A 63,210-nucleotide genomic window follows, 5' to 3' on the forward strand; every position below is an offset into this window, starting at 1 on the left:
CTGTCAGGATTAAATCAGGATGACTGTTACAAGAAAATGAACCCAACTGCAGCGCAACGTCCTTGGACATTGCAGTCTCCTGATCCAGAGGTGGCCAGACACATGGAGAGCGAGGTGAGAACCAGGAACCACAGGGAAACAGGATCAACCCATGCCTCATAACTTATTCCAGCAGCAGGATGTCATTCCAGCTCCACCTGCAGGAATTTCTGTGGGTGAGAAAGCCTTGAAGGTTAGATGGGAAAGGTGTTGCTCTGGGAAGTGAGGGAAGCTGAGGTTGGTGGGGAGGAACAGGCTGCAGGTGAGAAAAGCAGGGAAGGTGGTGAGCCTGGAGGTTATGTAAAAATACCATTCAATTACTTGGAAAGTCAAAAGGGTTGGGTTTCTTGGCATAATCCCACAGGCAAATGCTGAATGTGGCTTCCCAAGAGTGCCTTCTAGCAACCTCCAGGAATTCCCTGCTCCACTCCACACTGTCCCTGTGTTCCATCTCTCCACACCACTCCAGTTTCCAGGAGGAACATTTGCTGAAGTTGGATTTTACAGGAGTATTAGGGAAATATCAATTGACAGAAGGGAACATGCATGATACAAATTGCATTTTTTTAAAAAAAAAGTTACTCCTCTAGACTGGGGAATCACAATTGGTAGGTCCTTGCAAAATTATTCACCCCTTTAATTTGAGGTTTGGGGAGGGGTAGAAAGTCAATTAAATCTCTGTGATGCTTCAAGAAACCTGACATGATTTGGGCATCAAGCTCAGGCTAAAAGAAGTAGAAATCCAGCTGGTTTCTCAAGTAACCCATTCTATAGAATCATTAGGGTTGGGAAGAGCTCCTAGACCAAGTCCAACCCCTAAAAAGGGGGAACACAGTTTCTACAAATAAGAGCCTTCAGTACTTTCACACCTACAGGAAAAAAACTCAAATTTATTAGATTCCAGGGGAAACACATCTCAAACCTTCAAATCTGCACAATTTAAAAAAAAACAAAAAAACACCAGGTATTTCAATGCTATCTATACAGCACCAATCCCAGCCAGGAAATGCATGAGCACGTTATGGCTCACAGGAGAAATCCCTGCAGGTGAAAGAATGATGAGAGACAGGAGAATTCCCAGCATGGATCGCCAGTCCCAAAGCAAGAGCAAGGCATGGACAGAGCCTCACACAGGAAACAAGGAAAACTGTGACCTTGAGAGGAGAACACATCTGTAATAGTTCTATAAAGATGTCAATCTCCTATTTATATAAAATACCTGTGCAGAAGGCCAGGAAGCCATGCATAAAAATCCTGCACCAAGCTCCCAAGAAAACCCTTCATCCGACTTCTCTGCTTCCATCTCCATATCAATCCATGGCAATGCTGTACTAAATGCCTCTTTTCCTCCCCACAGTTAAGAATACAAGACCTAAATGCTGGCCATTTTAGCTGAATTATCAGCATTTGCTGTGCTGAGCTTTACCTATGCAGATAGCAATCATGGGGGAAAAAAAAAAATGAAGACAAATCCTATACAGCTTATTCAAAGGCTGGAAATGCCTCAAATCCCTGGCTGTTTGGGGTGATTTTCTTGCATCTCTCTTCAAGCAGAAAAGCAGCACAATATGGACTAGAGATCTAAAGTGGCAGCTGGACTGACAAAGAAAAATGTTTGGTGGGTAGTACACACTCAGCAAAACCAACAGCATCCTAAACTGGATCGTTTTTGCCAGCTTTAAAATCCAAATTGAGGCTTGTAGGAGACTCCAGAGAATATTGGTGATTCAGAGTTTGAAACGAGCCTTTTTCCCCAGACTGGCTTTGCAGGGGTTTTGGAGAGAAAGAGATGGCAGCAATAACAAATGTAACATTATATATTATTATATATAACATTAACACACAGGGACAGAACACCAGCAGATTGATATTATCCCACTGAAATAATGAAGTGCCCTCTACCAAGCCAGGATTAATGCAGTCTCAGAGCAAAAGGCCAAGCAGGCTCTAGACAAAACAGTACCCAGGGAAAATAAGATGGCTTAAATTTCCCCCATGAACCTGTGCCAAACCACTGCTGTTAGACAGGCACCTCCAAACGCCATTGAAAAGCCAACAGGGAGCACCAGCATGGATACAAGAATAGATTCCAGCAGCTTGTGTTTCATACCTTCCCAGCACGGAGCTCTGAGCAGCCTGGGCTAGTGGAAGGTGTCCGTGCCCAGGGCAGGGGGTTGGAAGGAGATGAGCTTTAAAGTCCCTCCCAACCCAAACCATTCCATGAGTCCACGATTTCCCAGTGCTTTCCCCCAGGAGGGACCTCTCCCATTGCAGCTCTGCTGTGATCACTGGGACTCTGCTCTGGGAAACAACAACATTGATGATGTTGAGAGAAAGCATCAGCTCAGGTCTCTCAGTACCTTTTGTAACAGATCCACCTTTCAATTGCTGCACTGAGCCACGTCCCACACCCTTTGGTGTTTCAGGAGCATCGACAGGTCACTGATAACACAAAAAGAAGCCAAAAGGCCCTTTGCAAGGACAGAAACAGTTCTGAGACACCTGGGGAAGGAAATGCAGCCAAACACCCAAAGAACTCCCTGTTCCCTGCTCTGGGCCAACACAGATTCACCAAGAGCTTGGTTCCCCTGTGGATGGGTTGGGCAGAGGTGGGGATGCCAGCCAGAACAGACTCCTGTCACCCTCCCGGGGCCACCCCTCCCAAATAAGCACACACCATCATGAAGGATCAATAAAAACCAGCAGGAGAGGGGGAGAAGGTGCAACTCCCCCCAGTATTCAACTTTTCCATCCCAGTTTTCCTGGGTTTTTTTTTTTTTGGGGGGGATCGGTACCTTTTGCCTGTGAGCAACGATAAAACTACTGATTAAACTTTAAAGGGGGACTGTCTTTGAACCAGAGGAGAGGCACAGCAGGGAAGGGATGCATTATTTAAAGGAGGGTTTGTGTTTTCTACCCCAGCAGCCACCACGAGATTTACCAGGCAAAGCACGGTACTATTACAGAGCCAAAATCCGAGTGCCCGGAGATGAACATTCCGTGGTAATGCATGCCTGAATAATCCCTTTATTACACCTTCTGATTGTAACTTTAACAAGGAACAAGTTTTACAGCTAATATTTTGGAGAACTGCAACGGGTTTTTTTTACAGCATGCCAAGAATTCACGGGAGAACGAGCCTCACCTAAGTTTACTTCTTCCATCAGGGGACTAAATAGATTTTTCACATAAAATTACCTATCACATGCTGCCTATAAAAAGATGCGGCTGTAAACATGCTGGTTTTAACCTCGGGGCTGGAAGCTAGCATCACAAAGAGCAAAAAATTCCTCCAGGAAACCTGTCTGGCAAGCTCTTCCTATCCCGGACACCTCCAGCCCCCTGGAGGTGCTCTGGATATTCAGCGAGCCCCTCCGTGTGTTTGCCTATCATTTAAAGTCAACCTTTCTCGCTTTCTTTTTACCTTCTAAATCAAAGAAGAATTAACCCTTGGGCGGGGGGAAAGATAAATAAAAAAACTGTATGGCCCATCTCCTGCAGTGTTGACACAATTGTTTTCATTTGCAAGCAAATGGAAGTTGAACTTAAACGTCAAATATTCATTTATCAGCATTAACCCAGCTGCCCCTCCCCTCTTTGTCCTCACTCACTCAGGCCTTTTTCTTGTTTGCCTTTCAGTGGGTTCATGAGTGCGAGTGAAGAATGATTTTTGTGCCCCACATTACCCCCTGAACTCCTCCGATCCACACCTTGTGATCTGATCTTGTCCCTGTGACAGGATTGCCTATTCTAGGCAGCATTTAAAAAAAAATAAAAATAGAATCGGTCTTTCAAAAAGGCTGCCATCCAGGGAAATCCATTCTCATCAAAGGCGAGACTCCCAGAATCTGTTCTTCATTCCTTTTTCATTTGGAAATGTCAATGCGTGTTGTCAGAGTGCAATTGTTTTCCTTAATCATCCGCAGCAGTGAAGTAGAAAGTGCTCATCTTTGCGGTGGGGAAAAGTCACTCGCTTTATTCATACCCCACTCAATTTCAAGAGGATGTTTTCCAGGCTGGCTCGGCCCTCGGGAATCACGGTTTATACACTCATCTTCTGTACGAGCGATAAAGATCCTTCCACCGGGAAATTCGGGTTTCTTTCGCTACGCTCGCTGCTAAGGGAAAGGCGCAGACACAAGGACACGTCCTAAAAGGTGCCAGAGAAACCTTAAGGAAAAGCCATCGAGAAACCTGGGTATCCTCTTACTTTAAATGTGGGAACTAGAAAAAAAGTGGGGCTTTGTTGTCGTCTCGGTTTTCGCCAAAGCCAGAAAGGCGAGCTGCGGAACGTGGTTCCTTTAGTTCCTTTATCGCTCTCCAGAGCTGTTCCTCAGTGCAAAGAGCTACTTACAATCTTTTCAGCTCAGTAATTGTTGGGGGTTTTTTTTTTTTTTTTCCTCCAGCAATCACAAAGAAAAGCTGCTGAAAGGTGCAGGCAATAGACTTCTTAAAGAGCTGTTGACAACTCCCAGGAAACTTTTACATTTCGAATGCATTCTGCCCACATTTCCTGCATTTTCTGTGGTTCTTAAGTTCCTCAATTTAGCACACAAAGCTATTTGCATGAAAATAGCACCTTGAGAGTTTCTTACGGAAGACTTACAATACCTTGCTTAAGAAAAAAAGAAAAAAATACACCACATAATTGTAGAATTATGTGTTGAACATCTCAGGTAGCCGGGGTAAAAGGAGAAAGAAACACAAAACTGATTGCAAACATTTTTCTTTCATTCTAGGTCCCATCAAGCTCTCATTCTACAGCTGCCACTCACAATGGTACTCCTGGATACACTAATCTAGTGCCATTATCCTTCTCTAAAGGCAAGAAACACTTCTATTAAAGCAAAGACAAATTAATTTAATGGTTTCACTGTCTGTGTTTCTAGAAATACATGTAGATTTCCTCTTGACCTGCAGAGAGAAAATTCTCTATTGATACGTTCTTGAACTAACCCACTCCTAATGAAAGATAAACATCCCATCTGGTAAGCACCTTTTTTCCAAAGTCCCAGAGAAATGGCTGGAACCTGTGATGCACCACTCAGGTCAGCTGAGCATTAGTTGAGAGATTAAATCTCCTCCTAGAGGAGATAATCCTCAATAAATCCACCAAATTCCACCAAGATAAAATGTTTTGGGTAGCCAGGAATTCTCACCTAAGGATGCTGCACCTCCAATCGGCACCTTAAATTACACCATGGAGTAAACAGGACAGCTGGCAGTTCAAATGCTCCAGGATTAAACAACAACAATAAAAAATCCAGAGGGATGTTTTTACCAAATTTTACACTTGCTGGTGTTTCTGGGTGAAAGTCTCACAAAGAGAGGTTGCTTCTAATGCTGGATGCTGGGATGAGCAAGGTATTTTCCAAGTGTTTTACTTGCTTAGGTCCTGGAGTCCACATTTCTGCTTCAGAACTCTGAGTAAAGAAGAGATATCTGTCCTCAAACTGTGCCAGGGGAGGTTCAGGCTGGACATCAGGAAAGACTTCTTTAAAAAAAGGGTTGTTAAACGATGGAAGGGACTGCCCAGGGAGGTGGTGGAGGTGTTCAACAAACACTTTTTGGCACTCAGTGCTCAGGTCTGGCTGGCTAAAGAAAACCAAACAACCCAACACAAAAAAACCACCAAAAAACGAACAAAAAACCCCACAAAAATCCAGCACCCACAAAGAATGGGGCTGGAAAGAAGCCCAGGCAGCACCCAGACTTTTCACTGTGAACATCCCAGCTTCAACCCTTGCCTTTCTTATGAAAAACATCAGGACCACCTCCTAAGATGGCACATATGAAGAACTTCTTTCAGTGTGAACAAATGCCAAATTATCCTGATGACTGGCAGTATTCAGCACACCATCACACAAATTCATTTTAAAAAAATGTCAAGGTCGCCTCCAAACAGCTCTTAAGTAGCTATTCTCATGGAAGTGTTTGTGTGCACAAATGCCAGAAAAACACAAATAGCAAGAAATATACCAAAAGTAAAAAAAAAAAAATAAAAATAAAAAAAATTAAAAATCATTTTGAGTAGAGGAGCTCTCTCCCACGAGGCAGCAGGAGGTTTTTATTTTTTAACACTTCTGCCTGTTATTGCAAAGGCAGGAAGAAAAGACAAATTAGAAAGATGAGAAGGTAGCAAAGCACAAGGTCAGCAATAATGTGACTCTGAAGTATTATTGAATTCAGTCAAGGTTAATCACAAGAGCCACGTTTTTACCTTGGTGCCTTCACCAGGTGGCTTAACATGATGTAAGGATCCGGCCCAAGAAACATTAGATTCTCTCATTTCTGACTCACTGAGACTGGTTAATTAAACTAATAAACCACAAGTGAAAGCCTGGGCTGGTGCCACTTTTTGACAAACACATTGTGTGGCGTTAACAGCCCTTATCCCATCACCAGGGGATGGGAGCAGGGAGCAGGGAAGGAGCAGCACCAGGGAGAACAAGACAAACCAGCTGATTTTCAATTAAGAGTTGAAATAAAAATGAAGTGCTTTTAGCACTCGGCCTTGGAACTGCCAATACTCTTAAATAACACAGATACCTGGCCATCTTACAGCCCTGTTAAATCAACTTCATTTGTTTAAAGCAGAGCTCAGCGGCACTTATTTAACAAGCATCGCTTCAAGCATGACTCAACACAGGCAGGAAGCCTTTCAGGGCAAAGGAAAATATCTCTGAGGGATGCTGGGAGAAAAAAAATTCTCTTTGGACTAGAAATCATCCACCACAGCAGCTTCTGGCCAGGTGTGGAGCATTTGAAGATCATCTATCTCTGCTTAGGCTGAGGTAGGTCCTAGTTTGTCCCAGGAAGGGATGCTGATGTTCCCAGAGGTTAAGCAGCTGGTGAGGGGTTGAGATTGGGATTGCAGGCTCCTGGAGGGAGAAGCAAACACCTCAGAAGGTGGCTGAGCTCAGGAAATCCTAAAAATCCTCTTCAGTTACCGCTTTCTCCTTGTTGGCCTTGCTTGAGGATGTCTAAGGCCTTTAAAGCACCACATGTGGTTTTGGCCTGGAGGCTGGAGGTGTCTCTACAAACAACCCCATGGGTGAGGCTTTTTAGGGAAAATGGGTGCTAACATCTTCGAAATTGCCTTTATGTCTGTTCAGATCTCAAGCCCCAAGGGTTTGTTACAGAACCCAGTCTGACTCCTGAACTTTAGGGTAGCAGGAGAAATGGGCCCTGCACAAGCTGATTGCAGAGCCCTGGCGGTCTGAACATCTGGTGGGTCCGCAGAACCCAGACAGCCTGAACATCTAATTTTGGAGGAAAATAACATGTTCAAGGGAAGGAATGAGCAACAGATGGTTCAAGAAGGCTGCACCTTCCTCCTGTGTCAGCCAACAGGGAAAAGAAGAGGGCAACATGAGGCCAGGAGCTTAGGATAAGAGGCTGAGTCCTGTGAAACTGAGAGAGACCTCACAGTGTTGTGCCCCAGTGGACTCTCTCCCCTTATTCAAATAAAGTTGCAGGACTCCTCTGTCTCCTCTGTGTACACTGGCTTTTCATAGCGTGGCTTTTCTGCACAAGCTGGAACCCTGTTTTGGTGGGTCAGCCACATCCAAGATGGATCCACTGATGGTGGACAGCTCCAAAGCCCCGTCTCTACCTCTGTTTCAGCCCCTGTAACATTTCACAGCCCATTACCTGTCCCTTGTAATTTGGCCACTTCCCACCACAGGTCAACCTGTGCACACATTGTACAGATTCCAGCTTTTTCTCCAGGAGTATCTGGGCATCCTCTGCAAGCTCCCTGTACTGCTCTCTCCTCCCTTACCAGTTCCATCTGGGTGGATATACCTCAGACACCACTGCTGCAGCTGCTGCCTCACTATCCCGGTTGTTTAGGGCTGAGGGAAGCTCCTGGACCTTCTTCACCACATTTTAAGTGCTCAGAGCTTCATGTTTCATTAGAGGTGGCTCTTCCCTGTCATTATCTCCCACTCTAGTTTCTGTATCCGGATCTCTTTGATCCATTTACAATAAGATCCACTTACTCCAATCCCTGACCCCGCATCTTTTGATGCAACACACAACGAATTCTTCGCGAGAGCCTCTTTCCTCCTGCCAAAGAGCTCTCCAGGAGCAGCTTTGTGTTACAGCCAAACCCATTCAAAGGCCCTTTCACACACTTATCCTGAAGCTCTCTTTCAATCATTTCTCCTCGTGGAAGTGCTCTTGTCCACACGTGCTCCAGGCTCTCGTGCACTCCGTGCAAAGCCTCTCAGCGCCTCCGGAGTGGGGTTTATGGACCAATGTGCATTAACCTTTCCTCTAAAAAACCTGAATATGGAGAAACAAGGTTATCCCTCCCAAAGGCCTAAAAACTAGTGGAGAGCAGGAGGAATGGCTGCAGCCTTGCAGTGCTGAACTGCCTTCTTGGGATGCTTGGATGAGGGAAATAAGCACAGGAGTATTTTGAAAGAGTACTCCTCCATCTCTCTCAAAACTACCGATAATCAGGAGCTAATTTTCTCTGTCCTGTTAGAGCTTGTTTGATTTCTTGAGAAATTAATACTTGTCCTTAAGGTTAGGATGACACAAGCACTGATGACTTTTCCAATGGCTCAGCTTCAGGCTTGTAGAACAGCAAAATTATCATCACGTATCATTAGGTAAAGCAGAAGTTGCATTATTTAAAGCAAAAAGAACATGCATTAATATTCTCTGTGATAAATGCAGAAGCACATCTGATAGAATCATAAAATATGCAGAGCTGGAAAGGGTCCACGAGGATTATCCAAGTCCAACTCCTGGCCCTAAACAGGGCATCCCAACAATCCCACCCTGTGCCTGAGAGCGCTGTCCAAGTGCTCCTTGAACTCTGGCAGGTTTGGGGCCATGACCATTCCCTGGGCAGCCTGTTCAGTGTCTCACCACCACAATTCACACTTCTGGATACAAACATTTTGGAAAACAGCCTGAACTCTTCTCTACTATCAACATAATCCAAAATATGATTTGAACTGGAGCTGTGGCGAAGGAGCAGCACCACAGAAACACACACAGTTTACTTCTCACTTTCCCCCATGCATCTAAATTTAAATCCTTATGAGTGCTTCAAAACCAAGGTGTTGAGGAAATGGCAGCATTCAGATCTCAGGTTTAAAACATTTACTGTCCAAGGAGGTGTGGCCCTTTCCTCAGGGCTGCACCCATGCTTTGGGGAGGGGAAAAAAGGTATGAGGGCATTAAGTGCATACTCCTCCACACACACCAGCCCAAAGCTTAGGACAATACCAACCCAGCCACCGCACTCCTTTCCACTGGTGAGCTCCAAACTACAGAAACTGAGGCTGTGCAAGCCACCCTGCTCTGCTCACCCTGCCCTCAGCCCTGGCAGCCCCCCAGGACACCAACACTGAGCCCTGCGAGGGGGATGCCTCCCCCAGCCCAGGGCTGACACCACCCGCACACTGAGGAAAGGGGATGTCTCAGCCCCTCCGTTTCAGAAGCAAGAAGTAGAAAAAGGGACAAGGCTGTGATTATTATTCGAGGTTTCGGAACCTGGAGGGATGGGGGAGGCTGGAAAATGTCACAGACTTCTTGCGGACGTGACACAGGCTGGCTTGTGGGCAAATTAACACAACCGGGAGAACTCGCTCAGGCTCATCAGGGTAATGAAATGTGATATCCACTGGAGAAAGCAGGGGCAGGCACAGCTCCACTTTGCTGTAGCAGCGATGCCCTTTAGACAAAAGACTCCCTGGTGAAATGCAAAACAACTCCGGGACAGAGTGTATTCAAGCAGGATCCAAGGATAGAAACCCGTAGCCTCGTAAGTAGATCCCTTCTGTTTCTGTGCTGCACTAAGATGTGCCTAAGAGTATTTGGGGAGCAGGCACTTGGCAAACATTGCCATTTTCCTTTTCTCCTCCCAGTCCTGCTGTTCAGGGTCCAGATCAAAAGGTCTTGCCCCAAAAATCCTTGCTGACTGCACACATGCAGGCCACATTCAAGAGCCACAGATTCTTTAAGGCTGATTTTTACAGCAGCTGCTGCACCACACAGGGAGGCAAATTCACCTGGCGAACAACTCTGCCCATCTAAAACACTTCTTTTCTCCTCCAGATCAACCCAAACCTGCCAGCACTCATTTCCTGTGAGGGCAGACAAATTCCAGCTCCTTTTAAACTCTCCTGTCCAAGACCACTGGTTGTTAGGATGGTCTGTGTCATCTCAAGACCAGCAAGGAAATATTCCTTGCTAACAAACAGGAGTGCTGCTCCCACCTCTTCAGGAATGCTTTTTGGTGCTGTTCCTACCTCTAATCCCATGGCACATCCTTCTAACAACTCCCAGCCCTCGTGACTCTCTCCAGGCTTGCAGATGAAGACTTGTCTTATGAGCTATTAGAGTTTTTCTGTAAATCAACCCTCTCTCAGCACCCTCTGCCTTGCCCTTACCTCCCCATCTTCTGTCACTACTACCAGATTAATTTTTCTATAAGCAGGACTCCTGGAAAACTCTTTCAGAGGAACTTCAGTGAGATCCTAGGAAAGGTTCTCCAAAACAACTCTATTCTTGCCCTAACATGATTTGAGGATTGTGCACACATACAGAGAAGGAAAATTCCAATTACCCTATGGATAACACCACCTGAGAGCTCCTCTGCGAGTCTGCTGTAGCTCTGAGTAAAAGAGAGTCACCAGCCCTAGAGAGAGGAAAAAACCAGGGTTCACAGCTTTAACTTCACTTTTCACACTTTCCTTTGCAGAGGAAATGCTGCATTAAGATGTTGGGTGAAGGATAACACATCCCACACTCCCCCTCTCAACTCAAACGTGTAGCCCTCTGTTCCAGAATCCCAAATTGCTGTGCTCAGGCAGGTGATTCATTTGTTAAATCATTTCTTTGGTGCTGCCTGGACTTAATTAATTTTAGTGAATCCATATCCAAAGATGCCAACCCTTGTTCCCTGAAGGCCTGAACTGCTGTGACATTCTGTTTTCCCTGAGACTGTTGCCTCAAAACCATCTCCTGAGCCTTGGTACCAGCAACACAGGGATATTTGTTTCTCCACACAGCTTGTTTTGGGGGTTTTTAGGGCTTTAAAAAAGCTGTTGCAAAAACGTTGACTTTGCAAACAAAGTTTCCACACGGAGCAATTTGCCTGCTGTGTGGCATCTTAATTTGGATGTGTGTTTTAAGAAGGGTTCTGCGGGCAGCAGCAGCCAGGCTTTGGGAAGTTACATAAATCAGTGCATTCACGTCTGTCTGTGCTAACAAGGAATGAATGCCTCTTTCCCTTCCAGTTAGCATTCGTGTGTGTCACGGGTGTTGCTCCCTCTCCCCACCTTTCCCACTGTCTTCAGGATACGACCACAGAAATTGTCATATTGAATTACACTGATAAACCATCCAATTTGGTGCCCTCTCTCCAGTCATACCCCACACCAGCTGCTACGGATTTAACTCTCCTGCTAATTGACAATGATGGAACAGCACCACCACGAGGGACATATTTCCTCTGCACTGGGGCCCCCCTCCTTTCCTTCTGTGTTTTGTCAGGTGGATTTTCATCCTGCCTCGAATACCTGGGACTGTTGTACATTGAGAACATCTGCTTTTGGGAGGGACATGGCAGTGTCAGCCATGAAGATGTTCTGGGAGCTGGAGCACCTCTGCCACAAAGACAGGCTGGGAGACCTGAGGTTGTTCAATCTGGAGAAGGCTCCAGGGAGACCTGAGAGCCCCTTCCTGTGCCTAAATGGGGTCGTAGAAAAAGGAGGGAGAGTGACATTTTACATGGGCTGATAGTGACAGGAAGAGGGGCAATGATTTTAAACTGACAGAGGGAGGTTTAGATGGGATATTAGAAAGAAATTGCTCCCCATGAGGGTGGCGAGGCCCTGGCACAAGTTACCCAGAGAAGCTGTGGCTGCCCCTGGATCCCTGGAAGTGTCCAGGGCCAGGTGGGGCCTGGAGCAACCTGGGATAGTGGAAGGCTCCCCTGCCCATGGCAGGAGGGTGGAATCAAATGGTCTTTAATGTCCCTTTCAAGCCAAACTGTTCTGTGATTCTGGCAAGGAGTTTTGCAGTTCGGCACATTAACTGAGTGAACAGCTCTTGATTCCTGTAGTGCCCTTCAGCTGCAGGTGACCATCACTTAAACCTCCCAAAAAGGGCTGCCTACACAAGGGCACGGGGCGACTAGACAGCGTCATTCAGTGACTTGAACATCTCAGTTACTGTTCTGTCTCTTCTGCAAACGGGAACAGTCCTTGCAAGTAAAGCAACCCCAGGAAGGACAATTTTAAAAAGTGTGACACTTGCTGTAGCAGGGAAGCCTTCCCTTGCCTCTAATCACTGTCAGAGCCTATCTTCCCAAACCTTCTGTTTGTGCTGGATGGCCCTTCCTGCCCACTGGAGGGCTCCAGGCAACACGCCAGCTTCCACTGACACATCCAAGACCTGCTCTCACTCCAGGGCAAGGAAAGAAGGAGCCAGGCCAGACTCAGCCCAGCTGGAAGCCTTCCTCCCATGCACTGGGCATGCACACAGCCCCGTGACTCAGATGAACAAAACCCATGGATAACTGGATATTGCAGGGATCCCGCTGCAAGGAGGGGATGGGGTTGGGCTGCCTTGCAGAGTTCAGCTTTCTCCCTCGGCCAGGAAATTTGCAGCGTAATTAAAATGAAATGCTGGTGTCTGTGTTGCACGTTGAAATATTGATGGAGGGAGGCATAAAGCATTTTATGAACGCAGGCTTCCATTTTGTGATTTACTGCCCCCAAACACCGCTTTCACAGAACCTACTTGGGAAAAAACGGGGAGAGATGAAAGAGCAATAGGGGTTTTATCACTGCAGAAAATGGGAAGGGAATTGGACAAAGTTAAATACAATGTATTGAGATAGGCTTTGGCTCTGAACTTCAGATGCAGCAGGAGCTCGCTCACACCTGGAAAAGGTCTTCTGAAGTCTATGGACATTTTTTCCCCCCTTTCCTTGTGGCATAGCAATGCTGGGAAGGGGCTACACTGCTTTTAACTGCAGTTAAAAAGAGGTCAAGCCCCTGTTTATAATGAGACTTGCAGTGAAGTACTCACAGCTGTGTGGGAAGGCACAGGAAGGACTCCCCGTCACCTTTACCTGCCACTCTCTCGTTATTATTCAGCCCACCAACATAGTTTGGCCACAGTTGCTCCATCCTTGTTTCAAAAAAGGGGAGGAAGGAATATTTAGAGAGTATTTAATTAATGACCTATTTTCAGCACAGGCCAGGGACTGAGGCCTTTGCTGTAGCAACAGCAGCAGCTAACCCTGCCTGATGTATATTTGCCACAGAAATGAGTGGCAAATTTGCCTTCAGGATGAGAGAAATCTCAAATCTGAGATCATCTCAAAGATGAGACATGCACAGAAGCACTTGAGACTGTAGGTTGGCACTCAACCTACCCAATCCCAGGCTCCTTCCTTCCAGCCCCAGGCACTGTCAGTCCAGCTGAGGTCATGGACAGACCCTGGTGGAGCAATTCAACACACCCCAGGGTGTGAGATAAGGTGCCCAAATGCACGTTCAAGGGTCTCTGCTGGTTTGGGCTCAACCCAGCTCTCCCAGCTGGAATATTCTCTTGCTACTCAATGCAGGCATAACCTTATCTCATTTATGTCAATTCCCATTTCTTCTAAAAATTAAGTTCATTATAATTCAGCTTTATTTTCTACCTATGCTATTTTCAAGTTCAATTTCCTTTGCAAAGCTTAAGAACTTGGCTCTCTGAGCCAATTTTGACCATGCCTTTGAACTCAAGTGTTTACACGTATAGTTTTGAATCCCTGGCACAAAGCAGCTGTTGTCCCACAAGCTGAGGCAATTGAGGAAAAAAAACAGAAGCAAAACCAACCAGGTTGAATATTCAAAGCTGACTGGCTGGAAGAGCCTTTACTAACTACTTATCTTGTGAAAATACATTCCATTTTAAGGTTTGAGCCTGTTTTAACATCTAGATGGGATTCATCCAACAGGGCAACTTCCTTGCAAGATGAATTTTTATATTCCATGCTCCCTTTACAAGTAATTCACTCAGAGCCATGCAACAAAACACTTTATGAAGCCCCTCGATTTACTGGTTCCTCAGCAGAAAATATCAGCGAGAGGTCTGTGGAAAATTAAATATATGCACATATTGAGAAAAACAGTAAGTGATAGATACCACTCAATGAAGTTTTATGTGACCAATTGCTGGTGGTGGATATGTGATTTAAAGGTTGCATTAAATATCTGAAGCTTTAACTAATCACTGTATAAATAACTTACAGTGGTGGCTCCAGGCAAACGACTGATTTTCATCTTCTCAGCAGACTCGTATCAACAGAGGTGGATTCAAATTGAGATCTACAGGAGAACAGAAAAAAAACCCAAAAAACTAATTCCAGGAATGCTATTGGAAAACCAGACAGCAAGCCTGAGTACAGCAGCCTGCAAGGAGCAAAAATATCACCTCTTGTTCATCTCCAACACCCACAACGCCACAGGGCGCAAGGCCCAAAAGGTCTGGGAGACACAAGGAAATTATCCACTGTGCAATCCCTCCCTGGGTCATCCATGGGATTGTTACCAGGAGACAAATCCACCACCCCCAGGACATTCATGGGGGATTGGAGGATCACACTGGAAAACCCAAGAGCAGGGGACATTCAACATCTCAGGAGGCCTCACTGAGTCCTTTTAGCTCTTCAATTTAAATAATTTTAATTTGACAAAAGGAGGATTTTCTCCAGGGCAGATTCACCTGGCAGGAAGGAAATTACACAACTTCCCAACATGACCAAATATTTGCTGTGTTGCAGGAACATTCAGGAAATAACCTCACAGATGAGCAGGGACAGCAATACTCTCTTATTTTGGGGAACAAGGGTGAGCACACAGCCACGGCTTCCCAGGAAAACACCAGGTGTTTGCCTGGGTCAGGAAATACTTCCAAAAACTCCTTCCTGGTTTTGAGGTTGTGCAGACAGCTTTGGACAATTTAGGGTTACCTGTGTGCAGATGTGGCTCCACCACTGGCCAATTGTTAGGATGGGGAAGGTAATTTGGACACTGATAAATATTCATCTTCACTTTCTCTCCTTCGTGACCCCAAGAGATATTCTCGGATTCCTTACAAAATGAGGATAATCATACCTTATTTACCAACTTTAAAGAGCATCCTGCTTCTTTTTCCCCCCGAGGATGGTCCCTTGGGATAAGGAGAGGAGCTGAAGCTCCTGCCCATCTGCTCCTTTAACCAACACACAAGGGGCAGGGAGGGGAAGAAAGAAAAATATCATCAAGGTCAGTTTTCACTGGGATGAGGAAGAAAAGTGCCCTTTCACTGTCCCTTTTGGCTCCTGCTCCTGACGTTGAAATCCAAGAGCTAATGAAGATAGATGGGTTCATCCATACTGTTGGGGTCTGGATACTAATGAATATTATTTAATGGTCAAGAGCTGTCACGGGGCACATTGATTAATTAGCAGAGTTAGGAGGAGAGTGACTCCACCAGCACATCAGCTGCTAATAATAGAAACCCAAATCAGTCAGGAAGCGGAGCCAAAAGGATGAGGCAACTGTAGGCTCACAGCTCACCTTCACCAGAAGAAACAAAGGCAAAAACTCCTCCAGACGGATATTTTTGCACCTCCCACCTCCTGCTAGGAAGAGATGTGTTGTTACAGAGCCAGGTGTCCCCAGGGAGGAGCAGTGGGAGTGGAGGTGACCGATCCATGATCGTGGGTCAGTGCTGGGAGAGGTCAGCAAATGGATGCGCCTTTCCCAAGGGATCTGCTGTTCCTTTTCTGCAAGGGGATCAACACCCCTTTCAGACCTGATAAGAAACCTCAGCACAACCCCTCTTTACAACTTTCTACCTTTTGAGGATACAAACTTTTACTCAGAATTGAGTCTTAAACACTTTGAGGTCTCAATTTCTCCTTGCTTCATTTCCCTACCTCTACAAATAAACCCCCCACACACATCCATTTCAAGCATAATCTGCTCAACACATGAAATCTTTCTCCCTGTGTAGCTACATAGCCTAGGAAAAAAACAAACAACAACCCCACAACAATTCTATTCTTGTTATAGAAGTTTCCTACACTACTGGAAAACAAACCAAAAAATGAATTAACAAAAGTGACCCCTGGGAGAGGAGAGCTGCACTTAAGATAAGCTTCCCAGGTGTCTGGAGGAGTGCAGGGAATGATGAGGGAATAGCTCTATCACATACACACATTTGTTAGAGCACACACTGACACAGCTGGGAGACACTGACAGCTCTGCAGAGTAAGACTAATTTCTAAGCACTGAAAATCATCTTGGTGGAAGGTTTAGGAGTAAAAATTATCCAGCCAATCTGACAGAGTGGTCATAATTTTGGTGCCTAACATCTCAGTCATGCCTGAGCCACAAATTATCTTTCTGCCTCAGCAGAAAGCAAAGGTCTTCATGCTTTTTGTTGACATGGCAGACTTGATCACTTGCTACAGAGGTTTGGGAAGTAAGACAGGTTGGTTTTGCACTGTGCTTACTGCCAGTGAAGACAGAGGCACAGGACAAAGATCATGGCTTTTTCCCCAATTTGCTGGTTTCCTGCTTTCTGAAGCTCTGTAAGGAAAAACCACAGATCCATGCACTAAAGCCCAACTAAATCTCCCAGTAGTGTAAATGGAAGCAAGTGAAATAAAAGCCAATCTAGTATCCCTTAAACTACACCTGGAGCGTATCTCAGGTTGTTCCTCAAATCTTGTCAGAAGATGGTACCACAAAGACAGCAAAAAAACTTCTCCCCAACTCCTCCCTCCTGCTTGGTGACTTCTGGCAATGAACACCCAAAACGTGCCCCAGAACCACAACACCTACAGTCAGATTTTTCTGGTTTGTTGCACAGAAACCAGCAGGTTTGTAGCAGGTATTTTACAGCATTAATTAATGAAAGCTATGCACCACTAATCAAAATGGGAGCCTGATGCTGCAGTCCACACCTGAGCTCGACACAACAATTCAGAACCCAAATTTTACTGTGCTGGCGAGGTGGGTAAGACACAGCCTGTGGGCTCTCACTCCTTCCCCTTCACAACAGCCACATCTGCGCACAGGAGAACTGCAGTGGCACCAGGAGGGTGCCCAAAACTGCCAATGCTTTTAAATATCACCCTCCTGCCCTAAGGTGAATGTGCCCACAAAAGCTAGGCTGAATTTCCAAGGAGCTATCGGGGTGAGACACCCTCAGCTGATTTAAGGCACCTGTCAGTCATACAAACCCCCAGTTACCTGCTTAAGAAGGCAGAGCAGCTGCAGTCAGCAGGCCTGAGTGAATCAGCCTCACCTGCTCCACTGTGCATCAGAAGAGACAGCTGAGTTATTGCAGAGCTCCCTGTGGCCTCAGGCTCAGTCTGCAGCACCACCACAGAACCTGTATTTATTTCCATGCTGGGCATTTGTTGTTAACTGCTGATCAATACCTGGAGAAAAACCCTCCCTCCCAGCTGAGTGATGCTGCTGCTACTGCCCAAAGGCTGCTTTTTGATCCTGCTGGCTTTAGTCCTTGCAGCCATGGTGGGCAATATCGCATCTCCCACTTGCCCTGAAGCTGCTCATCCTTTTTGTTATCACAACGGGAATAGGAGTTTGGGGAGAAAAGTTCCTGTTTTGTTCTCCCTCCTCTTCTGCCCTTGGCCACTGGGTCTGTTCCTTCTTTACTCTGCAGGCAGTTTGTCCAAAGCCACTGATGAGCTCTCCTGATGATATATTAGAGGTGGATTCCCTGATACGCCCTCACAGTGGAAACCCTCCCATCCCATGAACAAACACTGCCCCTGTGGGACTCACTCCTGCTCCTCTCCTTTCCTTTGTGTGACCAGGAAACCTCTCCAAGGAAAAGGACTTTCTGAGGGGATCAGGGCTGAGGGAAATCCTACAAGACACAGAACCCCAGAATGGTTTGGGTTGGAAAAGACTTTCAAGATCGTCCAGTTACATCCCCTGCCATGGCCAGGGACACCTTCCACTATCCCAGGTTGCTCCAAGCCCCATCCAACCTGGCCTTGGACACCTCCAGGGATGGGACAGCCCCAGCTTCTCTGGCCACCCTGTGCTAGGGCCTCCCCACCCTTACAGGGAACAATTTCCTCCTAACATCTAATCTAAATCTACACCCTTCCAGAAAGCACTCAGGTCTCTCTCCCAGCAAAATGCTTCTTCCCAGCACTGTGACACTGTCACCAACATCTTCACTCCCCACGGTGCCTCGAGCAGGCAGCAGCAGCAGTTCCCAGTGAAAGCTCCCTTGCCACAGGACATTAGCTCTGAGATGATAACGCAGGACAGCTGGTGCCACAAGTCCCCCAGGAGCTCACAGCCCCAGTGATTTTCTACTCTGGGTCAGAAACAACCCCCTTCCTTTCTCCTTCTTCCCCTCCAGCTCCAACACTTTGGCTTTGCAAGGTCATAAACACTGAGGAGTCATTTCCAAGGCCAAGGCCCTACTCAGACAACCTTCAGCAGCACTTCAGAGGGATCTCAACAGAAGTCTAAGAGCTGAAACAAACCACCACATTTTGAGCCCAAAACCCTTCCAAGCAAGACACAGCTGTCACAGGGGACAGCAGAGCTGGCTGGACTCACACACAGCTCCATTTTGCTGTAGCACATCCACGGAGTGCCCAGCCCAGGCTGTGAATCAATGACACTTTGTAGTATTTCATTGCTCCCCTCCTCTCCATGCCTGCCTCAGGAATTCTTTATCCCCGGACTTTGAAGTGAGCTGCTCTGTTACCTAATTTGCTACCCCCAGCAGGTGAGGCACAGTGGCATTTTGGGTTCTTAAGATTGCCATGTACACAATTTTCCCATTAATTTTGATCCTGCTTTGAACAAACAGCTCAGACAGCATGGTCCAGTGGTCCTTCCCACTAATAGCAAGAACAAGCAGGGCACAGGAATTCAGTTTGTGAGAAGCAGCACAAAGCTCATTAGGCTGGGGAGGAAGAGAGTGGTAATGTAAATAAGAGAGTAACCTCATCAAAAGAGTGTGTTCAACGCTAACAAGGAAAAAAAGAAAATCAGTGCTGCACCTGACATGAATATCATGAGTTTCCAGTAGCAGGTTATGCATTAAGAAAAATGCAAAATCTGACAATGTTTCTCCAGCAGCTCCCTGTACACCACATTCCATGCCTGGATACTACCCCGTGCTTCCACACTTCCCCAGCTCACCTCCTGGGAGGGCTACAGATGAAGCTGAGCACCCAAGCCCACTCCCACAGACAATCTGTGAGAGACAGGCACACCCCCCAGCCACCTGGCAACCATTTGTCACCAAAAAAATAAAAAACAAAACCACTCTGTCTGCTCTCTCAGCCCTGATTGGAGAGAAAAAAAAAAAAACTACTATGAAAAGCACCCAAAGACAGATTTAAGTAAACTAAAATCACAATTCTACCGTGTAGCAAAGCTCCTGGAGTTGGCCCCTGTCCACTCTAGCACACTCATCATGTGCCACAGCCTATAAACTGCTTCTCTATCTCCAAGGAAATCGCTGTCTTAGAATATTTTTTCTCCTCTCTGCATCTCCTGTGTTAAAGTCCCTCCTTCCTTCTAAAGCATCCCCAGGTGTTAAATACCTCACTAATCTCTGAGCAACTGTTCTCACCTGGCTTTGTAGCCTGATGTTTCTGGTTCTGATCAGAGGGTTTGTTTGCCCAAAAGCTTCCCTACCTTCTCTAATCCTACCCCATAAAACATTTGTACAGACAAATGATTCATATTTACATCCACACCCAGGGCCCCTCTGCTGTCCCCCTTACTGCTTTTTTTCCTACAACTGCAAAGTTGGGAATAAAACCCTAGGACTTGAAAACAGAAATGGCAGCTGAATGATCTGAGGACCAGCTTTTAGCAGAGCCTGTTGCAGTAGGGACCTACAAGCTGAGCAGGGGCTCTCCATCAGGAACTGGAGCGACAGGACAAAGGGGAATGGTTTTAAAGTGAAAGACAAGGGATTTTGAGGGGATGTTGGGAAGAAATTCTTCTGTGTGAGGGTGGAGAAGGACTAGGACAGGGTGGCCAGAGAAGCTGTGGCTGATCCGTCCCTGGAAGTGTCCAAGGCCAGGTTGGATGGGGCTTGGAGCAGCCTGGGATAGTGGAAGGTGTCACTGGATGGGCTTTAAGGTCCCTTCCAATCCAAACCATTCCGTGATCTCCAGCAATGTGGCTGGAGAGACACCCTCAAGGCAAGCATGTCCCAGCAATGGCACTGATGTTCCAATGGCTTTGGAACACAACCGAAGGATCTGGAGATGGTTCTCATGGGAAACAACCGGATCCCGAAGGTCCAGCTGAAGAGCTGCTCCGCAGGGCCAGGAACCACTCCTGGTTTTCGGGACCAGGAAGGTTTCTGAGAGCTTTCACTGTGTCCTCCTGCAAGAGACTGCCGTTCCAGGAACATTCCCGGTTTTCCAGCATTTTCCTGACCCCTAGTGACAAGACGTGGCTGTACAGCAGCCGCTTAACATGCAGTGCCGAGCTCTCCGTGAATAAACAAGGAACGAAACTCTTTAACGCCAGAAAGCTGTTTCCAGATCTGTCAAGATACTCACCCCTCCGTCACCCCTGCAAATCTGCCAGAAAATCCAACCTGTTTAACAAAGAGGCTCAGATTTGGGCTGAAAGTCAGGAAACAAGCAGAATGAATACAAGAAGCTTCCCTTGCGCCGGGCTCCAGCTGTGCCCAGGGAAGCCGAGTTATAGGACTAATCCATCAGCAAAGCAGACAAAACAAGGGGTGGGGAAGAGGCAGTTTTGATGGATTGCCTTCCCCCAGGGCAAATGCATCCTGTTGCAGGGACCTGGATGACCTTGGCAAGGCCACAAACTCCATGATGTCACCACTGCCCGCTCCAGACCATGGAGCAAACTCCTGGGAAGGGGGTGGACCAGACCTGTGACACAGGGGTACATCAGCTGCCAGGACCCAGGGCCCTTGTGTTCGGTTCCAAGGGCAAACACAGAATCCAAACAGGATTATTTTGGCCCAGCTCTGAGTTTCCTATTCTAAACCATGCCAGGTTTCCCCATGAATTGGCTTGGAACTTCAGCACCAGTCTGACATAGAAGAAGGGATCCATGGCAAAGTGATCTCGGATACCTTGTACTCAGGTTTGCATCATCACCCTCCTCTGGGACACTTCCCTTTAGTGAAACACTGCTCACTCCTATATCCTCTGATATTCCTGAAAGCAGTCACCTCCCACTTTGGGATTCACGTGTTTGACATATTAGAAGTGGTTATGCCATTTTATTGCCATTTTTCCCATCTTATTTTCCTTGCAGGGTACTCTGCCTGAGACAAAGGACCTTAACCTGACACCCAGTGTGAGCAGAAAAAGGCCCCAGTTTCTGCCTGCCTCCGATTTATTTTGTTTGTTGCTCTGAGGGCCTCACTGATTTTGATAAAACACTGCTACAAGAGGAAATCTCACACATAATTAATTAATTAATGATTCATTTCTGTTTATTGGGCCCTTTTGTCAACTTAAACTTGTCACACCTGCCATAAATACCCTCCAGTGCTAAACAAACTTTAATTAAATCTATTGTGCCATGAGAGCAATGTTTCAGATTGCAGATGATGAAAGAGTTTGGCCCACCCTGGTTTAAAACACCCTTTGGGTCACAGCTTCTCTGGGCAACCTGTGCCAGGGCCTCCCCACACCCACAGGGAAGAATTTCTTCCCAATATCCCATCTATCCCTGCAAAAGCAAATTCTGAGATGGGAGACAGAACACTGCTTCCAAGCAAAGCAGTTTTCAGGGTAAGATATATTTTGTTAAAAAGTTATTGACAAAATAAGAATATCAGTCGTGATGGTATAAGACCTCCCTCCAAATATGCAGAATATTGTACATGTGTGGGTTTAGCTGCCACCAAAAGCAGCACAGATGTAAAACAGACAAAAAGGAAAGGGAAAAAGAGCAAAAATCTGTTCCCAGTAAACAGGTTCACTCCTTGCACAGGGTGCAAACTGCTCTGAGCAAACACCTTGCCCAACACCCCTCAATTAATCATTAAAAACAAACCTAACGGGTCCCATTTCAGATGGGGAAATTAAAACTGTGCAGAAGGGGAACTTAGAGGTTCAGGTGTAGGAGTCAGCCAAAGGATTCCCCTGGACACAATTCCACACTGTAGAGTGAGGAAAATCTTAACTGCTCTGTTGTTTTTCAGGACCAGTCCATTCCTCTGCAAGAGACCCCTCCCATGAACTGTTGGCAGAAAAAGCTGGAGAGAAAATGCCATTACAAAGGAGCTGAGCAGACAGAAGGCAGTGTAAGGAATCCTTCTTCTCCTGATGTTCTCCACCTCTAGGGAGCTGAGGAGGCCATCAGTTGCTCTGCACTGGCAGCACTCGTGTTGCCAAGAGAAATAGGATCAGATCCTATTTCTGGAGGAAAATCCAATGAAGGGAAAGCCAGGTAACATGAGGGATTTGCTTCCTGCCCATCTCCAGATCAATAGAGAGGCCAAAACAGGCACTGTCACCCAGCCCAGCTGCCCTCAGTTCACCTGCTCAAAATATTATTTACAGGGGCTCTTCTTCTGGCCTGTGATGAAAATGATAATCCTGCACTTCCAGCTTAGGCCAAGAAAATATTCTGCTGGCCTTTCCCAACCCTACAAGCACCTGATTTCATTGCTGGAAACCTCAGAGCACACCTCCTCCTGCCATCCACAGCAAAACTTCCAGCTCCACATCTGCACACAATTATTTTCTTCTGAGATGCCTCATTGCTCTGCAAGTCTTTTCTCCCTGGACAGACACTCAGGATCTCCCAGGACACAAAAGATGCTCATTTTTCCTTTTCATTACCCTGGCAAACACTACAGAGGGGAAAAAAAAGAAAAAGGAAAAAGAAAAAAGAAAAAGGAAAGGATTTGCTTCCTTCTAACTTGCCTGCTGAAAAAACAAATCATCTCTGTGGTACCCACAATCCCTTACAGTAGAAAACAAAATGTGCACAAGAGTATATACAAGGGATGTATGTCACACTGTATTAAAAAATTAAAAAAAAAATAATCTGGAATTAGTTGCTTCAGAGGTGAAGAAAGCCACGAGGGAATAGCAGGGGGCTGAATTTCTGTCTGCCACGTACACCAGCACAGTAAAAAATTGCTGTCAGCACTGGAAAACTGCCCGTCATGTGAGTGGGTTCAGCAGACGACGAGCTGCAGGACATGGGCACAAATCCATCTGGCCTGGAGAGGGAAAATGCCAGGGAGCAGCACTCAGCATCCATGAACACACCACTCCCTCGCAACGGCAGAAAACACATTAAGAACGCTCGGAATGTTGCGTGGGGCACTTGGCCTCCTTCCTCCCCATTCCCACGGTTCTCAGTCCCCGGGCAGTCCCAGACAACGCAGCCGGGGATGCTCCGAGCTGCACCATCACCCTCCTCACACCTGCTGCCAGCAGCATCCAGCGGTGCTGGCTCCAGCTGCCCCCTCCATGCCGCTCCACCTTTTCCTCGTGCCCCGGGCTAAGGAAGCAGGAGAAGGGTGCGCGGTTCAGGGGGAGAGCGCATCGTGCCGTGCAGGGCTTCCGAGAGAGCCTGTCTGGGCACCCCCGGAGCCCCACGGCCCCGTGCGGCCCCACAGGCAGGTGGCCAGTGCTGGCAAGGCTCGGCTGGCCGTGGGTGGACCCGGTAGCCTCGCCACGCCTCCCGCCATCCCGGACAGCCCCGGCTCCGGCGGGATCCGGCACGGCGAGCATCACCCGACCCGCAGCGGGGACGGAGGGCACGGAGAGCCGCGGGCCATGGTAAGTTCGCTGCTGGGGAAAGCCGGCTGCTTGTTCTGTCTTTTCGGAGGCAGAAATGCTCCAGCGGCAGCTGGAGGCTCCGAGGAGAGGCAGGAGGGAAGGGGGAAAGGAGCAGGGCGCTGCGGTTAATCAGTAACGTGGGAGCTCCGCCGGCTGCTGCTCCATTTCCGAAGGCAGCGCTCTCCAGGCTCATTCCTCTGCAAGGAGGAGGGAAAAGGTCCCCCAGCAGCGACCCTCCCCACATTCTGTAGGGCAAGGACGACCACCCAAGTGTGCTCCATCTGCACAGCCCTGCAACACGCCCGGCCCGGCTGGAAATCGGCTTTTCCATAGCAGCAAAAGCCCGTGGGCCTTGTGGAGTGCACCAGTCCAGCCCTGCCCGCCCGCCCAGGGCTGACTCCTGTACTTTCTCCTAGGTGGAAATTCCACCTTTCATTAGGAAAAAATCCTTCCCTATGAGGGTGGGCAGGCCCTGGCACAGGGTTCCCACAGAAGCTGTGGCTGCCCCTGGATCCCTGGAAGTGTCCAAGGCCAGGTTGGATGAGGCTTGGAGCAGCCTGGGATAGTGGAAGGTGTCCCTGCCCATGGCAGGGGTGGCACTGGATGGGCTTTAAGGTCCCTTCCTACCCAAACCATTCCAGGATTCTGTAAAAGGGAAGATTTTAGTTAGAGAAAGAGGGTTCAGATTCTCCCAATTTTCCATGTTGTTCCTTTCCCTCAGTTTCACAACACATCTACTTGGTTTCCTGCTGGCAAAAAAAACCCAACAAAATAAAAATCCCAACTTTTTGGCAGTTGAGAACCAGCAGAAGAAAACAAAATAATTTCATTTCCCTAATGAGAAGAGTGTGTTTTAAAGGAGTGAAGGCATTAACATGCCATCTTGACAAAAGCAGCAGGCTGGCCAGTGTCCTGGGGTGGAGAAGGATGGATTGGAGCAGGATGGAGGGCAGGGGGAGTGCTCCAGGCAGAGGGTTTGCCCTGTGGCACAGCCAGAGGAGCTGGCTCTGTGTGCTCTGTGGGCCAAACCTCAGCCTGTCCATGCCTTCCCCTGGTGCTGGGAGGAGCTGGACTGGAAAAAGCCCCGGGGGCCATCCTCCCACACAGTCACAACGGAGAAAAAGAACAATTACACCAGGGAGAAAAAGAACAGTTACACCACGTCCCTTTGTTGCTCTGCCCAGGGAAGGCTGCTTTGGAACCCAGCCCCCTGCATCCATACCCCTCTGCTCCAAACAACAACTCCAGCTTTTACCTTAGCTCCTCTCGTTAGCACCCATAAGGAGCAGGTTTCAGCCCCTGGTCCCAAATCCTGGTGCAGCCCTGCCCTATTCCCATCAGAGCCCCCAGGGGTGCCCCCCTGGCAGCGCCCTGTGCTGAGCCATCCTCTGTCCCCACGTTATCCAGTTGCTAAGATACCTGTGCCCGGCTTATCACACCATCAGCAGGGAAGGGCAACGGCTCAGGGTTTATTGAGCTAAGTCATGTTTACTCACTGCCTTCCCTCCCAGCCCAGCGCTCCGTTGACATTTTGGGGGTGGAGAGGGAGTGACAGAGCTGGGGCTGGCAGGGGATTGTCCAAAATATGCAGAGGCAAAGAAGGCCTTCCTTAAAAATCCTGCAGCTGCAATGTCAGGGGGAGAGAAAGCATCCCACCCCATGCTAGGGTTCAGTGACACCCTGGCACTCTCCATTCTGTGCAGTCTAAGGGTCACGGATACACAGACATGTAAGCAACCACTCAGCCATGGGAATGGGGTATCACCTTTCCAATCTTCCCAAAAACATGCAAGAACCACCCACAAAAACATCCGTTTCACAGCTGGTTCTTTGGTTTTGTACATCCTGTGAGCAGGGAAACCATAGGAGAGGATGATTTGCCTCAGTTGCTCAGAAATGTTTAAGGTGCCATTTCTGAGAACTGATGCCCAAGCAAAGTGTCTCAAGGGGCTGCTGACCAAATCAACTCATATCTAGCTTGCTACACTTGGCTCTACAGCACATAAAAGAAAATAAATTGCAAAGAGGCCTGTATCATCACCACCAACTGGAAAGATCAACTCACCCAAACCTGCCAGAGCTCAAGGACTTCTCAGGCACACAGCTAGATTCTTGGGGCTGTCCTGTGCAGGGCCAGGAGTTGGAGTTTGATGATCCTTGTGGGTCCCTTCCAACTCAGAACAATCTGTGATTCTGTGAAAGAATTTTAATTGCCAGAACATAACATTTCAGAGAGCAGTGCCCCTCTGCACTCTTTCCTGCCTTCCCCACTGAGCCAGAGTAGAGCTGGCTCGGGCAGCCCCCATCCCCAAGAGCTTCATTTTAGTTTCATCTCTGCCTATAAACACTCCTCAAAGCCAAGAACTGCTGCTTCCCCACTACCACCCCTTAAAAACTAAGTACCAGCAGCTCTGCCCAAGGCAGAGCTCAACCACAATCCCTCCCTCTTGCCCTTTGTTCCTCACAGGCAGAAACAGCCTCTTAAAATCCATTGTAATATAAAGGAGATGGAAAAAGCAGCTGAACTGCAGCTTAGTGTGACTCATCTCTGATCCCCACCACTTCTTTCTCCTCAAAAGCAGGCTCACAATAAATGAATGAATAAATAAATAGATAAATAAATAAATAAGCCCTCCTGCTTGGAGAACCCTAAAGCAGCTCTCAGATCTAGAAATGATCACAAGAGCTTCAGCTTTTTAAGCTTTTTTTTTTCCCCCCCAGAAGATTATATGTAAAAGAAAATGTATTTTGTAGTTTAACTTCATGCAGGTTATCATTTCTTAGTGCCTCAGGCACTGTGGGAGGTGTTGCAGGCGAGAGGACAGAAGGGACTGGCTGGGCTTCCTTGGTACATGCAGGATGTATTCCAGGCAGGGAGCAGAGGACATTGATATTCCAACCCTCCCACCCACTCTGCAGCTGGCTCCATGTTCCCATAACTCCACGACCCATGGGCTGCCTCACTGCTCTAAACATCTGCTTCATCCCACTTCTGCCACGCTGACCTGCTCCTCTTCACTTTCCTTTCCTTGCCAGGCAGGAAAAGCCCACAGGCTGAGCACGGAGGAGAGGGAGCAGCTGCTGCCAAACCTGCGAGCTGTGGGGTGGAACGAGGTGGAAGGCAGAGATGCCATCTTCAAAGAGTTCCACTTCAAGGACTTCAACCGGGTACGAGCACCAGGGGCACGGAGTTTTACAGCCAGGTTGTGGAGCAGGGAGTCCCCTCTGCAAAGCTCAGCCAAAGAAAGCCCTCCATGTCACTCCTGACATGAATGGCTGAGCAAAATAACCTGCCCAAGACACCAAAGTGCTCGACCCAGCATAGAGTTTGTCTGGGAAACATTCCTGAGGAGGAGGAAAACCCATAGAAAACTCCCAGAATATCCCAGGCCTTGCATTTGGTTGGCAGTGTAAAATCAATAGTAATGGGATGAAAACCAATATGCTGCAGGGTAAGTAGTTCAGAGATAACTTTCCTTCTTACCCTTCAGGCCTTTGGCTTCATGACCAGAGTGGCTCTACAGGCAGAAAAACTGGATCACCATCCCGAATGGTTCAATGTGTACAATAAGGTAAGCAACACGGATGGTGGGGACAAAGCAGAGCACTTCAGGGAGCAGCTCCCTTTTCTGAGGGATAAAACAGGAGCAGCAAGTCCTGTTCTCATCAGCAGGACCTCTTCCCTCAGCTGTTACTCCTGTATCACAGCCAGCCTACAGCTATCACAGATCCTTTCCTCCTCCTTTTTCCCCGTCCAGCTGAGGAACAGCTGCTGTAGGCTGGCACCAGGCTTGCTTTTTTAAACCTGTATCAAGTAGCAGCCACAGGAAAAGCTTCTGGGGAAAGAGTGAGCTGAAAATGGGCACAGGTGGCTGCTGTGACCAAGGCAGAGGTGGCAGTGACAGCTTGTGGCCAGGATGAGCTGTAGGAAGGAGAAAATCCAGGCAAAGTGCCAGAGCGCTTCTGCCACCCCAGGGAATCTTGCTAACAAGTTTGGAGCTACTGCCTCATCAGATGCAGCATTGGGAAATCCAGCCCTGCTGTTTCTGTCAACAACCCCTCGGCCTGTCTGTCTGCTGTAGGTTCACATCACCTTGAGCACCCACGACTGCGGAGGTTTATCGGAGCGAGACATCAACCTGGCCAGCTTCATCGAGCAGGTGGCAGCTTCCCTCTCCTGACCAGGGATCCAGACAGCCAAAAACCCTCTGTGCCACTGTGTCCTGCCTAGATGGCTGCACCCAAAAAGCATTTTCCCACTTCCAAGCTAGATCCTGGATCCAGACAGCCCAGCACCTCGCCAGCCTCCCCAGCGCAGCTCAGATGGATGGAGGCACTTCTCTGGGTGCATGTATCCATCTCCAATCTTGCAAATTCCATCTTTAAACCCTTCCTTAGCCATGTGATCCCACACCCACCTGCTGAGCCTCTCACCAGGAGTCAGTCATATCATAAGAGTCATGGGATGGTTTGGGTTGGAAGGGATCCTTAAAGATCACCTCTCCTTCCACCCCCTGCCATGTGCAGGGACACCTTCCACTATCCCAGGCTGCTCCAAGCCCCATCCAACCTGGCCTTGGGCACTGCCAGGGATCCAGGGGCAGCCACAGCTGCTCTGGGCACCCTGTGCCAGGGCCTCGCCACTCTCAGGGAAGAATTTCTTCCCAATATCCCATCTAAACCTATTCTGTGTGAATCCATCCCCCCTTGTCCTGTTACTTCATGCTCTTGTAAAAAGTCCTTCTCCATGTTTCTTGTTGGTTCCTTCAGGCACTGGAAGGCTACAATTAAGTTTTCCCAAAGCTTCTCTTCTCTGGGCTGAACAATCCCAATTCCCTCAGCCTTTCCTCATAGCAGACATGCTTCATCCCCTCTGATCATCCTGGTGCCTCCCCTGGACTGGCTCCAACAGGTCGATGTCCTTCCAGAGTCAAGTTACACCACTGCACCAGTAAATCTGTCCAGAGCCTGCCCCCATCCAGCCCCTGTTGTTACTCCTTACCTCCTGGGATGTGCTTTCTGCCTAAAACGTGTTTTGTGAGCCCTCTAGCTTCTCTGTAACCAAGCAGCAAGGTGCTGTCCAATTTGTCATTGCTGTAACCCCTCTCTAGCAGTATTACATCCAGGTCTCACCCCGACTGGAGCCAGCCTTCAGTAGGATACCAACCGAAAATGTTTACAATAAACATCTCATTTAACCTGATGGCTCTTTGGAAAGAGGCCTCACTGATCAAATGACACCAACAGGTTTTCCCAAGGGCAGGCACTGCCCTGACTGCTCTCCAGAAGGTGCCCCTGCCACAGAAAAACTTCACACAGAAATGGCAGGTGCATTCACCTCAGAGCAATTGGGGTCTGAAAGACAAAGAGATGATCAAAGCCAGGGCAGGTAAAAATTGCTCGTGTAAAATCACAGCTGGGGCACAAACACAGGCAAAGTACAACCAAAAGGCACAAAAGCAGCACAGCACCAGGGCAGGGGCTGGTTAGGGTGGAACATTTCCCAGAAAGAGGAAGGGTGGGTGGATTTGGTGGTCCAAGATCTTCACTGATACAATGAACAATCCCATGTGAAACCAACAGCATCTGCTTTCAGCACAACAGTCTGGGGAAAAACACTACAAACACTCAGTTCAGGTATTTTTTTCTTCTCTTTTTTTAACCCTTTAAAGTTCTACAAAGTATTGATAGAAAATCCATAGCTCTTAAAACTTCCAGCATCCTGGAACATGACACACAAGATGCAGACATGGACACAACCTTCATTTTGACAGAAGGACAGAGCAGTCCTCAGGCAGAGTTAGTAAGCTTCATAAACCATCCTCCCTGCCACAGACCAGGCTGTGCAGGAGCAAATTCCAGGAACAACAGGTCCCCTTTCATTCAAACAAGTACTGAAGCACAAAAAGAAGAGCTCAGTGAGCATAGATAGCTAAAATGCACCATTTTAATACAAACCAGGCCCATTTTCACCAGCTCTCCAGCTATTTCAGCCTCCAGTTCAACAGTGGCAAATCAGAGCAAAGCAGAAAACTGCCATCAGATTGACTCATCCCATTTGTCCATTCAAAAGTCCTCATGGATTTATTGGGCAAGGTATTATTGTGTTGTACGCAACCCTTCCGCTCCCCTCTTCCCCAAGTCATCAGAAAAGTGCAGATGAAATCCATGGCATGAAGACACACATCTCTTCTTGGTCCATCCCATTGGATACTCTTCATTCTAGTACCTAAGAACAGGTGAATCCCTTGGGAGTGCTTTCTAACAAGCAACAAATTGAGCGTCCCGCTTGGAAAAGCTGAAAATCCCAAAGGAATTAACAGGGGCAAGGATCCCCCCCAGGTCTAAAAGTACCGTCCAGTTTCAGATCATAATCCAGTTCATCAAATTCTTCTTTTTTTTTTGTCTTTGAAACAATCACACAGCCTGTAAATCCGCTTTTCCAAGACCATTTGGCATGATAAAGTAGATGCAGATTACATGTTAGGTGACAAGGATGAATAAAAACTACACACCAGGGAATTACAGTGGCCTATTCCCGACCACAGGATTACATTTACAGTGTGGGACAAATACACATGGAACAATTAAACCCACAAATATTATTAATAAGCAAAGCCCAGGATAGAATACATTGACTTACAAATAACATCTTCAAAAACATCCAAAAATGTGAAATGGAGCACTGATCTGTTAGATCCACCTAATTCCTGGGAGGAAAATGCAACCAGGGAAGGAAGAGAAGGGAGTTTTGCTCTCCTTCAGCCTACCCTAATCCACTCACCCCTTCTTTCTTTTAAAGCAGAAACAGAAAGAGTACCTCCCCTTTTTTTTTTTTGTTTTGTTTTGTCAAATCTCGGTTCCAAAGAGAACCATCACAGTAGCCAGACGCTGAAGACTGTCTCCAAAGTACTGCAAACTCAGAGATACAGTAATGGTCACATTGGCAAGACCTTGAGAGAACAAACAGGTCCAATACAAACTGCCAGAGCTGATACCACCATCAAGAGACTCTTGGGCAATTCAATGATTTCAAAAGGGCTCAGAGACTCACATGAAGTCATCAAGCTCAGAGCAGATGGCCAAAATGCTTGTGTCTCTTAGCACAGGGAATAAAGCTGTTGGAAAGCCAGGATCCTTCCCACAATGGCTGGGCCCAAGGCTGTGCTGGTTTGTGCAGGAGCTGGTCAGTGACCTTCTCTCATTCCTTAAAATTCCTGTGCTTCAGCTTCAGGCTGACAGGCCATAGCAGGGAGATGCCTTTAGATGCCCTGCACAGGGCTGTGCAGACACAGCGTGAAGTCTTCACCTCTCTGCTCCATGCAAAAAGCTCAGAGGAAACATGGGAAAGCCCTGCAGGATTAACTTGAGAGATTCTGGCTTGTCCTTGAGGCCACAGCAGCCTCACAAGGAAAGCTCTCACCCTAAAAACGGTGGGGAAAAATAGGAAGGCTGAGCCACGTGCCCACGGCTGGAACACCTCTGACTTGCTGCATCCTTTCCTCTGCTTCTCCCAGCATCTCTGTAATACTGTGAAGGGACTTGGCTCATTGCAACTACTTTCCTACCTAACAGGCAAGGGTGCTTCCTCTGAGGCCAGCCTGCCTTTGAGGTTTGTTTTCAGAATTAGTACCATAAAGAAATGACCACAACCAATGTCATGGTCAAACAGCTGAACCCTCCAACCTTCCCTGGCATGTCACAAAAAAAAAAAAAAAGCCAGAGAAGCATCAAGGCACAATGGTGAATGCCCTTTTGAGAATGTGCCTTAAAAGAATCAGTGCAAAGAGCTGAGATTACTGCTATTACAAAAGTCACCTTTTCGATACTAAAAGACCGTGGTAAAAAAACCATCTGTGCACGACGTCCCTGGCTGTGACATGGGCCAGGGCCTGGCTGGCTCTGCTACAGCATTGTGAGGGGACAGTGTAAAACCTTCAAGTTCTGAACAGTGAAATGAGCTTTGCACCTCCCTCCAGATTTGTGCAAGGGAAAACAGCATTCCTGGGTGGTCAAGGCATGTCTTCTTCAAGAGGCAGGGGAGAAAAACAGCCATGATGTAGCCGGGGTTTTCAGTACCATCCAGTTCCTCTCCCTACACCACCTGCTTGGTTTCTATTTCTGCTGTTGTTCCAAGAGATTCCAGAAAAGGATTTTGTGTTGCTTTTTTCTCCCCCTCAGCAGATATTGATTGCAGTCTCACTGAGATCTCCAGAGGGGATTTCAAAAGGAGGCCACTACCTTCCCTCTGCCAATTTATCAGCTCTGCATTACACAGATATAAGGCTCCCAGCACGGTCTGTTAAATGCAGCAGCCTACAGGAATACTCAAGAGAAAACAGAATTTCCAATTTACTGTCTACCATTAACTTCTGGGAAGACTGGAGCCATGGAACACAATGTGAGAACTCAAATTTAACACTTGGCTGGACACTGGCTGAATACCAGGTCTGAGGAGGAGAAACAACATGGAATGAAGTGACATGCAGAATACCTGAGGAATTCGGAGCTGTGGAATGGACATTCAATTCACCATCAATAGCCATGATGAAAACAGGCAGGGGGGAGGGAGGAAAAGCCCTAAAACAGAAATTGGGCATGAAAACAATGCAGATTTCAGAACAGACTAAGACAGGGAAGGATTTTTTTCCAGATCAAGCCACCCTCAGGCCTGCAATTGTAGGAACAAAGGAACTGCAATCTCTTTCCCTAGGAAACCTTTGGAACCACCCCAGTGCTCGCTGGCAAGGCACCAATTGTTGCACTACAGTCAGTGGTGGCTGGGAGAGCCATTCATGTGCTTTTCACTGCTGGGAACATCCGTGCTGTAGAGGCCATCCAGGTAGGCCTGGGAAATCTCCGCTACCAGGCTCCTGTCTGGGACCGACTGTGCCATTCCATAGATGGCTCCCTAAGCAGAGAAGAGCAGGCTGTTACACAGGAGAAACACCCTCAGCCCCAAACCCCCCCTCACTGTGTGCTGGGCTCCTCACCATGCCGGTGGTCTTGGCGTTGAGGTCCTTCATGATGTCCTGGATGCTGTCCCTGACATCCTTCAGGAACTGCTCAGCAACGCCGGGCTTCGTGTGCAGCTGCGTGATGCAGAGATGGATGCTGGGCAGGCAGGGCAGAGGGCAGGGATTAACCACCTCCAGCACACACAGCTCCACGTTTTCTGAGCACCCAACAGCAGCTGAGCCCTTCTGTGGCCAGTGATAACTGTCTATCTCCTTAAAACAGACACTCACTAAGGGTAATCCCTGCTAAATGCTTGCTAGAACCAGCTCCTTCTTCCCTCCTTCCTGACTTCACAATTAGGTTAAAGTTTCTCACCTCATTCCAGGTACCTCTGGTGAGAAAAATGTAGCTGCCCACAAGCATGGTGACCCCTGCCATCATTTCCCTTCCTTCCTCTGCAGCTTCTAAGCCATCACCAAAAGCAAACACCCACTCCTGAGCTATCACCTCAAGCTCTCTGGACTTGGCTTTACATGGCCAGTTAAAATTTTTTTCAGTACAGCTGCATCTGGGAGCACTGCCCCCCTTTGCCCACAAAAGCCCAACTTCCCACTTAAGGAAAGTCTGTGACAAAGATTAATTTTACATTGACAATCATCAGCCCTTCACTGCTGTTTTAATTTCCTTCATCTTCAGTGGGCAGGAAGAAGACAATAAAAATAAATAAATTAATCTACAAACCCTCAGTTAACTAAACATGAGATAGAGCCTTGGTTATTTATATTCCTCTGATTGTATTATATAGAGGTAAATAGAAAGGGAGCCTCAGATATGTCCTCTGCCAGGCTCATTAAAATTACTATTACTTTATCCTCACTGCTGTATAATGGCAATTACAAAAGTGATTCCTGCTCTGCAGAGGAAAATTCCACATACAAATTATCAGCTATGGACAAGAGTACTCAGCAAATCACGGGAGCTACATGGCCTGAAGTTGACCGTCTTGCATACCCTGGCTAAATCCATCACTCTCTGGTCTCCACACACTCACCTTGGTGGGAACTGTAGGACATTCAAGTTCCATCCTTTTGCAGCTAAAAAATTAGATAATCGATAGATGTCAAAAGTATCCGAGCCAATGGAGAGGACAGACACCTCTGGCTTCCCAAAAATGAAGATGCTGTCGATTTTTCTCAACCTTGAAAAGAAGGAGGAGAAAAGAAATGACTGATCAAGGTTACAGGGTTCAGATATTCTGTCCACCCAGCTGGAGCCTTAAAGGATAAGCTGCAGAAGGGAACAGGTGGTAGCACATTCCCACCCAAAAATCATGCACCCAGCCTGGGCCTTTGGGACTTCCCAGAGGATCTGGGTCATTACATACCCTAAAGTCAAGTAAACTCAGGAAGAAATGGAAAAGAGAGAAGACAGAAAAGCAGAGAAAATCAGCTCTTAGATAGCCAGCTAAGAATCCCAACAAGGAAGAGTATAACCCTTCATTTGTCCTCCCTCCAGATTCCCCCTCAGCCACGGCTGAGGCAGAAGGAATTCTCAAAGCCAAGGTGCCTGCACCCCTCCCATCTGTGTTCCTCAGCTATCTGGGCACAAACAAATGTTCTCCTAGAATTGCCCGGTAGGTCCACCCAAGAAAGTACCAGGGGAAAACAAAAGCAGTTTGGGAGGAGGGGTCCAGCCCAGGGCTGAAGAGCAGGATCCAAACTCTGAGGCACCCACGTACTCAGACTCGAGGAAACGGGCTGTTGTAATGATCCTCTTGGTAGCCTCCACGTAGCCCGACTCTCCGATGTGCAGCAGGGTTGCCCAACATGCAGCTATGATCCCACCAGGCCTGGAGCCTGCCACGGAGGGGGAGGCATAAATTCCCCCTTGCCAGTCAGGGGCTATGAAGAACTGGTACTTCCTGTACTCCTTGTCACTGTAGAGCACCACCGAGGAGCCCTTGGGAGCGTAGCCATACTGCAAGGGGCACACAAAGGGTTAGAAAGCAGCAAGAGGACACAGGAATGTATCCAAGTCCTCACCAAGATCCCATTTGTGGATCTGCTGGAGAGCAGAACACCTGGGACAGGCTGGATCCATGGGCAGAGGCTGAGCAAGGCAAAGTGCCAGGTCCTGCCCTGGGGTCACAGCAAAGCCCTGCAGCTCCAGGCTGGGGGAAAGCTGGAGAGGGCCTTGGGGTGCTGGTGGCAGTGGCTGTACATGAGCCACCGTGTGCCCACGTGACAATGGCACCTGGCCTGGATCAGGAATAGTGTGACCAGCAGGAGCAGGACAGTGTTGGGGGCCCTCGAGTGCTGCATCCAGTTCTGGACCCTCACAGCCCTGGAGAGCCCTGGATGGGTTGGAACATGTCCAGGGCAGGGAACGGAGCTGGGAAGGGTCTGGAGCCCCAGGAGCAGCTGAGGGAGCTGGGAAAGGGGCTCAGCCTGGAGCAAAGGAGGCTCAGGGGAACCTTCTGGCTCTGCACAACTCCCTGACAGGAGGGGACAGCCAGGGGGAGGTCAGGTTCTGCTCAGAGAAAACAAATGACAGGACAAGAGGACACAGATTTAAGTTGTACCAGGGGAGGTTATGGTTGGAAATCAGGAGAAATTTCTTTGTGGAAGAGGAAAATGGGGCTGTCAGGGTTGAAGGGGCTGCCCAGGAAGGTGGTGGAGGAGTCTCCATGCCTGGAGGTGTTCACAGAATGACTGGTGTGGCACTCAGTGTTCTGGTCTGATTGATCAGGTGAGGTCACGGGTTGGACTCAACCTTGGAGGTCTTTTCCAACCTGAGGAGTTCTGTACTTTAGCACATTGCACAAAGCACGTGAATAGAGCAGCCCCTGCACCTCAGTGCTCCTCCACACAGTAAGGAAAAAAATGCCTGAAGGCAAGGATGACAAGAGGAATCACACACCAAAAATGTAAGCACTGGAAGACCCTTTTGCCCTTTCCTTACCTTGTGGGTGTCAGCAGAAATGCTGGTCACACCTTTCACACGGAAGTCAAAGGGACGCTTTAGGGGGAACCCTGCCTTGTCCATGAAAGCTATAAGGAATCCACCCAGGCAGGCATCCACATGGAAGGGGATTTTGTACTTCACTGCAAGCTGTGTGTGAACACAAGATCAGAGAACAAAATGATGTGGCTGGGGCACCCAAACTCCAGTCACCAAAACGAATTTGGCATTTTACAGTTAGATGTTCACTGAACCCTTGGGGAGCATCACACCACTCTCAAGGCAATGTGGAAGGGCTGGCCGATTGTGGGATGCCTTTTCCTGCACACAGGAAAAACCACGTGGCATTTTTGGTAGTTTGGTGTGTTTGCCAAAGGACTGTGACAACATTGTCTGAAAGGAGTATCCTCAATAAAGTAAAAAGGTGTGAGCCAAATGAACAGAAGGTCAGAGGCCCTGCCTGGTCACATACAAAATAAATAACTGGAGCACAGACAGGAAAGAAATCAAGAGGTGTGTTCAGAAAATAAGATCCCAGCCCTTTCACTCCTACTCCCTCCAAGCGTTCCTCAGACTTCCACATCAATTTTGCTACAACCAGCAGGCCCTAAATCAAAGCCTTTTCACCAGGTGAGCCATTTAGGTGTTCACTCCTTTCAGGTAGCAAAGAAAAAGTACTTCTGGTTTGTCTCACAGTCACACATTCCCCCTCAACCCCAAGCTGCATCCTATATACCCTGCTGTTGGTCAACAGCTCATTTGAGGACAATAATAACCTTCCAGCCAGTGAGATCCCTCCACCAAATTCACTGCTCAGCATCCTGGAACCCCTCTACTCTTCTTGTGCTGGTTTTACTGCTAAACACACGAGTTCCTGCAGGGAGGGGTATCCTACCTACCTCTGCCACCTCTTCAATGGGGTCCATAATTCCATGTGGGAACTGGGGAGCAGAACAGACCAGCATGGCTGTGTTCCTCGAGATAGCTCTCCTCATTGCCTGAAGATTTAAAGAGAGAAGATGCTCACATTCCATTTACCAAGTGCCATCCTGCCAAGAAAGATAAAGAGTAAGAATATGCAGAGTCTGGTCTTAAAAAACAATGCATAAAAGTGTACAGAGAGGAAAGCAACGAGCAACAACCTCTCATCATCCACTTGGAAATACCACAATATTTTCATTCACCCTCCTCTGAAATCTGGGGCTATTTATGAAATACATAAATTACCTGAGTCTGAATGAATCCCATGGGACAAAGGGATAACATCCAGTTATTTCAAATACAACTTCATCTGCAATGACAGCCACTTACTTGTGCTGTTTTTCATTGTTCACAGAAACTATTCCTCCCTCTTTATTCACTGACTTGCTACCTGGGGGTAGCAAGATGGGTAGATTTCTTGCCTAGTTGCTGTGCAATGTTAATTCCCTCACAGAGAGAGACTAAAGGGATACCTGAACATCCACTTCCATAGCCTTGGTCAGGGGTATTTGGATCAGCTTCATCCCAAAGTAGTGTGCTGCCTTGTCAAAGGCCGCATGGGCACTCACTGGGACCAACCTGGAAAAGGAACAAATCAAATGAATGTAACATTTGCTGTCTCCCATCTCGAGTGGCAGTGGCTGAACAGCCTTCATTAACCCTGTTTTCTGAGGCCTCATATCATTATCAGAGCCTTAAATGTTGAGAGGGAAGAAAAGAACCACCAGTGTTTCAATTCCTTTTACATTTTCCCCCTCAAAGCAATTAACCAGAGAAATATTTTCCATGCACCATCTAGAAAAGAGGCAGCACATTAGAGACAGCAAATCCTCCATTAGCAGTGTAATAATTAGCACAATTCCTCATTTGAGCTCCAACCAGCCCAACTCCAGCCTCAGAGTTTTCAGGCTAAGCCCTCTTTGATCTGTATAAATCAAACCCCTTGAATACTTCAAAGGGCCTGACAATCTCTGCTCGAGAGCAGAGCTGATCTGAGCAGGCTGTCTAGAGCAGCAAACAGGTATTGCCAAACTACAGCTGCTCAGCACAGCCCCCAGCAACATCTGTGCCCACCCCCAAGCTGCTTTAAAACTTCTTGTGCTTTTGAACTCTTCTTTCCACACAGGTTTCTCTCCTCCAGACAGAGACAGACAAGGAATAGGTAGCAATGAGCTATGAAATGAAGGATTATTGAGGTCCAGCACTTGGCACAAGGGGGACAGTAAATCCCACAAGCCCCCAAAGAAAAAAGCTGCGGTGGCACCACTCACATTTCTGGCTGTTTGATGCCTCTCTCATAAGCCAGGTCTCTGTATGCCTTGCAGGCCATCAGGATGCTCTCAGTCCCCCCTGATGTCATCTGTCACCAGAAAAGAAGCAAACAAGGAAAAATAACAATGGGTGTTGCAGAAGGGAAAAGCAAAATGGGGACGCAAGCACAGCAACCCTTGCCTCTGCTTCAGAGGTGCACAGGATGACTCAGGGTTTAAAGAGCAGGAGAAGCCACTGAACAGCAAGAGGCAGCTGACACTCAGCTTGAAAATGCACTTTTAAATGTTGAATCCTCCATTTAAATGGGACGAGGGAAAGGGAAAACAAACAGAAAGTATAGAATTCCAGAGCCCAACAGGAGGGGAACCACACTGCAGTCACCTCACCAAACAACTGGTACTTAAGCTCTTGATTACCTGGGGATTGTTTATTTGCATTACAGATTAATTATGCCACGTATACGGAAACAACAAAGTTGATTCTGTGTTAAGCCAGCTGAAGTCCAGCAGGGTTTATTAGGTCTGGAGCAGTGCCATGCTGAGGCATGGAGTCAGCTCAGGGTTGGCACCTCTCCTGAGCCACAAAACCTTCCCAGAAACTGGAATGCTGCAGGACTCAGAGCTCTCTCCCACCTCCTCTCTGCAGAGGCCAGCCAAGGTCTCCTCAACACCAGACCTTCTGAGCCCTCAGGGACTAGAGAAATTTTACACCAGGAGAAATTTGTGCATTCCTCTCCCCAGCCAGTCCCTCAGGATCTGCACCACCCACTAACCCTGCTGTCCCAGCCCTCTTCACCCTGACCACAGGGTTTGCATCAGGAGGTGGAAGAGAGGAAGGCACACACAGGTTTACTATTGCATACTTGAACTCAAGAGCTGGTGCAAATACATTATTAAACTCTTCACAGGAAGGAATTCCTCAAGTGGGAGGTCTCTTGCAGGTCAGCTTTTATGAGTTCTGGCATGCAGGGGACACTGGGTACAACCTTCTCTAGTAATATTTTAACCTGGGAAAATGTGAGGTTGGTTTCTCAAGTAGCCTGCAGGACTGGCTTACTGGGTGAGCTATAACCTGAGGATAAGGGGTAGTTGGGACAGTTATACAGAGGTTCAGGTAAATGAGGAATCAAAAATCTACTTAGACTGCTTATAGGGAGCTAATTTTGCTCCTCAGACCTGCTGAACCAACTGCAACTTCCCCTTTTAACCTCTTCCCCCTCAAAAATAAACATAAAAAGGACCCAATCCCATTTGCATGCATTATGACATCTGGAAGTTTGGGTTTTCCTTTGGTTTTTCCCTGCTGACATGGCTGCAAACCCCAAAAAAGCCTGACTGTGTGACAATGACTAACATGAAGTACAGAGATAAGGAACAAAGTTCACAGCCTGCCAAGATTTGTTCCTACCACCATCCAAGCCAGCAGCAGCTGCTGCCACAGGCAGTGTGGAAGTGACTGTCATACCACAGACAATTCCTGGTTTTGGGGGGAAGTTTAAAAGCAACAGCTGTCAGAGATAAAACCTAACAGAGCTTCACACTGGATGAAGACATCACTGCATTAATTGTGAAGCAAATGGATGGCAGCTGGAACACAATGTTTTAAGGGTTTTATGGGCTGTGCCACTCACTTCTCAATGCCCTTTATGAAAAGATCTGTCAGGTTGTGATTACCTTTGGGAGAAAAAACCCAGCTGGTGATAGACTGCCTTCCTATTGGGTGGGAGAAGAGGATTGGAATTATTGCATATTTGTTGCTATCCTTGCAACACTGCTTAGGATAATGATTGTGAAAACTTTGCTAGGAAAGACATGGGGATCTTGGGATTCGTGTTACTGAACACCAGGCCTGCTCCTTGCTGGGCAGCATTCCCCATGCTCACCTAGATAATCTGCTTTTGAAAAAGCAGCCTCTGTACAGTCTTATTCCCATTTCAGTCCTAACACCAAAACACCAACATCTTGCCTTCCATATGGAACAAGCCTTTCCTCAAAGTCTGGCTGTATCCCCTGCATGGAAATGCTGAGCCACACAGTTTTTGGTAGGTCAGAGCCAACACTTGTCAGCAGTCAGTCACATGCAGGGTAAGGAAGATGATCCAGGATGGATCCTTCTCACAGGCACCCAGACTGGCATGCAGACGACCACACAGAAAGCTTGTTCAGACAGCTGAAAATCCACCCAAAAAGCTGAATTTCAGCCAGCTCAGCTTCCTAAATTTGCCCATAGTCAGCACACTGCGAGTCTCCACCAGAGAGAAGTGCCTGAGTCTGGAGCAGCACCTTTAGCCCAGCGCAGCTCCACAACAAAATCCTTCTGGTCCACATGGATTATACCTGTGGATGGAGCCTGCTCCTTTACAGGAGGCTTTGTCAGCTTAGCCACTGACAGCAAACTCGTTCTGCTGTAGCCAGAGCCTGAATCACTGTCACAGGACCCAACTTCCCCAGTGCCTGCAGCGCCGGCACCCAGCCAACGCGCAGTGATTCAGCACCCACCGGGAGCGCACACACATTCTTCTCTCCCCTCAATCAAATCCCCACAGGCTCAGGCCATGCCAAGGGGAAAAAGGGCTGGAAACAGGCATTGTTTTAAGCAGTTCTGCAACTCTGTGCTATCTTCAAAGGCCAGGCAAGGTGTGGGGGGAAAAGGAAAGTAAACAGACATTTTGTGTTCTTGGTTTATTTGTTGTTTTGCAAATGGGAGGGGAGAGGAGAGAGCACAGGGAATAAATATCCCTCCTGCTTTCCAAACTCAGTATACTGCTTCCATTGCATCCTCCCTCCAAATCCCAGTGCTCTGGAACCTCAACATTACAACAAGAGATATGGTGCCTATTCCAGGATTCCTTTGGCCATGTCACTGTCAAACTGTCAGACATCAAAGAACCACTTCTGTCCATGGTCTCTGAAGTTTTGCTTCCATTTTCACCCAAATAAACATCTCCATTCAGACCCTGGAGACAAAGCTGACCAGAAGTTTCACTGAGCTGAACCACCCAATGAATTAAAATAAAAACAAAAAAAGCAAACTACAGTTTATTTCTAGGGCAACAGAGTAAAAAAACACACCACAATCCACTGCATGGTCATAACTCCCATAAAACCCCTGGAAACCTGCAGGCTGTAAATTCCACAACTTGTGTCTCTCAAGGTGACCTGCTCATCACTACAGACAAAATCTGACAGATCTGCCTAGTTTAAGCCTCCCTCAAGACACATCACTCACATCTCCCTACTTCAAATGTGCAGCCAAAATTTGGAAGCCACAGAATTTGGAGAGAAGAGACAAATGGGTTTCTACAGGAGGTATAGGCTTGTGTCTGGTGATTTTGCCTTCTCTCTCCTGTCCTCAGTTGTAGAGTAAGTGGAAGAAGAATTCACAGAGAGCTCAACATCAAATACTCACATGTCACCCACACACAGAATTTCTCCCTACACTTCAAAGCTGCCCTTTCTTTTTTAAGTTCAAAAAGCTACTTTAAAAAAAATACTGCAGCTTGCATAAAAGTGGTGATTTCTCCCCAAATTACAGGGGAAACCCAGACAGCCAACACTGCAAAACAAAGCACCTTGTGAACATGAACACATCAGACAAACTCCCCTGTTCCTCTTCTATGTGCTGAGCTTAATTAGTCCTTCCAATTCATTTCAAGAACGTGATTAGAATCTTCCAGGCACCCAAACTCACCAATTCCTGTCTCTTTGCTCTTGCATAGCACAATTAAAAGTAAGAACAATAGTAGTAATTAGTGAGAAATAGGAAGCATCCATCCACTGCTTTAAATTATTACTTTTAAAACTGCTTAAAAACTTGAAACATCTCTCAGAGCAATTTAAGGCAAAGGCATGTCTGAACCCCACCAGGGCATTGTTAGAGCTTTTATGCCCATGTCAATGAAGGAGAATTACAGCTCACATGGCTCAGCTAAAGGCAGCTCCTGTGAATAATGCAAGCTGCTCATCTGATTTAACATTCAGAAATGTAAAACAGACAGTTTTCATTCTGGCATTTATGAAACACCTTCAAAGAAGAAGCTGCCCAGAGATCCTGCTGGAGAGGTGTCCACACGACACAGAGCAGGACCACACAGATATCCCAGGCTGTTGAAAACCTTCAGAACAACATGGATGCATCACTGGCCTGCTTTTCCCAGACTGAGCAGCAGAATATTACAGCCACAAAGTGCTGTGCAAATCAGAGCACAAAGGAAGTGAAACTGCCTCACTAAGAAGTCCAAACAGAAACTTTTTAGTGCTTTCCATGCAGCACTGACACAGACACCCTCTCCAGAAACACCAAAGAGTTCCATCTGCCTTCAGGGACCACCACCAACACCAAATGCTGGCCAAGCAGTCACAGCTGCTTAAATCAGGTTAGTAAATACAGTGGACAGTGGCCTGGCACTACAACACTCTGCCTCTCAGAGGTGGCAGCGAGGAAGTCCAGGGGGGAAAACGGCAGTTGTTCTAAATTTCAACACTGCCAAAGTTGAATTGAGTAAACCAGAGGCCCTCTCAGTAGAATGAGCCAGCAGCCCCTCTTGAACAGACTAGTTTAAAGATAACTCCGAGCATTGGACCCTCCCTGGTTTGGCATTAAAACCTCTCTGCTTTACAGTCTCACCAGTTATAGGAGTAGCAGCAGCAGGGCCTTCCCCAAGACAGGAAGCAAATCATCAGTTTGAAAAAAAATGCTCTTTTCAATTGAGTTTGTAATTCTCCAAGCCTCCAGAAATTATTCTGAAATGTTAATTCAGTTCTGGGGAGAAGAAAATAAGAGAAGTCTTTGAGCCCAACTACTTAAAGAGGATGTGACCTCCATATATCCACCCACAGCTCTCCATCAGAGATCAGCAACTCTGGACACTTCACAGTCAGGAAGAGCAGTGGGAGGAAGAAAAAAAGTCCACTGGAAACACTCATTATCAGACACGATAATTACAGGGGTGCAATTAATCTTCCGTTTCCGGCCAATCCACTTCCCAGCCCTCCCCTTCTCCCTGCAAATGGGGCCGTGTTCAAGCAGCTAGGACAGGATTCCACAGCAGGTTGTGCACTTCCCCCTTTGCTTTGTGGCACGGTCCTCAGGAGCGAGAGGAGGACAGAAGGAAAAGCAGGATTCCCCAGAGTATATTCATGCAGGTCTCACTTTGGCTGCAGCAGTTTTTTACCTGTTCTGACCCTCTCTGGGGCAGCTCCACTTTTCCATTCCAGTGGGAGAGCACCCAGGGGGCCAAGGCTGACACTCTGACATCGTGTTTTACGCAACAAAACCCAAAGATCCCCGGTGCAGGCTTCAGCAAGCAAAGTTCCCTGAGCACCCATCAGAGGCACACAGCTCTCTGCCTGCTGGATCAGCTGATGTGCCAACTGCTGATAGAAACGAGTTCCAACAGCTTCATGCCCAGCCCCTGCCCATCTCCAGGGATAATCTCCCCAGTGTTCTCAGCACTGCAAGCTGGCAAGGAGTTGAGAGGTGAAATGTTTTTTATCTGCAGAGAGGCACATTCCTCCTCTAAACTTGAAGGTGGCACAAGGAATACAGTCCTGAGAAGAAAAGTCAGGTCAGAGGGTGTCACCTCCTCCTCTCAAAGGCAATCACATCTTGAGCTCCCACAGAGTTGAGCTCACCTTCAATCCCACTGGGAGTCTGTTCCCAACTACGCCTTCTACAAAGCTACTCCAGTACTCAACTCCTTAACACAAGCAAGCCTCCAGCTGACAGGGAAAGCCCACTCAAGGCCAGTTCAGCTCATAAACTCTTGTGTCAACACTGCCTTCCAACACTGAAAGCATCGATTTAAGAACACACACTTGGAGTCTTGCTGGGAATTTTATCAAGGCTGTAAAACTGGTTTGCACTGGAAGGCCACATGAACTTGGAAACACAGCTTTCCAGCTGGACAGCTGACAATCCATGCCATGCCTGCTTGTTGGTAGCCAGCCAGTCAGCCAGCTGGCCTTGCCCTCAAGCTCAGCAATCTGGCAGGCTCACAGATTTCCAGCTCAGAGACTAAAACTGAGGCAAGCTTCTCAGAGTGACACTTCTCTGTTCACAATTCCCCACTGACATCCAGCCAGGCTGCATTACACCAGCTCTCTTCTCCAACTGTCATCAAGCCTGTGTCACTTAGGAGTGGCAAAAAAAGGCTGAAGTAAACGGTCTTGTTTAGAGAACTGTTTCTCTGAGTGAAATTGTCTCCCATAAAGCTTCACTGAGAAGAGGAGTTAAGCAATCTCCACACAGCTGGCATGGAATACACCAGAATGAGCTTTCCCTCATAGTCACCTGGAGAGTACAAGGTGCATTTGCACTTACCAAAGTCAAAAATACCCAAAATGTTCAGGAGGCTGTCAAAGTCAGGTTACTTACAGCACCACAGGAGTTGGGACCCCCATGGAAGAGCGTACAGGCAATCCTCACTACTTCTGCTTCCATCTTCCTCAGACCAGGGAATATATCTGGATGGAGAGGATTACTCCAGGCAAACTCTTCATATACCTTTAGGAAACAAAGAGAGAAAGTCAGACTTGCAGATGAAGCTTTGAGAACTCCCCATGTGCATTGCAGAAGCAAATTAGCTGCATTTTACCATAAGAATATTACAGGACTAAAATGCTCCTGCAAGTAAATGCCACAATCTGGGAAATTGAGGGGTAAAATAAAGAAAAAATAAATATTTTTCTAAAGCATTCAGACCTCTGGAGTGATTTTACAGCATAGCACCATCTCTTGTGGTAAGGACATATTTAATGATTTAGCTGTTTTTAAAGAACATAAGCTACATCTTGCAATTGGTTTACACAAATCAGGCAAAAAAAAGTGACTTTGCAGAACTTGTTCTCAAGTTTACTTTTAAGAGGGGGTTCTGAAGCAGGCAGTAAAGCACAAATGCCCACCCACACCACAAGAAAAGTGGCTGTGGAAACCAGCATTTCTGCTCATTCCACAACTGTGGACTCACAGGATACAAGGCTGGAACAGCCTCCTGCAGTCCAGATCAAAAAGCAACTGCAGGGATGTTAAATAAAATACAGCAAAACAAACCAGTGAATAACCAGCACAAACAAAGGGAATGTTTCCACAAAGTGATCCAAGCCGAGGCCCCTCTAGACAGGCTGCTCTGAGCTTTGTTTCCCCAAAAGTGGCACAGAAAATGTCAACATGAGGAAGAAAACAGCAATAGCAACCACCAAACAGAGTCCATTACAGCTGCTACAAAAGCTGTTCCCAGGAGCAAGAGGGCCAGACTTCCCTTTCTAGCAAAACAACTCTGGAAGGAGATGTACTTGAAAACAAACCTTTAGGCTGTTTAGGTTATTTTGCAGCCTTCTAAAAGGGACAAGTTCCTGAGCAGGTAAACAGACCTCACAAAGACGCCACTGAATCATGCCAGTGCTCCATTGTCTAAGACTTGGACCACACAGTCATGCCAAAAAACATTTCCCAAAGCTTCTCTTTTTCTCAAACCAAGGGGAGTTTAGTTGCTCAGTGACAGTTGTTTCAGTACCAGTTTTCAGTACCAGTCTCCAGCTCACTTGTAATTACTAATTACTTTCTCACTCAAAACAGCACTCATCTGATTAGATTCCAGTTATCTCTACGAGGTGTTTTCAAAGGGACGGTTACGTGGCCAGTTACGCTGCCCAAATTGCCACTAATTCCCATTCCCAGACTTAAGTTTTAGATCTTCCCTATTTATTTTGGGATGCTGGAACAGCTCTGAGGGGTTTCTGGTCACTCTGAAGATGCAAGGCTGGCCTGCTTGCACTTTACCTTCACCAGCAGTTGGGTGAGTTTCTCTTCACCACTGTACACCGTCCCAGAGACTTTCCCATCCTGCCAGCGTACGTCTCCTGGAAGAGAGGGAAGGGCACACGGCTCACAAACACAGCCATTCCCAGCCAGGGTGGAAAAGGACACAGAAAATCCCCTCAGTTCCACAGAGGAGGACTCAGCTTTTGAGATTTCCCCAAGTTCTGTGGCCCAGGGACAGCTGTGTGTGAAGCTGAGCCCCTGGCATGGTGTGAACTTAGCAAACAGCAAGTACATGATGACTAAAGAGTCAGCACATAACCAACATGTAGCTGGAACAAGCAGTTATATTAATAAATAATCCACTTAATCCCCAGTAGACTCCCCAAACTGCTGCTCAACCAACTGGACACTAAATTAAAACCACTTTCAAAGAGCACCCACCACCACTGTAAGCTGAGAAGGGACGGAAAAGCCAAGTTTGTACTGCTAAAATCCACAGTGCTGGCACCTTGATTTAATTTCACCTAAACTGGTACTTCCAGGCCACTTCCAGAGGGGAGTTAGGATGGGGAAACAGAGGGGACTTCAGGAAAGGAAAAATAACTCAGTGAAGGAAAGAAACAATAATTGAAAACACAGACAGAAGCAACATTAGCAATACACAGCAGTAGAAAAGAAGGAAGTTGTTCCAGGATACTCGACCATGAAATTGTTTCTTTCTGAATTTGGAGCAGCTGCACTGTTCTAGCAGAAAATTCAAGGCATTTCTCAAATTTAGGATGGGAGCAGGGCAGTCATGTCTTCTCTGCACAGGAAGTCATCCAAATTTGCTCATTAGGAGTAACAGGCACACAAATCAGGGGGAACATGTTTACATGAGAGGCAACTCAAATTAAGTGTCAGACACAACTTGTGTGGACTCAAGCCAGGAGAACATCACCATCACTCTTCCTTAAAAGGCTTTTTCAAGGCACAAACCATTGTCTCTCTTAACTGAGGTGACAGTCTTGGAAAATCCCTAATAATCCTACTTGGAAGTTGCTTTTTTTGATTGTATTTTCTGGGGCTTCATATTTCTGGCAAAAGTCAAACATCAAGGTAACTGCTGAGAAATGCAACCCAAAAAGAGAATTTCCTCCATATTTCTCCTCTCCTCAGCTCTGCCATCTCTCCATCAGCCTAGAATTCTTGTGGAAGGAACAGAATTTCAATGTAAATTCCTGAATGCAGCATTAGATCTCATGCACCTTCGTCACATCCAGAAGAAAAACAGACAAAAATTTACAAGAGGACAAAATATTTAAGCTGAAACCATGAGCAGGAGTCACTGGGACTCATTTAAGAGAGGAAATATCATGTGTGGTGTCTGCTGCAGTACAGACTCACCTTTTGAGCTGTACTCTTTCATCTTCTGCAGCACTTCAGGCTGGCTCATGCCTTGTTCCGGCAGCGCCTTGATATAATCCTTTTCATCTTTCAGGAAGGATAAACTGGAAGTGACATCATTCAAGGCTTCATCAATCTTCTTTTGAATCTAAAAAGAAAGAAAAAAAGCCTATCAAATAATGGCACTGGTCAAATTCTAAATAATTGCTGAGTGTGTGCAGGACAGGACCCACTGCCCACAGCTGTGGTGTTGCTGGAACAGACAGGAACTGCTCCACTGGGAGCTTTTTGACTCCTTTCCTTAGTGCTTGAGAAGATAAAACTCAAGGGAAAAAACCTGTATTTTTATCCAGCAAACCTTTTCAAGTCACAGTTTTTAATCTGTAGAGGTCTTCAGATGCATTGGTTTGTACCTTGCCTCCTCTACCACCACATACACAGTTTAGAAACTCATGAAAACAGAGACACAATAAAGAAATCTCTACCACAGGCACAGTTCAGAGATTTCCTTCTTCCCACCCACACTCTGCACTCAGGAAACTCCAGAGCTCTTCTCACAACACATTCCAAAAAAAAAGATTCTTCTTCCAGGCAACACAGGTGTTGGGATATTGACTTTTGGACATTGGAATGTCTCAGAGTCAAGGCCTCTTGTCAGCACCTGATAAGTTATCAGGTATCACCCTACCAAAGAGCAGAAAGAGGACACAGAGCAGGAGTGCTCTGGCACAGGGGAGCAGTGTCAGCCCTGAGAAAGGAAGTGTGAACACAACAGGGATTGTATAAAGTGTCCTTTTCTAACAGGCAGGCAAGAAACAATAAGCAGAAGAGAATTTGTCTGTTCTAAGGGTTACTCAGGTTAGGAGGTGAAAGCTGGGGCACTTAACAGGCCAGGGATTTAGTCCCTTCCAGAGGGATGTGGGAGAAACTGGAGAACTCCTTCCATCTCCACAGCAAAAGGAAAAATTGCTTTTGCAATTTGCTCTGTGCTGCTCTCTCTGGATAAAATTGCCTGGAACAGATCTGACCCCTGGAATAAATGTGTCAATACACCAGCACAGCAAGCAGCAGGAAGTGCAATCAAGTGTGATACCATCATTTACGAGGTAAAATAAACCCAGCTGTGCATTTCTTCATCCCGAGTCGTTAACGTGCTAAAACATTCTGACAGTTGTGGTTTCAAGCTTTTATGAAAAAAATAATAATTAAAAAAAATACAAAAAACAAAAACAAAACAACAAACAACACACCAGCTCCCAAACTCCCAAACACTACAGCTTGTGTGTCATTTTAATGATTACACAAAGTGCTGATATCCTTCTGCTAACATTTGCTAATAGTTATCTGAGCCCTGAACTAATCATGGCCAGTTGCTTGATTAAAATTTCACACTGCACAACAAACCCTTGGCCATCTCACACTTCACACTGCTTCAGAAGAACAACTCTAGTTCAATCCTGTCCCTTGTTCCAGAATTAAAATAATTTCCTTAAAATCTAACAATGAGGAAATGTTACTGGAGAATTCACTCGTTCTTGGTTAATATAAACAGCTCAAAAGTTAAAAAGAGGTGTAACTCCCTTCTTATGGGTGTGATACTATGACAAAAAGATTGGGTAGAAATTACATCTGTCATTAAACCAGGAGGCAGCAGAAGACATTCCAGATCTATATCCTGGGTCATTAAGATCAGAAGGACATGACAACAAAGATGCACAGAACAGTATGTTCTCCAAGAGAGCTGAAACAAGGACCTGGAATTGTTCTGTAAGTACTTGTTCAAATACTTACTATAGCCCCGACAAATGGCATTTTTCTCAGCAGTTTAAAGAACTGTTTTTTAGTTCGGGATGTCAAACCTGAAAGACAAAAGGCAGAAAGGAACCTAAGAAATGAAAAAAAGAAAAAAAAAAAAAGAAACTTCTGATGCAGCTCATGATCCAGGCTCAGCATTCCTGATCCAAGCTGAAATGACACAGTGACCCAGGGGACATGGTGAGACAGATGAGTGAAAGAGCAAAGTTTTCAAGGCTGGACCATGCCATGGAAACATCTGGAACAGCAGCCACCTACAGGAATCACTTGTTTCTTTCTTACATGGGAATTCACACCCACATGTGGAATTTTACAGGAAGAAGAGGGATTTCAGGGTTTGCTAAAGGTAAGGAATTATCATTTCCTTCCTCTTCAAACCCAATTAGTTACTTGAAAACAAAACCACAGAGCAGTGTGCAACAGGCTCCCAGATCAAAGGAGGGAACAGGAACATTTGTGACAACATCAGCCACAACACAACGTGGATTTGCCCCATTTGATGCACTGGGAGGTGACTCAGGGAAAGTAGATGGACAGAGGGAAGAGCAGAAATTCCACCACAGCACAAAGACTCAAATGAGAGAAGCCACTGATGACAAGCACTGGAAAACTCCTCAGGTAGCTCTAAAGGCAGGAATGAAATCAGGATGGCACAGATGCTTTACAGCCACCAAAAATGGTGGCTCCCAGTCCTACCTGCACACCAGCAGTTACAGGACAAACCAAAAAATAACTAAATAAAGTCTAAAAATCATCCATTTTAAGACTTTGCAATTTTATCTACACTTCATATATATTTCACTTCATATATACAATCTGAAAAGCTACCAAGGACACCAATAGGCACATTCTGCAGTAAATACTTATTAGTGCTCTGATAATAACATTTCTGTTGCACACCTCAGTGTTTCTGTTCACTGTTCATTAATAATATTCACAGCAAGAAAAGACTGCAAACTCCTAAAAAATTCTGACAATCTAATCAGATCTTCTAAGAGGTAGTCCATACTTAAACAAAATACATTGTGCAACAGTACAAATACTAGGAAGATATCTATCCTGAACAAAAGTTTCATACCAATTTGTTCCTTACAGACATTCCCACTGTTCAGCTGCCCCCGTCTCTACAAAGAGAAAGGGCTGCTTGAGAAACAGAGACACAGGAGACACCAAGTTAAAAACTTGGCAATTTTTAACAAGCTGCCACCAGAGTGTAACCCTAAGGCCTGTGGGAACTCAAATGCACCTCTGAGGGCATGGCAGTGACCTCAGGCCATCACACAACCAGAGAGAACTGCAGGTTCTGCAGAGTTCAGCTCCACTGAAGAGCTGCCAGTATCAGAAAACACTCAAAACAGGAAGATGTTCCAGAAATATTTAAAAAAAAATACGAGAAGAAAATATCCTCACACTATCACATGCAATTATCTTGAACATTCTGAGGATGACATGTGCCCCAAACATGGAATCAAGACCACATCTCCTCCCCCAGCAGGAAGGGAAACAACCAAGAGTTATCCAGACACTTTGCTGCAGTGACTAAGTTCACAGGAACCCAGCTCTCCATAAACCTCCCCAGGGTTTGGGCAAGAAGAGAGTGTTGTAACAAGCAAATGGCTTAGCCAAAGGAAGAAGGGAGGCAAGGGAAAGAAAAGGAGACAAAAGCACATTCCATGCACCCTCTGAAAGAATGGGGGAGGCTTCATTTACCAGACAGGCCTTGACCTTAATTCAGAAGAGAGTTTGGTAAATATTAGGTGACAGCAGAAAGTCTGTTTTAACAAGTGTTTGGCCTTGTTCCACCCTCTTCCCACTGCCCAGGAACAACTCAGGGCCACCTCCCCTCCCTCCAAAGTAAGAAAATCTCCCATGCCAAATACTTACTCTCAGGCTGGCAGAGGAAGCCATGCAGCCACACACTTGCAAGTGTGGAAGAAAAGGTCAAGCCAATGAGCTGCCAGGGTTCAAGCCCATCACACCGGGCGTTCACAAAGGCTGTCACTTTCTCCCAGTACATCTGGAGGATTTCCTTGTAGGGAATAATGGCATCCTGTGCAAAGGAAAACCAGGAGCATATTGAGGAAAGAGCAAATGAAAACAAGTAGGGCATCAAAGAGCCGACTGTTGATTAAAAAAGTGCTTTCTGGTATGCAGATGCTTTCCTTAATTCCCACAAATACAACAGGTAGGAGACAGTTTTTATTCACTTGCACTCAAGAGCCACAGATAAAAATACACCTTGAGCAACTTCAAATACTGAGAGAGAAGCGCCAAGAGCAGATGAGCAACATAAGGTTCTCTGCACAGTCCCAAGGACCACCACCAGATCTTACCACTACCCAAGAGAAGCAACTGCTTTAATAAATTTTTTCCAAGGAATTTTCAGGTGGTGAGTGAAGGTACCACCAAAACAGGTCCATTAAGTACCTCGGGCTGGATTTTCAATGAAGATGGAAGCACTCAGCAAGTCCTTAATTTAAAGATCTAATTAGCATGTTACATACCAAGGGGGGATGGGAGAGGAAAACACAGCTGCCGCCAAAATAACCCCCAGAAAATGGTGATGCAAGCACAATTACAATGTCAAAGCAGGAATTACTGTCGGGACACAGCCCAAGTTCCTAATCAATAGTTTCAAACCAGATGCTCTTTAAGAGCATCAGGGCAGGGCGAGGAAAACTGGATGTGCACAGGAGAATTTCCCCCTAAACAGCAGTCTTCCATCCAATTCTCTGGGAAAATGTTTCTAGAGATAAAAAGAATAATCAAGAACAGAGCCCTCTTCCCAAATCCTTCTTTCGAGCAGCCCAGTTCTGCCCAGTTTAACTGGGGAGATCTCCAGCACTTCAGAGCTTCACCCTCCAAACAACAGGGAAGGAAAATACGTGGGGTCTTTCAAAAGATTTGTAACTAAAACTTGGGAGGGAATAAATCCTTGATTCCTGTGCTGTTGGACTTTGGGTGGGAATAGAGCAGTTTTTCAATAAACCACTAAATTAAAAACTGCTAAAACTTTGCTTCTCAGGACCCTTCACAGGTCTCACTTCTGGGTCAAGCCAACAACAGAAGAAGCATTTAATTAACTTTTTTTTTTTAGGGGGTAACATGTCCAATACAGCTACTAACAGTCTGAAACAATAGCCAAGCTTTTCCAAATAATCAAAGGAGGAAGGACAGCTTTCCTTACCAAAAGGCAACACTAATGAACACTCACTGCTTTGGAAAAGCAGTAAAATGCATATAATGTGGCACAGCTTGAAAGTATTTAAGCAACCCAAACAAATTCCAGCAGAATTAACTGTGTTTACCATCAGCAGAGGAGGGTTTTCACCCATGTCTCAGCACAGGCTGAAGGGACACAGACTGAATTGGGCAAAAGCAGGCAGTACTCAGCTCTGAGAGGGCAAATTAGCACCTATTCACTTGGCAAAGGGCAATTTGAAAATACATCAGAGCCACTTCAGCCTCCAAAACAAGGAGGCCACACAAACCGCTGCAATTAGGTAATGTCCCAGCTAATGAATGTCCCATCCTCCAAGCCACTCACCACAAAGCCAATTTAACCTCGGAATTTAAAGGAAGAGCCACCTTTCCCAGCTAACCAGAGGTGGTACTCAAGTTACATCGAGTTTGCACAATCTTCACTGGAAAATCCCTGGAAATGAGTTTAACCAGCAACAATGACTTTGGTTCTTTGCCTAGCATGATGAAATGCCAGGATATCACTCTGTTTTGGAACTGCACTTAAAGGATGGAAATGGAGCCACTAATGGGCTGGTTTCTCAATAGCTGTTCTCAAGTCATGGCAAGAAAATGCTGCAACATCAAATGTAAGTGAGATGTGCTATTTTTCTTTTCCCCTGAAGATGGAGGATGCTGTAAGCCCTGAATCAAAATGGAACATGACCTCCTCGACAGAAGTCACTCCAGTCAATGGCCAAGTTAAAATAACTAAAGCTGGCAAGAGATTGGCCTCACTCTTGGAGAAAGCTCTGGACAGAAGGTTCCAGATGACTGCACATTTCGTTGTCATTGAAACCCCTGAGCACTGACATATGGGAACTCAATGGTATATCCAACTTTTGAACAAATAAAGGTAGATTTTCATTATGTTCCATCTAAGACATTGAAGAATTTCTTCCCCTTTCTTAAAAAAACTCAATCCACAAGTGTTACAGTTTGACCAGGTAAAGTTTTCTCTGCATTTCTCACTTTCCTTCTTCACTCATTTCATACTTTGATGAGTTTGAAGGATGAGGTTTCTCCATTTAGGAGGACTGGGATTAAAAAAAAACAGTGAAAGCTGTCACAGAAGAGCATTTAGCAGTGAATTACAATTTCTCAGCTCCCTGGCTAACCCCATGCACTCAGTTTTTCCCAAATGCTCCTTTCCCTGAAAGTATCCAGCAAACTTTATTTTCTGAATTATTCACTTAATCTCACAAAAACCAGAGGGCATTGAGAAGGTTGCACTCAAATGTTTTTATTACACCCAGGAACACGCTGGGTTAAAAGGGAGTTTATAAAAAAGAGAGAGAGTGACTTTTTGCATGAGCAGAGTGACAGGACAAGGGAGTGTGGCTTGACACGGACAGAGGGCAGGGTTGGATGGGATGCCAGAAAGGAATCTTTCCCTGTGGGTTGGTGAGGCCCAGGGAAGCTGTGGCTGCCCCATCCCTGGAAGTGTTCAAGCCCAGGTTGGACAGGGCTCGGAGCAACGTGGCTGAGCAGAAGGTGAGTGGCACTGGATCATCTTCAAGGTCCCTTCCAACCCAAGCCACTCTGGGATTCCCTATGATTGCAGTCCCATACCACCTCCTCATTTTACAGGAAGGTGGTAGGGGGAATAAACAGCCTCTGTGTAGCCCAGCCATCAGAACCCCTTGCCCTGCAGCCCTGGAGGTGCCGTTCAGAGTGAAAAACTCTTCCTGCTTCCCCAGCTGGGCTAAAGATCACAGGCTGACCTGATTTTAAACCTGTCTGCAGGACAGCATTTCATGTAAGACAATAGCCTGCTTATTTGTGAAGGCATCAAAAAATAAAGGTTTCCCTTCCCATTGGAAGAGAGTAGATAAGCTGGTTTTATTTCTGTAAGAGAACCTTCCCCACAAAAGCTTCACAAGCCACAGGATTATTTTAGAAGCAGTTTAAAAACCTGATTTATAAGCACACTAAAGATCAGGGAGAAAAAAAAAACTCTACTGGAGGATTTGTTTTTAATTCTCAAAGCAGTAAGACAGACCCAGGTATCAGATAAAATACTAATTGCTATCATTAGGACTTGCAGTGCTCATTTGTACTGATACTAATGCACTCAGCCACCTAAGCAGTTTACATATTGAATTTTTAGCTGCACAGATTAGGAATACATCCTTAGTACTTTACTTCTAAAAGCCATTAGCTAGCTGAGCTGGTTCCAGGGATAGCACTTATGCCACTACAAAAGAGCACAAATTAACTGCAGTAATGCTCTTCTGTCCCAGATGACAGAAAAGGGAGGGGGGGAAGAATGCCAAAGCTAATGAGAGCACATTTTGTATTTTTGCCAGAACAGCATTTCCTCTGCGAGGTTTAGGACACAAAAAAGCTTAAAAGAGAAAAAAAAAGAAAAAAGAAAAAAGAAAAACAAAATCAAGAAAAGAGAGAGAAACAGAAAGGCAATAAACTGGAGAACCTCAGACTTGTTACAAGTGCCTTCTGTTTCTGTGGAAATGGAAACACTGTCTGAGTTTACCTGTGGAAAAACAGGATGATTTTATCAGCTGAAACTTCTTTCCTCCAAAAGAACGTTTTAAGTGGGTTTAAAACAGGGCCAACAGAATAAAAGTAGCTTTTAAAGGCAAGTTTATGTCATGCAATACCATGAGGCTGACTGTGAGAGGAGGAAGTGCTGAGATCAAAGAATCACAGAAAGGCTTGGGCTGGAAGAGACCTTAAAGCCCAGCTTGTTCCAAAGTCCTGCCACAGGCAGGGACACCTTCCCACTATCCCAGGCTGCTCCAAGCCCCATGCAGCCTGGCCTTGGACACTTCCAGGGATCCAGGGGCAGCCACAGCTTCTCTGGGAACCCTGTGCCAGGGCCTCCCCACTCTCTCAGGGAAGAATTCCTTCCTACTATACAATCTAAACCTGCTGTCAGTTTATACCACATCCTCAGCTTTCACCTGAACCCACACATTATGCCCAAACTAGGGACCCTCTGGCCACTTCCCCACAGCCCAACCTGAACGTCTGTGTCTGCCACCAGCTTCCCTCACCTCCCCAGAGCTGAGGCAGGAGGTGGCTGTCACACAGTAAATCAGGGCCAAGGGAGATGGCTCCAACAGCACGAGTTCGGTCAGCTCCGATTACGGGAGCACACGGAATACCGGTACTGCCACTGTAATTAAGGCCTCTGTTCCAACACAACGAGTTTTTCCGAGGAGAAGCTTCCTGACTGAAAACAAACCGCACAGAGCCAGCAAGGACACGGCAGCCTCGCTTATTTATTCCGTTCCTAAGTAGAAGGAAGGCTTCAATTAGCCCAGCCTTGGCTGACACCTCGTTGCCTGCACGTGCTCTGGCCACAAAAGGCGCATCTGACCGGAGTAACCAGCCAGGCCGCAGGGAAGCACCGGACTCCCAGCCACCAGCCTGCCGACTTCCTACCGGAGAGCCGGGAATGGGATTGAGCAACAGCACCCCAGCCTCCTCCGAGAGTGCTCACTGCTGCCTGTGCCTGCGGTGTTTTGATTCGCACCCCAGTAATGCCTCTGCTCCTCCGTCCCTCCCTGCCAACCCCAGCCTGACAAATATCTTTGCATAAGCACCAGGCAGGGAATATTTGTTAGTCAGCTCCTAATTACAGCTGGAGGCTTGGACCACGTGCTGCCCAGCCTGACCAAAGGATGTGGGCAGACAGAGCATCGCTGGATGCGTGATCTCTCAGAAATCAAAAATCATGAACTTTTGGATTTAAGGGCTGAAGTAAGTGAAATTAAAAACACACTTATCTTACCACAGCTCCCCAATACCGTCTGCATTGCATTTATTTCCACATTGCCATACTGAAAGTTTTCTTTTTCCAGAATGACAGTAGTTGGGGGAGGGGGGAGGGAGGTTGCCACGTATAGCGTCTGCAAAATGAATGTATACATACTGTACCACCAGCCCTGAGAGATCAAGAGGAGTGGCTAAACAGCAGCTAATTATAGCTTCAGCACAAAAACAAACAAGGCAGCAAGTCAGAGTAAGAACAGCAGCATTCCAGCTTCCATTGCAGAGATGGAATGTAAAACTACCGAAACAAAATGGGAAAAGACTGATTGGAGGCTCAAAAAAGGTACGATTTTACAAAAGCCCAAAGGGCTCCAAAACTCAAGTTCAAGTTTCATTTAACCCAAAATACACACAAGGTGTCGTGTTCACTTTGCTCACTTAGGCAAACCGATTTATAAAAGTTTCTGCAAACACCTAGGCACGCTCCAAGCAGCAAAGACCCCACATGAGACAGGATCCACCCAATGGATGCTGCACATGAGCTCATCACGGATCCCTGTGGGTCACCAGCTCCAAGAACGTGCAAGGAAATGTCCTGTGCTGACACCCACGATAATTAGGGTAAAATAAGTGCCCAATTCCCTGCATGCTGGGGCTCATCTGGACACATTTCATTCCTCCACTTGGCCTCCTCTCAACCTCAGATCCCTGCATGCCTTCCAGAGAATAAAATGGGTATTTCTTTGAAATATTTTGTGAGCACCTGGGTGCCACCAAAAGGTACCCACAGCATTAAGACACGAAGTCCTGGCAGGAGCTGTCTGGAAGCAGATCCCGGCATGGCAATTGTTCTGGGAGCAGGCATCCATGAACAAAGGCAGCACGGAGCCCTGGCACAGCTTCCCAGCAGGCTTATGCAAGCCTCGGACAAAGCCCCCAGTATCAGCACAAACTGAATGCTGCTATTATACATTAAGGGCCCTGCTCTTGGGCAAGTCCAACCATAGGGCAGAATCCTCAAAAATTATCTTATCAACACCAACACGCAGAACCCTTGGACCCCTGCAGTACCTAGTCACATGCTCTTCCCGATACGGCAGGGATAAAGCTTGATGAGCAAGGAGAGGCAAAGGAAACACTCAGAACACAAAGGATTCTGGGTGACTTTCACATGCAAATTTCTAGGAAATACAACTATTTCCTAATACAGAAAAACTGTATCACAATCACCACAGCAAATAGACCAGAACACCTGCTGCTACATCAATTGATAGAATCCTAAATCTCAGATCATGCTCTAAGGGCAGGACTAAAGCGTATAGTAGGCCTGCTAGTACTTGAAAGGGAATGTCTTTCACTGCCTGGGATGCAAAGAATAGAAGCAACAGAATTGTAGAATCACAGACTCATTTGGTTTGGAAGAGACCTTGAAGATCATCTCATCCCATCCTCCTGCCATGGGCAGGGATACCTTCCAAGAGAGCAGGTGGCTCCAAGCCCCTCCAACCTGGCCTGGGACACTTCCAGGGATGGGGCAGACACAGCTTCTCTGGCCAAGCAGAGATTATCTCTCAATATCTAATCTAAACCTAACATTCTGTCAGTGTGGAGCCATTCCCCCTTGTCTCTAGTAAATAGCGTCCCTCCACCGATCTTGTCAGCTCCTTCAAATACGGGAGGCCACAACTGGGTCACCCCAAAGCCTCTCTTCTCCAGGCTGAACAACCCCATCTCTCCCAGCCTTTCCTCATAGCAGAGATGCTCCATCCCTTTAATCATCCTGTTGCCTCCTCTGGACTCCCTCCAGCAGCTCCAGGTCCCTCCTGTGCTGGGCCAGCTCTGCAGGTGGGGTCTCACCTGAGCAGGGGCAGAATCCCCCCCTCCCCTGCTGCCCATGCTGGAGGCTCAGCCCAAGGCAGGGCCAGCTGTCACCCACCAGCACCCCCAAGTCCTTCCCAGCAGCTCTGTGGTGGAAGCAGCTGGTGCAGGAGAAGATCAGATGGAGACATCTTTTTATCGTGCAAAGCTGTGTATTTGGAAAAAGAGACAAGCAGGTCCCCAAAATCCATACTCAGAAAGGGGCTCTGCGGACTCCCTTTGAGCACTGGAGTCACAGCCGTGATTCCTGCCACACCAGGCAAACCACACACAATAAATGCTGTGATTAGGTTTATCTCCACACCACCAAGCACTGACGGAGAAATACAAGGCAGGAAGTGAGTGAAGTGTCACCTCAGCAGACCCTCCCCTGCTCAGCGATTCAGATCCAACTTCTAAGGGTAAGAAGAGGGTGGGAAACTCTGAGTAGGCTGGCCACGAGCAGGAAAAAGAAAGATTTTACTCTAAGTAAAAAAAATTCCAGTGCCTCGCACTGCCCTTTGCTAAGGTCACAGGAAGGATGGCAGAGTGAAACCGCGGTTTAGGAAAAATGCTGTGTATCAGTGTTTCTCCAGAGGAAGCCTCATTCCCCGAGCACAAAGCCAACTTCCTAAGCTTTCCAGAAGCCAGGAATCCTGTGCAATAGCTACTGTCTAATCTAGCGAATAAAAGAGCAGACCTGAGCAGGTCTTTCAGCTGCAATAAGCAGCAATTTTCTCCGCGAAGCTTTGGCACAGAAGGGACTGAGGTGAGAACAGCCTGACCACACAGCATGGCCCCAGCAACCCCAGGCCAGTCTAGACCGCCCCCTGCAAAACAAGCAAAGTTATTTACCCAGTGCCAAATTTTGGCAGCTGAAAGCAGCCCCAACACAAGCTGTGCAGGCTCTTGGTGCTGTCCCAGGCTACCCATAGCTCCACTCCAAAGCAGGAAGAAGCGGCAGCACTTGGGTGCTTAGGAATGCAGTAACCAAGCGGGACAAAGGAGTGGGACAAAGATAATGCTGCTTCATTTATCACTCAGCAGCTGTGATTTCAATTTCCCTTGTTGATAGAGGGGGAAAAAACCCAATTAAACAACTAAAAACCTAGTACCCCTTCCAGGTTTGAGGAATTGCAAGATTCATGCCGTGCCAACGTGGGCTAGGGACATCTATATTCCAAGCAATCTTGAAGTTTGCTTCTAGCTAAAAAATAATAGCCAGTTAGCAAACAGTGTCTCTAAAAAATAACAATCAATCAGCAAACACTATTTCTCTTAGCCAGATGAGCACCTTCACCAAAATCCTGAGGAAAACATCACTCCGCCCCACCCAAGTGAAAATAACCAGAGACAGGCGAAAACCCCGTTTCTAATCCTCTCTGCCCCGAAACCAGGTAATTGTGGGGAATAAAGAAAGCAGTGTATCAATAAAAGGACACATTTACGTTCAGGAGAAGGGTATGGGCCTCGAGTGGGGGCCGAAGAGAGGGCCTGACCACCCACCCTCACATCCCCTGAGCTCGGCCAGGCATCCCCTGAGGCCCGTGCGGGACCCCCCAGCCCGCACCCGGCCCCCGCCGGACGAGGCCCGGGCCTCGCTGCCTCACAGGCCGCACCGGGTCACCTCTCTCTCCACCGCACACCGGCCTCGCACACCCCGCTCACCATCGCTCCTGCCGCCGCCAGCTCTTTCGTTCCTTTCCTCCCTTCTCTTTTTTCCCTCCTCCTCCTCCTCCTCCTCCCGCTCCCCGCGGGGTCCCGGCGCGGCCGCGCCCCGCCCCGAGGCTGCCGCTCCCCGCCGGCCCCGCCCCCGGGGGCGGGGAGGCCGCGCCCCTCAGGGCGGGGCGGCGGCGGGAGAGCAGCGCCCCCTAGAGGCGGAGGAGGTGAGGCCACGCCCCCTCAGGGCGGGGCGGTGGGGGAGAGCAGCGCCCCCTAGAGGCGGAGGAGGTGAGGCCACGCCCCCTCAGGGTGATGGCGGCGGCGGGAGGGCAGCGCCCTCCGCGGGAAGGAGGCGGTAAAACCTTGAAGACTGAGGTGTTTTTGTTAAAATAATTTAAAAAAACCAACAAAAAACCTACCAAAACCGCACAAACAAACAAACAACAACAGCAAAGGGTTTGTAAGCCCGCCCTGGTTATTAATTATTTGGGACTGGAGCCCCCTGCTTTGGATCCAGCCTGGGAGAACACAGGGTATCCACTTGGAGAAGACCCCGGGGAGATGAGGCCTTAGAACTCCTGCCAGTGCCTAAGCGGGCTCCAGGCAAGCTGAGAGGAATTTGTGACAAGGGGGAATGGCTTCACACTGCCAGAGCACAGGGATAGATGGGATATTGGGAAGGAATTGTTCCCTGGCAGGGTGGGCAGGCCCTGGCACAGGGTGCCCAGAGCAGCTGTGGCCGTCCCTGGATCCCTGGAAGTGTCCAAGGCCGGGTTGGACTTTGGGGCTTGGAGCAGCCTGGGATAGTGGAAGGTGTCCCTGCCTGTGGCAGGCAGTGGATACATGACAATCCCTAAGGTCCATTCTAACCCAAATCACTCTGTGATAACGTTTGAGGAGAGTATTTGCTCTTTGCTAAATATAAGGCAGGAACTGCTGACCTTGTAGCATTATCCAGTCTGTTCTTTCTGCTAATCCGTGGATTAAAATCTGCTCTATCCTGGGTGGATCAGGTGGGACCTCTCATCACCCTCACTGCCCACACCTGTGGCTGACAACTATTTACACCACAAGGACCCCAAAAACCAGTTTATTGGCAGGAGAAGGATTTGAGAGTAGCTGACTTGTGAGGCTATTGCATAAAACTTAACCATGGGAAGAGTGCCAATAACCAAAGTGCCCAGGTGTTTAGGAGAGTTTTATTAAAGGTCTCTGTGTGTCCCCTGGCATTAATTTTGGCCTCATGAAATAAATACAGTAAGCAGAATATTGCTTGGGACCAGCCTTGTACAGAACACATCCTGTCTTTAGACTTTACAAATCTCTGCAGTCTTTTAGATGGATTCTGGACTGGCACTTTAAAATTTTGCTCTTAGCCTCCCTCGCTTTTGTCTCTACACTCTTTTGAAGCAGATACACCAGCATCAGCTCCTGGCATTTGTAGTTTGCTGTGTTACAGGCAGTGACTGTTTGTCTGCTGTCACCGTGCCATCCGAGCTGTCTCCTCACAGAAGATGACACCTGGCGTAAGCCAGCAGACAGTACTTTTATCTTGAGCAAGCCGCCCTCGTGGGATGGTTTTTAGAACCCTGCCTAGACATCAGATGCTCTTTTTAGCAGAAAAACTAACAAACAGGTCTGTTAGTAACCCAACACCGGTCTCACAAAGTAGGTCTGCTTCCCACATGCTTGTCAAGACAGAAAGCATCCACCCAAGAGAGCCCCAAAGGAGCTGTGTTTTCCCACTCTAAAAACCTCTGCAAACCCCAGTGACCCCAGCCATCAAGAAAAACGTTGCTCTTTGGAAAAATAGCCTTAAGACCCACATTTATATATCCTAAGCAACATCTTGCTCTCGAGGGTGTGAGAAGAAATCTTGTTTGCTCCTTCAGCCCTGTGAAAAGAGTCTCTTCGGATGCATCACTGCGAGCTTCGCTAATTTTCACGCACACCTTCTCGCAATGCCGGGAAACAAGGAGCTGAGATTGTTTCGTATGGCTAAAAGCACAGGTAGAAGGGAATATCTTGCTATGAATATCCAAGTGGAGAGGAAAAGCCACACCAGGGAGGGAGAGGAGCCATTTAAGTGAGGGGACAATAGTGGCACAAGAGCAAATGAGTGAGGGCTCTGAACTCATTTCCATTTTTCTTCGGACTATCACACAGCCCAGGCAGAAACTGGTTTTCCCACTATTCAGATGAATTTTTAAAGTAACAGAGTAGCTTGGCTTCTGCTCACAGATGGCAGGATTAATGCTGAGACTGTGCCAAAGTGACTGCTCTCCCAGAGAAGGGAATTGCCTTTCCCAGGAGAGGCCAAACATCACCTGGCCAACATTGCTCATGCTAAAACAGAGCTCTCACACCTCCTTTAAAGGACTGCTTGGAAGGGAGCTGGAGAAAGAAAAATCCAAATTATTCATGGTTTTGCAGTGCTCCAAGATTCTGCAGGGGGCTGGCATTACCCTGTGCATTGGTATTACAGGTCACACATTTGTGATAGAAAAGCTGTCACAGACACCAATCCAGCAGGACCAGTGGGTTCATGTTCTGATGCAAAAGTCGGGTCTGAAAGCAGCTGAGTTTGAAAGAAAGGAAAAATTCTTTCCTTTGTGTCTTCCCACAAAGAAATGGAAGGGGGAATTATAACTATTTTCTGAGTGGAACAAACCCGTTTCTCCTCCCACTTTCAGCCAGGGGTGCCTGTCTGTGAAGGATGGCTCTTTTCCAGAGGGTGAGAAGGGCATCACTCAAAATGCCTTGGGGGCAGCCTGAGGCAGCCAAGGCCAGCCAGAGCTGTCCTCTTCTGGGTGCAGTCCTCCAATGTTCCTGGGCTTCCTGGGAATGCCCTGGAAGGTCCTAAGGCATCCCAGGATGTCCCAGAGGGGTCTAGGGGGGCAGTACCATGGGTGTCCCAGAGGTGTCAGAGGTCCGAGAGGTCCAAGGGGGGTCCTGGGTGGTCCTGGAATTTCCTGGGAGGGTCCTAGAGAGGGTCCCATGGGGACCTTCCAGGACCCACAGCCAGGACCCCCATGTAACCCTCCCAGAGACCACCCCAGGACCCCCTGGGACCGCCTGGGAGTGCCCAGGGAGGGGAGCCGTGCTCTGGAGGGGGTGACTTTGGGATGGAGGGAGGTGACTTTGAGATGGGGTGTTAATAATAATGATAATAATGATAATGATGATGATGATGATGATGATGATGATAACAACAACAACAACAACAACAACAACAACAACAACAATAATAATAATAATAATAATAATAATAATAATAATAATAATAATAATAATAATAATAATAATAATAGGGTTTAATGAACCGAGTCCATCCAAGGAGAGGAATTCTGCTCCAGCTGCCGGGTCGGCTGCAGGACACCTTCCCTTCTCTCCCCTGGTTTATCAGGGGCGAAACCTCCAGCGACTTCGTTCCTTCCCCCTCGTGTGGGTGGGAATCACCCTGGGATGGGTTCCGTGCCAAGCGCCCGCATTCCATCCGGGGAGCAGCCGCTGCCGTGGGCGCTTCTGACCTTCCCGACCTGCCGCAGCTGCTGTGGAGGTGCCGATACACCTCCTAGGAATGTACTCCCAGTTTCCTGACCGCGGGGTCCGCAGCCATGCTCCCCCATTCGCCCAGTGACCTCTGGGACCCCCAGCCACAGGCTGGGGACACGGGGATGGTGACACTGGGCTGGGGACACGGGGATGGTGACACTGGGCTGGGGACA

At 47.3% G+C, this 63,210-nt stretch overlaps 2 protein-coding genes and 2 long non-coding RNA genes across 4 annotated transcripts; 1 reads left to right on the forward strand and 3 right to left on the reverse strand.

Moving 5' to 3' along the window:
- Window positions 1–13,929: 13,929 nt before the first annotated feature.
- Window positions 13,930–15,668, reverse strand: LOC117244668. The gene is made up of 4 exons (XR_004498173.1): window positions 15,621–15,668; window positions 15,177–15,273; window positions 14,310–14,387; window positions 13,930–14,151 (listed from the first exon to the last, which is right to left on the reverse strand). It is a non-coding gene; the product is annotated as an uncharacterized LOC117244668 (long non-coding RNA).
- Window positions 15,669–23,059: 7,391 nt separating this feature from the next.
- LOC117244636 lies at window positions 23,060–23,585 on the reverse strand. Its single transcript, XR_004498095.1, has 2 exons — window positions 23,494–23,585; window positions 23,060–23,286 (listed from the first exon to the last, which is right to left on the reverse strand). It is a non-coding gene; the product is annotated as an uncharacterized LOC117244636 (long non-coding RNA).
- On the forward strand, window positions 23,454–29,054 carry PCBD1 (pterin-4 alpha-carbinolamine dehydratase 1). Its single transcript, XM_015633611.2, has 4 exons — window positions 23,454–23,851; window positions 26,888–27,019; window positions 27,343–27,423; window positions 27,934–29,054. The coding sequence occupies exons 1-4, from the start codon at window positions 23,540–23,542 to the stop codon at window positions 28,030–28,032; spliced, it is 624 nt and encodes a 207-aa protein (XP_015489097.1). The 5' UTR covers window positions 23,454–23,539; the 3' UTR covers window positions 28,033–29,054.
- A 429-nt stretch (window positions 29,055–29,483) lies between these two features.
- On the reverse strand, window positions 29,484–59,589 carry SGPL1 (sphingosine-1-phosphate lyase 1). The gene is made up of 14 exons (XM_015633610.3): window positions 59,489–59,589; window positions 50,870–51,035; window positions 48,962–49,029; window positions 47,171–47,318; window positions 45,803–45,882; window positions 44,399–44,527; window positions 38,023–38,111; window positions 37,225–37,330; window positions 36,670–36,768; window positions 35,771–35,920; window positions 34,548–34,786; window positions 33,861–34,007; window positions 32,845–32,965; window positions 29,484–32,762 (listed from the first exon to the last, which is right to left on the reverse strand). The coding sequence occupies exons 1-14, from the start codon at window positions 59,489–59,491 to the stop codon at window positions 32,622–32,624; spliced, it is 1,686 nt and encodes a 561-aa protein (XP_015489096.1). The 5' UTR covers window positions 59,492–59,589; the 3' UTR covers window positions 29,484–32,621.
- Between the last annotated feature and the right edge of the window lie 3,621 nt (window positions 59,590–63,210).

The sequence above is a fragment of the Parus major genome, chromosome 6 (genome assembly GCF_001522545.3).
Source record: "Parus major isolate Abel chromosome 6, Parus_major1.1, whole genome shotgun sequence".
NCBI lineage: Eukaryota > Metazoa > Chordata > Aves > Passeriformes > Paridae > Parus > Parus major.

Coding starts and splice junctions, on each gene's coding strand:
- PCBD1 (XM_015633611.2), top strand. CDS start 23,540: ATGCCGCTCCACCTTTTCCTCGTGCCCCGGGCTAAGGAAGCAGGAGAA. Junction 27,020..27,342: donor ACTTCAAGGACTTCAACCGG/GTACGAGCACCA, acceptor CTTACCCTTCAG/GCCTTTGGCTTCATGACCAG. Junction 27,424..27,933: donor GGTTCAATGTGTACAATAAG/GTAAGCAACACG, acceptor TGTCTGCTGTAG/GTTCACATCACCTTGAGCAC.
- SGPL1 (XM_015633610.3), bottom strand. Junction 38,112..44,398: donor GTCCCAACTCCTGTGGTGCT/GTAAGTAACCTG, acceptor TTCTGGTGACAG/ATGACATCAGGGGGGACTGA. Junction 32,966..33,860: donor GTCCTACAGTTCCCACCAAG/GTGAGTGTGTGG, acceptor CTGCCTGCCCAG/CATCCATCTCTGCATCACGC.